Source organism: Phyllobates terribilis, unplaced genomic scaffold, assembly GCF_046119375.1.
Source record: "Phyllobates terribilis strain yellow unplaced genomic scaffold, ASM4611937v1 Scaffold_3__8_contigs__length_932513732, whole genome shotgun sequence".
NCBI classification, from domain to species: Eukaryota; Metazoa; Chordata; class Amphibia; order Anura; family Dendrobatidae; genus Phyllobates; species Phyllobates terribilis.
Window position 1 is genome coordinate 592,927,039 of NW_027362763.1, and position 72,089 is coordinate 592,999,127.

Below are 72,089 nucleotides of genomic sequence, written 5' to 3' on the forward strand. Positions count from 1 at the left end.
GAAAATATCCGCTAAATGAGGGAATAATATGTGTGAGGGTACCCCAGGAGAGTACCAAATGTGTGTGGGTAGAATATATATCCCACAGGGTAAAATTGAAAAAAGTTTAAAAAAATTCTTTTTTGGACTTAGTCATTTTTCCGGCGTTTATCAGACTTTCAGAGAGGGGAAATGTCAGTGAGCATTCCGATTTCAGTTCCAGAGCGATTTGCACAATGAGTCCTTGATATTTAGTCGTTTTCAGCCAATTTTCTTAATTTTTGAAAATTTCACTTTTTTGTAAAAATATCCGCTAAATGAGGGAATAATATGTGTGAGGGTACCCCAGGAGAGTTCCAAATGTGTGTGGGTAGAATATATATCCCACGGGGGTAAAAATGAAAAAAGTTAAAAAAAATTTTTTTTTGGACTTAGTCATTTTTCCGGCGTTTATCAGACTTTCAGAGAGGGGAAATGTCAGTGAGCGTTCCGATTTCAGTTCCAGAGCGATTCGCCCAATGATTTCTTGATATTTAGTCGTTTTCAGCCAATTTTCAGAATTTTTGAAAATTTCACTTTTTTGTGAAAATATCCGCTAAATGAGGGAATAATATGTGGGAGGGTTCCCCAGGAGAGTTCCAAATGTGTGTGGGTAGAATATATATCCCACGGGTGTAAAATTGAAAAAAGTTGTAAATAATTTTTTTTTGGACTTAGTCATTCTTCTGGTGTATATCAGACTTTCAGAGAGGGAAAATGTCAGTGAGCGTTCCGATTTCAGTTCCAGAGCGATTCGCCCGATGAGTCCTTGATATTTAGTCGTTTTCAGCCAATTTTCTGAATTTTTGAAAATGTCACTTTTTGGAAAAATATCCGCTAAATGAGGGAATAATATGTGTGAGGGTACCCCAGGAGAGTTCCAAATGTGTGTGGGTAGAATATATATCTCACGAGGTAAAATTGAAAAAAGTTTAAAAAAAATTTTTTTGGACTTAGTTAATTTTTCCGGCGTTTATCAGACTTTCAGAGAGGGGAAATGTCAGTGAGCGTACCGATTTCAGTTCCAGAGCGATTTGCACAATGAGTCCTTGATATTTAGTCGTTTTCAGCCAATTTTCTTAATTTTTGAAAATTTCACTTTTTTGTAAAAATATCCACTAAATGAGGGAATAATATGTGTGAGGGTACCCCAGGAGAGTTCCAAATGTGTGTGGGTAGAATATATATCTCACGGGGGTAAAATTGAAAAAAGATTAAAAAAATTTTTTTTGGACTTAGTTAATTTTTCCGGCGTTTATCAGACTTTCAGAGAGGGCAAATGTCAGTGAGCGTACCGATTTCAGTTCCAGAGCGATTTGCCCTATGAGTCCTTGATATTTAGTAGTTTTCAGCCAATTTTCTGAATTTTTGAAAATTTCACTTTTTTGTGAAAATATCCGCTAAATGAGGGAATAATATGTGTGAGGGTACCCCAGGAGAGTTCCAAATGTGTGTGGGTAGAATATATATCCCACGGGGGTAAAATTGAAAATAGTTTAAAAAAAAATTTTTTGGACTTAGTCATTTTTCCGGCGTTTATCACTCTTTCAGAGAGGGAAAATGTCAGTGAGCGTTCCGATTTCAGTTCCAGAGCGATTCGCCCAATGAGTTCTTGATATTTAGTCGTTTTCAGCCAATTTTCAGAATTTTTGAAAATTTCACTTTTTTGTGAAAATATCCGCTAAATGAGGGAATAATATGTGTGAGGGTACCCCAGGAGAGTTCCAAATGTGTGTGGGTAGAATATATATCTCACGAGGTAAAATTGAAAAAAGTTTAAAAAAAATTTTTTTGGACTTAGTTAATTTTTCCGGTGTTTATCAGACTTTCAGAGAGGGAAAATGTCAGTGAGCGTTCCGATTTCAGTTCCAGAGCGATTCGCCCGATGAGTCCTTGATATTTAGTCGTTTTCAGCCAATTTTCTGAATTTTTGAAAATGTCACTTTTTGTAAAAATATCCGCTAAATGAGGGAATAATATGTGTGAGGGTACCCCAGGAGAGTTCCAAATGTGTGTGGGTAGAATATATATCCCACGGGGGTAAAATTGAAAAAAGTTTAAAAAAATTCTTTTTTGGACTTAGTCATTTTTCCGGCGTTTATCAGACTTTCAGAGAGGGGAAATGTCAGTGAGCATTCCGATTTCAGTTCCAGAGCGATTTGCACTATGAGTCTTTGATATTTAGTCATTTTCAGCCAATTTTCTGAATTTTTGAAAATTTCACTTTTTTGTAAAAATATCCGCTAAATGAGGGAATAATATGTGTGAGGGCACCCCAGGAGAGTTCCAAATGTGTGTGGGTAGAATATATATCCCACGGGGGTAAAAATGAAAAAAGTTTAAAAAAATTATTTTTTAAACTTAGTCATTTTTCCGGTGTTTATCAGACTTTCAGAGAGGGAAAATGTCAGTGAGCGTTCCGATTTCAGTTCCAGAGCGATTCGCCCGATGAGTTCTTGATATTTAGTTGTTTTCAGCCAATTTTCTGAATTTTTGAAAATTTCACTTTTTTGTAAAAATATTCGCTAAATGAGGGAATAATATGTGTGAGGGTACCCCAGGAGAGTTCCAAATGTGTGTGGGTAGAATATATATCTCACGGGGGTAAAATTGAAAAAAGTTTAAAAAAATTTTTTTTGGACTTAGTTAATTTTTCCGGCGTTTATCAGACTTTCAGAGAGGGGAAATGTCAGTGAGCGTTCCGATTTCAGTTCCAGAGCGATTCGCCCAATGATTTCTTGATATTTAGTCGTTTTCAGCCAATTTTCAGAATTTTTGAAAATTTCACTTTTTTGTGAAAATATCCGCTAATTGAGGGAATAATATGTGGGAGGGTTCCCCAGGAGAGTTCCAAATGTGTGTGGGTAGAATATATATCCCACGGGTGTAAAATTGAAAAAAGTTGTAAATAATTTTTTTTTGGACTTAGTCATTCTTCCGGTGTTTATCAGACTTTCAGAGAGGGAAAATGTCAGTGACCGTTCCGATTTCAGTTCCAGAGCGATTCGCCCGATGAGTCCTTGATATTTAGTCGTTTTCAGCCAATTTTCTGAATTTTTGAAAATGTCACTTTTTGGAAAAATATCCGCTAAATGAGGGAATAATATGTGTGAGGGTACCCCAGGAGAGTTCCAAATGTGTGTGGGTAGAATATATATCTCACGAGGTAAAATTGAAAAAAGTTTAAAAAAAATTTTTTTGGACTTAGTTAATTTTTCCGGTGTTTATCAGACTTTCAGAGAGGGGAAATGTCAGTGAGCATTCCGATTTCAGTTCCAGAGCGATTTGCACGATGAGTCCTTGATATTTAGTCATTTTCAGCCAATTTTCTGAATTTTTGAAAATTTCACTTTTTTGTAAAAATATCCGCTAAATGAGGGAATAATATGTGTGAGGGTACCCCAGGAGAGTTCCAAATGTGTGTGGATAGAATATATCCCACGGGGGTAAAATTGAAAAAAGTTTAAAAAAATTTCTTTTGGACTTAGTTAATTTTTCCGGTGTTTATCAGACTTTCAGAGAGGGAAAATGTCAGTGAGCGTTCCGATTTCAGTTCCAGAGCGATTTGCACAATGAGTCCTTGATATTTAGTCGTTTTCAGCCAATTTTCTTAATTTTTGAAAATTTCATTTTTTGTAAAAATATCCGCTAAATGAGGGAATAATATGTGTGAGGGTACCCCAGGAGAGTTCCAAATGTGTGTGGGTAGAATATATATCCCACGGGTGTAAAATTGAAAAAAGTTGTAAATAATTTTTTTTTGGACTTAGTCATTTTTCCGGTGTTTATCAGACTTTCAGAGAGGGAAAATGTCAGTGAGCGTTCCGATTTCAGTTCCAGAGCGATTCGCCCGATGAGTTCTTGATATTTAGTTGTTTTCAGCCAATTTTCAGAATTTTTGAAAATTTCACTTTTTTGTAAAAATATTCGCTAAATGAGGGAATAATATGTGTGAGGGTACCCCAGGAGAGTTCCAAATGTGTGTGGGTAGAATATATATCTCACGGGGGTAAAATTGAAAAAAGTTTAAAAAAATTTTTTTTGGACGTAGTTAATTTTTCCGGCGTTTATCAGACTTTCAGAGAGGGGAAATGTCAGTGAGCATTCTGATTTCAGTTCCAGAGCGATTCGCCAGATGAGTCCTTGATATTTAGCCGTTTTCAACCAATTTTCAGAATTTTTGAAAATTTCACTTTTTTGTGAAAATATCCGCTAAATGAGGGAATAATATGTGTGAGGGTACCCCAGGAGAGTTCCAAATGTGTGTGGGTAGAATATATATCCCACGGGGTAAAATTGAAAAAAGTTTAAAAAAATTCTTTTTTGGACTTAGTGATTTTTCCGGCGTTTATCAGACTTTTAGAGAGGGGAAATGTCAGTGAGCATTCCGATTTCAGTTCCAGAGCGATTTGCACAATGAGTCCTTGATATTTAGTCGTTTTCAGCCAATTTTCTTAATTTTTGAAAATTTCACTTTTTTGTAAAAATATCCGCTAAATGAGGGAATAATATGTGTGAGGGTACCCCAGGAGAGTTCCAAATGTGTGTGGGTAGAATATATATCTCACGGGGGTAAAATTGAAAAAAGTTTAAATAAAATTTTTTTGGACTTAGTTAATTTTTCCGGCGTTTATCAGACTTTCAGAGAGGGGAAATGTCAGTGAGCGTACCGATTTCAGTTCCAGAGCGATTTGCCCGACGAGTCCTTGATATTTAGTAGTTTTCAGCCAATTTTCTGAATTTTTGAAAATTTCACTTTTTTGTGAAAATATCCGCTAAATGAGGGAATAATATGTGTGAGGGTACCCCAGGAGAGTTCCAAATGTGTGTGGGTAGAATATATATCCCACGGGTGTAAAATTGAAAAAAGTTGTAAATAATTTTTTTTTGGACTTAGTCATTCTTCCGGTGTTTATCAGACTTTCAGAGAGGGAAAATGTCAGTGAGCATTCCGATTTCAGTTCCAGAGCGATTCGCCCGATGAGTCCTTGATATTTAGTCGTTTTCAGCCAATTTTCTGAATTTTTGAAAATGTCACTTTTTGTAAAAATATCCGCTAAATGAGGGAATAATATGTGTGAGGGTACCCCAGGAGAGTTCCAAATGTGTGTGGGTAGAATATATATCTCACGAGGTAAAATTGAAAAAAGTTTAAAAAAAATTTTTTTGGACTTAGTTAATTTTTCCGGTGTTTATCAGACTTTCAGAGAGGAAAAATGTCAGTGAGCGTTCCGATTTCAGTTCCAGAGCGATTCGCCCGATGAGTCCTTGATATTTAGTCGTTTTCAGCCAATTTTCAGAATTTTTGAAAATTTCACTTTTTTGTAAAAATATTCGCTAAATGAGGGAATAATATGTGTGAGGGTACCCCAGGAGAGTTCCAAATGTGTGTGGGTAGAATATATATCTCACGGGGGTAAAATTGAAAAAAGTTTAAAAAAATTTTTTTTGGACTTAGTTAATTTTTCCGGCGTTTATCAGACTTTCAGAGAGGGGAAATGTCAGTGAGCATTCTGATTTCAGTTCCAGAGCGATTCGCCAGATGAGTCCTTGATATTTAGCCGTTTTCAACCAATTTTCAGAATTTTTGAAAATTTCACTTTTTTGTGAAAATATCCGCTAAATGAGGGAATAATATGTGTGAGGGTACCCCAGGAGAGTTCCAAATGTGTGTGGGTAGAATATATATCCCACGGGGTAAAATTGAAAAAAGTTTAAAAAAATTCTTTTTTGGACTTAGTGATTTTTCCGGCGTTTATCAGACTTTTAGAGAGGGGAAATGTCAGTGAGCATTCCGATTTCAGTTCCAGAGCGATTTGCACAATGAGTCCTTGATATTTAGTCGTTTTCAGCCAATTTTCTTAATTTTTGAAAATTTCACTTTTTTGTAAAAATATCCGCTAAATGAGGGAATAATATGTGTGAGGGTACCCCAGGAGAGTTCCAAATGTGTGTGGGTAGAATATATATCTCACGGGGGTAAAATTGAAAAAAGTTTAAAAAAAATTTTTTTGGACTTAGTTAATTTTTCCGGCGTTTATCAGACTTTCAGAGAGGGGAAATGTCAGTGAGCGTACCGATTTCAGTTCCAGAGCGATTTGCCCGACGAGTCCTTGATATTTAGTAGTTTTCAGCCAATTTTCTGAATTTTTGAAAATTTCACTTTTTTGTGAAAATATCCGCTAAATGAGGGAATAATATGTGTGAGGGTACCCCAGGAGAGTTCCAAATGTGTGTGGGTAGAATATATATCCCACGGGTGTAAAATTGAAAAAAGTTGTAAATAATTTTTTTTTGGACTTAGTCATTCTTCCGGTGTTTATCAGACTTTCAGAGAGGGAAAATGTCAGTGAGCATTCCGATTTCAGTTCCAGAGCGATTCGCCCGATGAGTCCTTGATATTTAGTCGTTTTCAGCCAATTTTCTGAATTTTTGAAAATGTCACTTTTTGTAAAAATATCCGCTAAATGAGGGAATAATATGTGTGAGGGTACCCCAGGAGAGTCCAAATGTGTGTGGGTAGAATATATATCTCACGAGGTAAAATTGAAAAAAGTTTAAAAAAAATTTTTTTGGACTTAGTTAATTTTTCCGGTGTTTATCAGACTTTCAGAGAGGAAAAATGTCAGTGAGCGTTCCGATTTCAGTTCCAGAGCGATTCGCCCGATGAGTCCTTGATATTTAGTCGTTTTCAGCCAATTTTCAGAATTTTTGAAAATTTCACTTTTTTGTGAAAATATCCGCTAAATGAGGGAATAATATGTGGGAGGGTACCCCAGGAGAGTTCCAAATGTGTGTGGGTAGAATATATATCCCACGGGGGTAAAATTGAAAAAAGTTTAAAAAAAATCTTTTTTGGACTTAGTCATTTTTCCGGCGTTTATCAGACTTTCAGAGAGGGGAAATGTCAGTGAGCGTTCCGATTTCAGTTCCAGAGAGATTTGCCCGATGAGTCCTTGATATTTAGTAGTTTTCAGCCAATTTTATGAATTTTTGAAAATTTCACTTTTTTGTGAAAATATCCGCTAAATGAGGGAATAATATGTGTGAGGGTACCCCAGGAGAGTTCCAAATGTGCGTGGGTAGAATATATATCCCACAGGGGTAAAATTGAAAAAAGTTAAAAAAAAATTTTTTTTGGACTTAGTCATTTTTCCGGCGTTTATCAGACTTTCAGAGAGGGGAAATGTCAGTGAGCATTCCGATTTCAGTTCCAGAGCGATTTGCACGATGAGTCCTTGATATTTAGTCATTTTCAGCCAATTTTCTGAATTTTTGAAAATTTCACTTTTTTGTGAAAATATCCGCTAAATGAGGGAATAATATGTGTGAGGGTACCCCAGGAGAGTTCCAAATGTGTGTGGGTAGAATATATATCCCACGGGGGTAAAAATGAAAAAAGTTTAAAAAAATTCTTTTTTGGACTTAGTCATTTTTCCGGCGTTTATCAGACTTTCAGAGAGGGGAAATGTCAGTGAGCATTCTGATTTCAGTTCCAGAGCGATTCGCCAGATGAGTCCTTGATATTTAGCCGTTTTCAGCCAATTTTCAGAATTTTTGAAAATTTCACTTTTTTTGTGAAAATATCCGCTAAATGAGGGAATAATATGTGTGAGGGTACCCCAGGAGAGTTCCAAATGTGCGTGGGTAGAATATATATCCCACAGGGGTAAAATTGAAAAAAGTTAAAAAAAATTTTTTTTTGGACTTAGTCATTTTTCCGGTGTTTATCAGACTTTCAGAGAGGGAAAATGTCAGTGAGCATTCCGATTTCAGTTCCAGAGCGATTCGCCCGATGAGTTCTTGATATTTAGTCATTTTCAGCCAATTTTCTGAATTTTGGAAAATTTCACTTTTTTGTAAAAATATCCGCTAAATGAGGGAATAATATGTGTGAGGGTACCCCAGGAGAGTTCCAAATGTGTGTGGGTAGAATATTTATCCCACGGGGGTAAAATTGAAAAAAGTTTAAAAAAATTCTTTTTTGGACTTAGTCATTTTTCCGGCGTTTATTAGATTTTCAGAGAGGGAAAATGTCAGTGAGCGTTCCGATTTCAGTTCCAGAGCGATTCGCCCAATGAGTTCTTGATATTTAGTTGTTTTCAGCCAATTTTCAGAATTTTTGAAAATTTCACTTTTTTGTGAAAATATCCGCTAAACGAGGGAATAATATGTGTGAGGGTACCCCAGGAGAGTTCCAAATGTGTGTGGGTAGAATATATATCCCACGGGGGTAAAATTGAAAAAAGTTTAAAAAAATTTTTTTTTGGACTTAGTCATTTTTCCGGCGTTTATCACACTTTCAGAGAGGGGAAATGTCAGTGAGCATTCCGATTTCAGTTCCAGAGCGATTCGCCTGATGAGTCCTTGATATTTAGTCATTTTCAGCCAATTTTCTGAATTTTTGAAAATTTCACTTTTTTGTGAAAATATCCGCTAAATGAGGGAATAATATGTGTGAGGGTACCCCAGGAGAGTTCTAAATGTGTGTGGGTAGAATATATATCCCACGGGGGTAAAATTGAAAAAAGTTAAAAAAAATTCTTTTTTGGACTTAGTCATTTTTCCGGCGTTTATCAGACTTTTAGAGAGCGGAAATGTCAGTGAGCATTCTGATTTCAGTTCCAGAGCGATTAGTACGATGAGTCCTTGATATTTGGTCATTTTCAGCCAATTTTCTGAATTTTTTAAAATTTCACTTTTTTGTAAAAATATCCGCTAAATGAGGGAATAATATGTGTGAGGGTACCCCAGGAGAGTTCCAAATGTGTGTGGGTAGAATATATATCCCACGGGGGTAAAATTGAAATAAGTTTAAAAAAATTATTTTTTGGACTTAGTCATTTTTCCGGCGTTTATCAGATTTTCAGAGAGGGGAAATGTCAGTGAGCATTCCAATTTCAGTTCCAGAGCGATTTGCACGATGAGTCCTTGATATTTAGTCATTTTCAGCCAATTTTCTGAATTTTTTAAAATTTCACTTTTTTGTAAAAATATCCGCTAAATGAGGGAATAATATGTGTGAGGGTACCCCAGGAGAGTTCCAAATGTGTGTGGGTAGAATATATATCCCACGGGGGTAAAATTGAAATAAGTTTAAAAAAATTATTTTTTGGACTTAGTCATTTTTCCGACGTTTATCACACTTTCAGAGAGGGGAAATGTCAGTGAGCATTCCGATTTCAGTTCCAGAGCGATTCGCCTGATGAGTCCTTGATATTTAGTCGTTTTCAGCCAATTTTCTGAATTTTTTAAAATTTCACTTTTTTGTGAAAATATCCGCTAAATGAGGGAATAATATGTGTGAGGGTACCCCAGGAGAGTTCTAAATGTGTGTGGGTAGAATATATATCCCACGGGGGTAAAATTGAAAAAAGTTAAAAAAAATTCTTTTTTGGACTTAGTCATTTTTCCGGCGTTTATCAGACTTTTAGAGAGGGGAAATGTCAGTGAGCATTCTGATTTCAGTTCCAGAGCGATTAGTACGATGAGTCCTTGATATTTGGTCATTTTCAGCCAATTTTCTGAATTTTTTAAAATTTCACTTTTTTGTAAAAATATCCGCTAAATGAGGGAATAATATGTGTGAGGGTACCCCAGGAGAGTTCCAAATGTGTGTGGGTAGAATATATATCCCACGGGGGTAAAATTGAAATAAGTTTAAAAAAATTATTTTTTGGACTTAGTCATTTTTCCGGCGTTTATCAGATTTTCAGAGAGGGGAAATGTCAGTGAGCATTCCGATTTCAGTTCCAGAGCGATTTGCACGATGAGTCCTTGATATTTAGTCATTTTCAGCCAATTTTCTGAATTTTGGAAAATTTCACTTTTTTGTAAAAATATCCGCTAAATGAGGGAATAATATGTGTGAGGGTACCCCAGGAGAGTTCCAAATGTGTGTGGGTAGAATATTTATCCCACGGGGGTAAAATTGAAAAAAGTTTAAAAAAATTCTTTTTGGACTTAGTCATTTTTCCGGCGTTTATTAGACTTTCAGAGAGGGAAAATGTCAGTGAGCGTTCCGATTTCAGTTCCAGAGCGATTCGCCCAATGAGTTCTTGATATTTAGTTGTTTTCAGCCAATTTTCAGAATTTTTGAAAATTTCACTTTTTTGTGAAAATATCCGCTAAATGAGGGAATAATATGTGTGAGGGTACCCCAGGAGAGTTCCAAATGTGTGTGGGTAGAATATATATCCCACGGGGGTAAAATTGAAAAAAGTTTAAAAAAATTTTTTTTTGGACTTAGTCATTTTTCCGGCGTTTATCACACTTTCAGAGAGGGGAAATGTCAGTGAGCATTCTGATTTCAGTTCCAGAGCGATTAGTACGATGAGTCCTTGATATTTAGTCATTTTCAGCCAATTTTCTGAATTTTTTAAAATTTCACTTTTTTGTAAAAATATCCGCTAAATGAGGGAATAATATGTGTGAGGGTACCCCAGGAGAGTTCCAAATGTGTGTGGGTAGAATATATATCCCACGGGGGTAAAATTGAAATAAGTTTAAAAAAATTATTTTTTGGACTTAGTCATTTTTCCGACGTTTATCAGATTTTCAGAGAGGGGAAATGTCAGTGAGCATTCCAATTTCAGTTCCAGAGCGATTTGCACGATGAGTCCTTGATATTTAGTCGTTTTCAGCCAATTTTCTGAATTTTTGAAAATTTCACTTTTTTGTGAAAATATCCGCTAAGTGAGGGAATAATATGTGTGAGGGTACCCCAGGAGAGTTCTAAATGTGTGTGGGTAGAATATATATCCCACGGGGGTAAAATTGAAAAAAGTTTAAAAAAAATTTTTTTGGATTTTGCCATTTTTCCGGCGTTTATCACACTTCAGAGAGGGAAAATGTCAGTGAGCATTCCGATTTCAGTTCCAGAGCGATTCGCGCAATGAGTTCTTGATATTTAGTCGTTTTCAGCCAATTTTCTGAATTTTTAAAAGTTTTACTTTTTTGTGAAAATATCCGCTAAATGAGGGAATAATATGTGTGAGGGTACCCCAGGAGAGTTCCAAATGTGCGTGGGTAGAATATATATCCCACAGGGGTAAAATTGAAAAAAGTTAAAAAAAATTTTTTTTTGGACTTAGTCATTTTTCTGCCGTTTATCAGACTTTCAGAGAGGGGAAATGTCAGTGAGCGTTCCGATTTCAGTTCCAGAGCGATTCGCCCGATGAGTTCTTGATATTTAGTCGTTTTCAGCCAATTTTCTGAATTTTTGAAAATTTCACTTTTTTGTAAAAATATTCGCTAAATGAGGGAATAATATGTGTGAGGGTACCCCAGGAGAGTTCCAAATGTGTGTGGGTAGAATATATATCCCACGGGGGTAAAATTGAAAAAAGTTGTAAATAATTTTTTTTTGGACTTAGTCATTTTTCTGCCGTTTATCAGACTTTCAGAGAGGGAAAATGTCAGTGAGCGCTTCGATTTCAGTTCCAGAGCGATTTGCCTGATGAGGCCTTGATATTTATTCGTTTTCAGCCAATTTTCGGAATTTTTGAAAATTTCACTTTTTTGTGAAAATATCCGCTAAATGAGGGAATAATATGTGTGAGGGTACCCCAGGAGAGTTCCAAATGTGTATGGGTAGAATATATATCCCACGGACAGGGGTAAAATTGAAAAAAGTTGAAAAAAATTTTTTTGGACTTAGTCATTTTTCCGGCGTTTATCAGACTTTCAGAGAGGGGAAATGTCTGAGATTCCGATTGCAGTTCCAGAGCGATTCGCCCGATGAGTCCTTGATATTTAGTCGTTTTCAGCCAATTTGCGGAATTTTTGAAAATTTCACTTTTTTGTGAAAATATCCGCTAAATGAGGGAATAATATGTGTGAGGGTACCCCAGGAGAGTTCCAAATGTGTATGGGTAGAATATATATCCCAAGGACAGGGGTAAAATTAAAAAAAGTTGAAAAAAATTTTTTTTGGACTTAGTCATTTTTCCGGCGTTTATCAGACTTTCAGAGAGGGGAAATGTCTAAGCATTCCGATTGCAGTTCCAGAGCGATTCGCCTGATGAGTCCTTGATATTTAGTCGTTTTCAGCCAATTTTTCAGAATTTTTGAAAATTTCACTTTTTTGTGAAAATATACGCTAAATGAGGTAATAATATGTGTGAGGGTACCCCAGGAGAGTTCCAAATGTGTGTGGGTAGAATATATATCCCACGGGGGTAAAATTGAAAAAAGTTGTACATTTTTTTTTTCTTGCCTTAGTCATTTTTCCGCCATTTATCAGACTTTCAGAGAGGGAAAATGTCAGTGAGTGTTACGATTTCAGTTCCAGAGCGTTTTGCCTGATGAGTCCTTGATATTTAGTTCTTTTCAGCCAATTTTTGGAATTTTTGAAAATTTCACTTTTTTGTAAAAATATCCGCTAAATGAGGAAATAATATGTGTGAGGGTACCCCAGGAGAGTTCCAAATGTGTGTGGGTAGAATATATATCCCAGGGGGGTAAAATTGAAAAAAGTTGTACATTTTTTTTTTCTTGCCTTAGTCATTTTTCCGGCGTTTATCAGACTTTCTGTGAGGGAAAATGTCAGTGAGTGTTACGATTTCAGTTCCAGAGTGACTCGCCCGATGAGTTCTTGATATTTAGTCGTTTTCAGCCAATTTTCGGAATTTTTGAAAGTTTCACTTTTTTGTGAAAATATCCGCTAAATGAGGGAATAATATGTGTGAGGGTAACCCAGGAGAGTTCCAAATGTGTGTGGGTAGAATATATATCCCACGGGGGTGAAATTTAAAAAAGTTTAAAAAAATTTTTTTTTTTACTTAGACATTTTTCTGAAGTTTATCAGACTTTCAGAGAGGGGAAATGTCAGTGAGCGTTCCAATTTCAGTTCCAGAGCGATTTGCAAGATGAGTTCTTGATATTTAGTCATTTTCAGCCAATTTTCTGAATTTTTGAAAATGTCACTTTTTTGTAAAAATATCTGCTAAATGAGGGAATAATATGTGTGAGGGTACCCCAGGAGAGTTCCAAATGTGTGTGGGTAGAATATATATCCCAAGGTGGCAGAATTGAAAAAAGTAAAAAAAAAATTTTTTCTAGACTTATTCACTTTTCCGGCGTTTATCAGACTTTCAGAGAGGGAAAATGTCAGTGAGTGTTACGATTTCAGTTCCAAAGCGATTCGCCCGATGAGTCCTTGATTATTTAGTAGTTTTCCGCCAATTTTCAGAATTTTTGAAAATTTCACTTTTTTGTAAAAATATCCGCTAAATGAGGGAATAATATGTGTGATGGTACCCCAGGAGAGTTCCAAATGTGTGTGGGTAGAATATATATCCCACGGTGGTAAAATTGAAAAAAGTTGAAAAAAATTTTTTTTTTTTACTTAGACATTTTTTGGAGTTTATCAGACTTTCAGAGAGGGGAAATGTCAGTGAGCATTCCAATTTCAGTTCAAGAGCGATTCGCCTGATGAGTTCTTGATATTTAGTCGTTTTCAGCCAATTTTCTGAATTTTTGAAAATGTCACTTTTTTGTAAAAATATCCGATAAATGAGGAAATAATGTGTGTGAGGGTACCCCAGGAGAGTTCCAAATGTGTGTGGGTAGAATATATATCCCACGGTGGTAGAATTGAAAAAAGTTTAAAAATTTATTTTATTTGGACTTAGTCATTTTTCCGGTGTTTATCAGACTTTCAGAGAGGGAAAATGTCAGTGAGTGTTACGATTTCAGTTCCATAGCGATTCGCAAAATGAGTTCTTGATATTTAGTCGTTTTCAGCCAATTTTCTGAATTTTTGAAAATTTCACGTTTTTGTGAAAATATCTGCTAAATGAGGGAATAATATGTGTGAGGGTACCCCAGGAGAGTTCCAAATGGGTGTGGGTAGAATATATATCCCACGGGGGTAAAATTGAAAAAAGTTGTAAATAATTTTTTCTTGGACTTAGTCATTTTTCCGGCGTTTATCAGAATTTTAGAGTGGGAAAATGTCTGTGAGTGTTACAATTTCAGTTCCAGAGTGATTCGACCGATGAGTCCTTGATATTTAGTCGTTTTCAGCCAATTTTCAGAAATTTTGAAAATTTCACTGTTTTGTGAAAATATCCGCTAAATGAGGGAATAATATATGTGAGGGTACCCCAGGAGATTTCCAAATGTGTGTGGGTAGAATATATATCCCACGGGGGTAAAATTGAAAAAAGTTGTAAATAATTTTTTTTTGGACTTAGTCATTTTTCCGGCGTTTATCAGACTTTCAGAGAGGGAAAATGTCAGTGAGCGTTCCGATTTCAGTTCCAGAGCGATTTGCCTGATGAGTCCTTGATATTTAGTCGTTTTCAACCAATTTTAGGAATTTTTGAAAATTTCACTTTTTTGTGAAAATATCCGCTAAATGAGGGAATAATATGTGTGAGGGCAGCCCAGGAGATTTCCAAATGTGTGTGGGTAGAATATATATCCCACGGGGGTAAAATTGAAAAAAATTTAAAAAATATTTTTTTTTTACTTAGTAATTTTTCCGGAGTTCATCAGACTTTCAGAGAGGGAAAATGTCAGTGAGCATTCCGATTTCAGTTCCAGAGCGATTCGCCCGATGAGTTCTTGATATTTCGTCGTTTTCAGCCAATTTTCTGGATTTTTGAAAATTTCACTTTTTTGTAAAAATATAAGCTAAATGAGGGAATAATATGTGTGAGGGTACCCCAGGAGAGTTCCAAGCGTGTGTGGGTAGAATATATATCCCACAGGGGTAAAATTGAAGAAAGTTTAAAAATATTTTTTTTGGACTTAGTCATTTATCCGGAGTTTATCAGACTTTCAGAGAGGGAAATGTCAGTGAGGGTTCCGATCTCAGTTCCAGAGCGATTCGCCCGATGAGTCCTTGATATTTAGTCGTTTTGAGCCAATTTTCAGAATTTTTGAAAATTCACTTTTTTGTGAAAATATCCGCTAAATGAGGTAATAATATGTGTGAGGGTACCCCAGGAGAGTTCCAAATGTGTGTGGGTAGAATATATATCCCACGGGGGTAAAATTGAAAAAAGTTGTAAATTTTTTTTTTTCTTGCCTTAGTCATTTTTCCGGCGTTTATCAGACTTTCAGTGAGGGAAAATGTCAGTGAGTGTTACGATTTCAGTTCCAGAGCGATTTGCCCGATGAGTCCTTGATTATTTAGTCTTCTTCAGCCAATTTTCTTAATTTTTGAAAATTTCACTTTTTTGTGAAAATATCCGCTAAATGAGGGAATAATATGTGTGAGGGTACCCCCAGGAGAGTTCCAAATGTGTGTGGGAGAATATATATCCCACGGGGGTAAAATTGAAAAAAGTTTAAAAATGTATTTTATTTGGACTTCGTCATTTTTCCGCCATTTATCAGACTTTCAGAGGGGGAAAATTTCAGTGAGTGTTCCGATTTCAGTTCCAGAGCGATTCGCCCGATGAGTTCTTGATATTTAGTCGTTTTCAGCCAATTTTCGAAAATTTCACTTTTTTGTAAAAATATCCGCTGAATGAGGGAATAATATGTGTGAGGGTACCCCAGGAGAGTTCCAAATGTGTGCGGGTAGAATATATATCCCACGGGGGTAAAATTGAAAAAAGTTGAAAAATATTTATTTTTGGACTTAGTTATTTTTCCGGAGTTTATCAGACTTTCAGAGAGGGGAAATGTCAGTGAGCGTTCCGATTTCAGTTCCAGAGCGATTCGCCCGATGAGTTCTTGATATTTAGTCGTTTTCAGCCAATTTTCTGAATTTTTGAAAATTTCACTTTTTTGTAAAAATATCCGCTAAATGAGGGAATAATATGTGTGAGGGTACCCCAGGAGAGGTCCAAATGTGTGTGGGTAGAATATATATCCCACGGGGGTAAAATTAAAAAAAGTTTAAAAAAATTTTTTTTTGAACTTAGACATTTTTCTGGAGTTTATCAGACTTTCAGAGAGGGAAAATGTCAGTGTGTGTTCCGATTTCAGTTCCAGAGCGATTCTCCCGATGAGTTCTTGATTATTTAGTCTTTTTCAGCCAATTTTCTGAATTTTTGAAAATTTCACATTTTTGTGAAAATATCCGCTAAATGAGGGAATAATATGTGTGAGGGTACCCCAGGAGAGTTCCAAATGTGTGTGGGTAGAATATATATCCCACAGGGGTAAAATTGAAAAAAGTTTAAAAATTTATTTTATTTGGACATCGTCTTTTTTCCGCCATTTATCAGACTTTCAGAGGGGGAAAATTTCAGTGAGTGTTCCGATTTCAGTTCCAGAGCGATTCGCCCGATGAGTTCTTGATATTTAGTCGTTTTCAGCCAATTTTCAAAAATTTCACTTTTTTGTAAAAATATCCGCTAAATGAGGGAATAATATGTGTGAGGGTTCCCCAGGAGAGTTCCAAATGTGTGTGGGTAGAATATATATCCCACGGTGGTATAATTGAAAAAAGTTTAAAAATTTATTTTTTTTATACTTAAGTCATTTTTCCGGCGTTTATCAGACTTTCAGAGAAGGAAAATGTCAGTGAGTGTTACGATTTCAGTTCCATAGCGATTCGGAAGATGAGTTCTTGATATTTAGTCGTTTTCAGACAATTTTCAGAATTTTTGAAAATTTCACTTTTTTGTGAAAATATCCACTAAATGAGGGAATAATATGTGTGAGGGTACCCCAGGAGAGTTCCAAATGTGTGTGGGTAGAATATATATCCCACGGGGTAAAATTGAAAAAAGTTGTAAATAATTTTTTTTTGGACTTAGTCATTTTTCTGGCGTTTATCAGACTTTCAGAGAGGGAAAATGTCAGTGAGTGTTCGGATTTCAGTTCCAGAGTGATTCACCCAATGAGTTCTTGATATTTAGTCGTTTTCAGCCAATTTTCAGAATTTTTGAAAATTTCACTTTTTTGTAAAAATATCCGCTAAATGAGGGAATAATATGTGTGAGGGTACCCCAGGAGAGTTCCAAATGTGTGTGGGTAGAATATATATCCCACGGTGGTAGAATTGAAAAAAGTTTAAAAATTTATTTTATTTGGACTTAGTCATTTTTCCGGCGTTTATCAGACTTTCAGAGAGGGAAAATGTCAGTGAGTGTTACGATTTCAGTTCCATAGCGATTCGCAAAATGAGTTCTTGATATTTAGTCATTTTCAGCCAATTTTCAGAATTTTTGAAAATTTGATGTTTTTGTGAAAATATCCGCTAAATGAGGGAATAATATGTGTGAGGGTACCCCAGGAGAGGTCCAAATGTGTGTGGGTAGAATATATATCCCACGGGGGTAAAATTAAAAAAAGTTTAAAAAAATTTTTTTTTGGACTTAGACATTTTTCTGGAGTTTATCAGACTTTCAGAGAGGGAAAATGTCAGTTTGTGTTCCGATTTCAGTTCCAGAGCGATTCTCCCGATGAGTTCTTGATTATTTAGTCTTTTTCAGCCAATTTTCTGAATTTTTTGAAAATTTCAAATTTTTGTGAAAATATCCGCTAAATGAGGGAATAATATGTGTGAGGGTACCCCAGGAGAGTTCCAAATGTGTGTGGGTAGAATATATATCCCACGGGGTAAAATTGAAAAAAGTTTAAAAATTTATTTTATTTGGACATCGTCATTTTTCCGCCATTTATCAGACTTTCAGAGGGGGAAAATTTCAGTGAGTGTTCCGATTTCAGTTCCAGAGCGATTCGGAAGATGAGTTCTTGATATTTAGTCGCTTTCAGACAATTTTCAGAATTTTTGAAAATTTCACTTTTTTGTGAAAATATCCACTAAATGAGGGAATAATATGTGTGAGGGTACCCCAGGAGAGTTCCAAATGTGTGTGGGTAGAATATATATCCCACGGGGTAAAATTGAAAAGAGTTGTAAATAATTTTTTTTTGGACTTAGTCATTTTTCTGGCGTTTATCAGACTTTCAGAGAGGGAAAATGTCAGTGAGTGTTCGGATTTCAGTTCCAGAGCGATTCGCCCGATGAGTTCTTGATATTTCGTCGTTTTCAGCCAATTTTCTGAATTTTTGAAAATTTCACTTTTTTGTAAAAATATAAGCTAAATGAGGGAATAATATGTGTGAGGGTACCCCAGGAGAGTTCCAAGCGTGTGTGGGTAGAATATATATCCCACAGGGGTAAAATTGAAGAAAGTTTAAAAATATTTTTTTTGGACTTAGTCATTTATCCGGAGTTTATCAGACTTTCAGAGAGGGAAATGTCAGTGAGGGTTCCGATCTCAGTTCCAGAGCGATTCGCCCGATGAGTCCTTGATATTTAGTCGTTTTGAGCCAATTTTCAGAATTTTTGAAAATTCACTTTTTTGTGAAAATATCCGCTAAATGAGGTAATAATATGTGTGAGGGTACCCCAGGAGAGTTCCAAATGTGTGTGGGTAGAATATATATCCCACGGGGGTAAAATTGAAAAAAGTTGTAAATTTTTTTTTTTCTTGCCTTAGTCATTTTTCCGGCGTTTATCAGACTTTCAGTGAGGGAAAATGTCAGTGAGTGTTACGATTTCAGTTCCAGAGCGATTTGCCCGATGAGTCCTTGATTATTTAGTCTTCTTCAGCCAATTTTCTTAATTTTTGAAAATTTCACTTTTTTGTGAAAATATCCGCTAAATGAGGGAATAATATGTGTGAGGGTACCCCCAGGAGAGTTCCAAATGTGTGTGGGAGAATATATATCCCACGGGGGTAAAATTGAAAAAAGTTTAAAAATGTATTTTATTTGGACTTCGTCATTTTTCCGCCATTTATCAGACTTTCAGAGGGGGAAAATTTCAGTGAGTGTTCCGATTTCAGTTCCAGAGCGATTCGCCCGATGAGTTCTTGATATTTAGTCGTTTTCAGCCAATTTTCGAAAATTTCACTTTTTTGTAAAAATATCCGCTGAATGAGGGAATAATATGTGTGAGGGTACCCCAGGAGAGTTCCAAATGTGTGCGGGTAGAATATATATCCCACGGGGGTAAAATTGAAAAAAGTTGAAAAATATTTATTTTTGGACTTAGTTATTTTTCCGGAGTTTATCAGACTTTCAGAGAGGGGAAATGTCAGTGAGCGTTCCGATTTCAGTTCCAGAGCGATTCGCCCGATGAGTTCTTGATATTTAGTCGTTTTCAGCCAATTTTCTGAATTTTTGAAAATTTCACTTTTTTGTAAAAATATCCGCTAAATGAGGGAATAATATGTGTGAGGGTACCCCAGGAGAGGTCCAAATGTGTGTGGGTAGAATATATATCCCACGGGGGTAAAATTAAAAAAAGTTTAAAAAAATTTTTTTTTGAACTTAGACATTTTTCTGGAGTTTATCAGACTTTCAGAGAGGGAAAATGTCAGTGTGTGTTCCGATTTCAGTTCCAGAGCGATTCTCCCGATGAGTTCTTGATTATTTAGTCTTTTTCAGCCAATTTTCTGAATTTTTGAAAATTTCACATTTTTGTGAAAATATCCGCTAAATGAGGGAATAATATGTGTGAGGGTACCCCAGGAGAGTTCCAAATGTGTGTGGGTAGAATATATATCCCACGGGGTAAAATTGAAAAAAGTTTAAAAATTTATTTTATTTGGACATCGTCATTTTTCCGCCATTTATCAGACTTTCAGAGGGGGAAAATTTCAGTGAGTGTTCCGATTTCAGTTCCAGAGCGATTCGCCCGATGAGTTCTTGATATTTAGTCGTTTTCAGCCAATTTTCAAAAATTTCACTTTTTTGTAAAAATATCCGCTAAATGAGGGAATAATATGTGTGAGGGTTCCCCAGGAGAGTTCCAAATGTGTGTGGGTAGAATATATATCCCACGGTGGTATAATTGAAAAAAGTTTAAAAATTTATTTTTTTTATACTTAAGTCATTTTTCCGGCGTTTATCAGACTTTCAGAGAAGGAAAATGTCAGTGAGTGTTACGATTTCAGTTCCATAGCGATTCGGAAGATGAGTTCTTGATATTTAGTCGTTTTCAGACAATTTTCAGAATTTTTGAAAATTTCACTTTTTTGTGAAAATATCCACTAAATGAGGGAATAATATGTGTGAGGGTACCCCAGGAGAGTTCCAAATGTGTGTGGGTAGAATATATATCCCACGGGGTAAAATTGAAAAAAGTTGTAAATAATTTTTTTTTGGACTTAGTCATTTTTCTGGCGTTTATCAGACTTTCAGAGAGGGAAAATGTCAGTGAGTGTTCGGATTTCAGTTCCAGAGTGATTCACCCAATGAGTTCTTGATATTTAGTCGTTTTCAGCCAATTTTCAGAATTTTTGAAAATTTCACTTTTTTGTAAAAATATCCGCTAAATGAGGGAATAATATGTGTGAGGGTACCCCAGGAGAGTTCCAAATGTGTGTGGGTAGAATATATATCCCACGGTGGTAGAATTGAAAAAAGTTTAAAAATTTATTTTATTTGGACTTAGTCATTTTTCCGGCGTTTATCAGACTTTCAGAGAGGGAAAATGTCAGTGAGTGTTACGATTTCAGTTCCATAGCGATTCGCAAAATGAGTTCTTGATATTTAGTCATTTTCAGCCAATTTTCAGAATTTTTGAAAATTTGACGTTTTTGTGAAAATATCCGCTAAATGAGGGAATAATATGTGTGAGGGTACCCCAGGAGAGGTCCAAATGTGTGTGGGTAGAATATATATCCCACGGGGGTAAAATTAAAAAAAGTTTAAAAAAATTTTTTTTTGGACTTAGACATTTTTCTGGAGTTTATCAGACTTTCAGAGAGGGAAAATGTCAGTTTGTGTTCCGATTTCAGTTCCAGAGCGATTCTCCCGATGAGTTCTTGATTATTTAGTCTTTTTCAGCCAATTTTCTGAATTTTTGAAAATTTCACATTTTTGTGAAAATATCCGCTAAATGAGGGAATAATATGTGTGAGGGTACCCCAGGAGAGTTCCAAATGTGTGTGGGTAGAATATATATCCCACGGGGTAAAATTGAAAAAAGTTTAAAAATTTATTTTATTTGGACATCGTCATTTTTCCGCCATTTATCAGACTTTCAGAGGGGGAAAATTTCAGTGAGTGTTCCGATTTCAGTTCCAGAGCGATTCGGAAGATGAGTTCTTGATATTTAGTCGCTTTCAGACAATTTTCAGAATTTTTGAAAATTTCACTTTTTTGTGAAAATATCCACTAAATGAGGGAATAATATGTGTGAGGGTACCCCAGGAGAGTTCCAAATGTGTGTGGGTAGAATATATATCCCACGGGGTAAAATTGAAAAGAGTTGTAAATAATTTTTTTTTTGACTTAGTCATTTTTCTGGCGTTTATCAGACTTTCAGAGAGGGAAAATGTCAGTGAGTGTTCGGATTTCAGTTCCAGAGCGATTCGCCCGATGAGTTCTTGATATTTCGTCGTTTTCAGCCAATTTTCTGAATTTTTGAAAATTTCACTTTTTTGTAAAAATATAAGCTAAATGAGGGAATAATATGTGTGAGGGTACCCCAGGAGAGTTCCAAGCGTGTGTGGGTAGAATATATATCCCACAGGGGTAAAATTGAAGAAAGTTTAAAAATATTTTTTTTGGACTTAGTCATTTATCCGGAGTTTATCAGACTTTCAGAGAGGGAAATGTCAGTGAGGGTTCCGATCTCAGTTCCAGAGCGATTCGCCCGATGAGTCCTTGATATTTAGTCGTTTTGAGCCAATTTTCAGAATTTTTGAAAATTCACTTTTTTGTGAAAATATCCGCTAAATGAGGTAATAATATGTGTGAGGGTACCCCAGGAGAGTTCCAAATGTGTGTGGGTAGAATATATATCCCACGGGGGTAAAATTGAAAAAAGTTGTAAATTTTTTTTTTCTTGCCTTAGTCATTTTTCCGGCGTTTATCAGACTTTCAGTGAGGGAAAATGTCAGTGAGTGTTACGATTTCAGTTCCAGAGCGATTTGCCCGATGAGTCCTTGATTATTTAGTCTTTTTCAGCCAATTTTCTTAATTTTTGAAAATTTCACTTTTTTGTGAAAATATCCGCTAAATGAGGGAATAATATGTGTGAGGGTACCCCCAGGAGAGTTCCAAATGTGTGTGGGAGAATATATATCCCACGGGGGTAAAATTGAAAAAAGTTTAAAAATGTATTTTATTTGGACTTCGTCATTTTTCCGCCATTTATCAGACTTTCAGAGGGGGAAAATTTCAGTGAGTGTTCCGATTTCAGTTCCAGAGCGATTCGCCCGATGAGTTCTTGATATTTAGTCGTTTTCAGCCAATTTTCGAAAATTTCACTTTTTTGTAAAAATATCCGCTGAATGAGGGAATAATATGTGTGAGGGTACCCCAGGAGAGTTCCAAATGTGTGCGGGTAGAATATATATCCCACGGGGGTAAAATTGAAAAAAGTTGAAAAATATTTATTTTTGGACTTAGTTATTTTTCCGGAGTTTATCAGACTTTCAGAGAGGGGAAATGTCAGTGAGCGTTCCGATTTCAGTTCCAGAGCGATTCGCCCGATGAGTTCTTGATATTTAGTCGTTTTCAGCCAATTTTCTGAATTTTTGAAAATTTCACTTTTTTGTAAAAATATCCGCTAAATGAGGGAATAATATGTGTGAGGGTACCCCAGGAGAGGTCCAAATGTGTGTGGGTAGAATATATATCCCACGGGGGTAAAATTAAAAAAAGTTTAAAAAAATTTTTTTTTGAACTTAGACATTTTTCTGGAGTTTATCAGACTTTCAGAGAGGGAAAATGTCAGTGTGTGTTCCGATTTCAGTTCCAGAGCGATTCTCCCGATGAGTTCTTGATTATTTAGTCTTTTTCAGCCAATTTTCTGAATTTTTGAACATTTCACATTTTTGTGAAAATATCCGCTAAATGAGGGAATAATATGTGTGAGGGTACCCCAGGAGAGTTCCAAATGTGTGTGGGTAGAATATATATCCCACGGGGTAAAATTGAAAAAAGTTTAAAAATTTATTTTATTTGGACATCGTCATTTTTCCGCCATTTATCAGACTTTCAGAGGGGGAAAATTTCAGTGAGTGTTCCGATTTCAGTTCCAGAGCGATTCGCCCGATGAGTTCTTGATATTTAGTCGTTTTCAGCCAATTTTCAAAAATTTCACTTTTTTGTAAAAATATCCGCTAAATGAGGGAATAATATGTGTGAGGGTTCCCCAGGAGAGTTCCAAATGTGTGTGGGTAGAATATATATCCCACGGTGGTATAATTGAAAAAAGTTTAAAAATTTATTTTTTTTATACTTAAGTCATTTTTCCGGCGTTTATCAGACTTTCAGAGAAGGAAAATGTCAGTGAGTGTTACGATTTCAGTTCCATAGCGATTCGGAAGATGAGTTCTTGATATTTAGTCGTTTTCAGACAATTTTCAGAATTTTTGAAAATTTCACTTTTTTGTGAAAATATCCACTAAATGAGGGAATAATATGTGTGAGGGTACCCCAGGAGAGTTCCAAATGTGTGTGGGTAGAATATATATCCCACGGGGTAAAATTGAAAAAAGTTGTAAATAATTTTTTTTTGGACTTAGTCATTTTTCTGGCGTTTATCAGACTTTCAGAGAGGGAAAATGTCAGTGAGTGTTCGGATTTCAGTTCCAGAGTGATTCACCCAATGAGTTCTTGATATTTAGTTGTTTTCAGCCAATTTTCAGAATTTTTGAAAATTTCACTTTTTTGTAAAAATATCCGCTAAATGAGGGAATAATATGTGTGAGGGTACCCCAGGAGAGTTCCAAATGTGTGTGGGTAGAATATATATCCCACGGTGGTAGAATTGAAAAAAGTTTAAAAATTTATTTTATTTGGACTTAGTCATTTTTCCGGCGTTTATCAGACTTTCAGAGAGGGAAAATGTCAGTGAGTGTTACGATTTCAGTTCCATAGCGATTCGCAAAATGAGTTCTTGATATTTAGTCATTTTCAGCCAATTTTCAGAATTTTTGAAAATTTGACGTTTTTGTGAAAATATCCGCTAAATGAGGGAATAATATGTGTGAGGGTACCCCAGGAGAGGTCCAAATGTGTGTGGGTAGAATATATATCCCACGGGGGTAAAATTAAAAAAAGTTTAAAAAAATTTTTTTTTGGACTTAGACATTTTTCTGGAGTTTATCAGACTTTCAGAGAGGGAAAATGTCAGTTTGTGTTCCGATTTCAGTTCCAGAGCGATTCTCCCGATGAGTTCTTGATTATTTAGTCTTTTTCAGCCAATTTTCTGAATTTTTGAAAATTTCACATTTTTGTGAAAATATCCGCTAAATGAGGGAATAATATGTGTGAGGGTACCCCAGGAGAGTTCCAAATGTGTGTGGGTAGAATATATATCCCACGGGGTAAAATTGAAAAAAGTTTAAAAATTTATTTTATTTGGACATCGTCATTTTTCCGCCATTTATCAGACTTTCAGAGGGGGAAAATTTCAGTGAGTGTTCCGATTTCAGTTCCAGAGCGATTCGCCCGATGAGTTCTTGATATTTAGTCGTTTTCAGCCAATTTTCAAAAATTTCACTTTTTTGTAAAAATATCCGCTAAATGAGGGAATAATATGTGTGAGGGTTCCCCAGGAGAGTTCCAAATGTGTGTGGGTAGAATATATATCCCACGGTGGAATAATTGAAAAAAGTTTAAAAATTTATTTTTTTTATACTTAAGTCATTTTTCCGGCGTTTATCAGACTTTCAGAGAAGGAAAATGTCAGTGAGTGTTACGATTTCAGTTCCATAGCGATTCGGAAGATTAGTTCTTGATATTTATTCGCTTTCAGACAATTTTCAGAATTTTTGAAAATTTCACTTTTTTGTGAAAATATCCACTAAATGAGGGAATAATATGTGTGAGGGTACCCCAGGAGAGTTCCAAATGTGTGTGGGTAGAATATATATCCCACGGGGTAAAATTGAAAAGAGTTGTAAATAATTTTTTTTTGGACTTAGTCATTTTTCTGGCGTTTATCAGACTTTCAGAGAGGGAAAATGTCAGTGAGTGTTCGGATTTCAGTTCCAGAGTGATTCGCCCAATGAGTTCTTGATATTTAGTCGTTTTCAGCCAATTTTCAGAATTTTTGAAAATTTCACTTTTTTGTGAAAATATCCGCTAAATGAGGGAATAATATATGTGAGGGTACCCCAGGAGATTTCCAAATGTGTGTGGGTAGAATATATATCCCACGGGGGTAAAATTGAAAAAAATTTAAAAAATATTTTTTTTTTACTTAGTAATTTTTCCGGAGTTCATCAGACTTTCAGAGAGGGAAAATGTCAGTGAGCATTCCGATTTCAGTTCCAGAGCGATTCGCCCGATAAGTCCTTGATATTTAGTCGTTTTGAGCCAATTTTCAGAATTTTTGAAAATTCACTTTTTTGTGAAAATATCCGCTAAATGAGGTAATAATATGTGTGAGGGTACCCCAGGAGAGTTCCAAATGTGTGTGGGTAGAATATATATCCCACGAGGGTAAAATTGAAAAAAGTTGTAAATAATTTTTTCTTGGACTTAGTCATTTTTCCGGCGTTGATCAGTCTTTCAGAGTGGGAAAATGTCAGTGAGTGTTACGATTTCAGTTCCAGAGCGATTCGACCGATGAGTCCTTGATATTTAGTCGTTTTCAGCCAATTTTCTGAAATTTTGAAAATTTCACTTTTTTGTGAAAATATCCGCTAAATGAGGGAATAATATGTGTGAGGGTACCCCAGGAGATTTCCAAATGTGTGTGGGTAGAATATATATCCCACGGGGGTAAAATTGAAAAAAGTTGAAGAAATATTTTTTTTTGGACTTAGTTATTTTTCCGGCGTTTATCAGACTTTCAGAGAGGGATAATGTCAGTGAGTGTTCCGATTTCAGTTCCAGAGCGATTCGCCCGATGAGTTCTTGATATTTAGTCGTTTTCAGCCAATTTTCTGAATTTTTGAAAATTTCACTTTTTTGTGAAAATATCCGCTAAATGAGGGAATAATATGTGTGAGGGTACCCCAGGAGATTTCCAAATGTGTGTGGGTAGAATATATATCCGACGGGGGTAAAATTGAAAAAAATTTAAAAAATATTTTTTTTTGACTTAGTAATTTTTCCGAGGTTCATCAGACTTTCAGAGAGGGAAAATGTCAGTGAGCATTCCCATTTCAGTTCCAGAGCGATTTGCCCGATGATTTCTTGATATTTCGTCGTTTTCAGCCAATTTTCTGAATTTTTGAAAATTTCACTTTTTTGTAAAAATATAAGCTAAATGAGGGAATAATATGTGTGAGGGTACCCCAGGAGAGTACCAAGCGTGTGTGGGTAGAATATATATCCCACAGGGGTAAAATTGAAGAAAGTTTAAAAATATTTTTTTTGGACTTAGTCATTTATCCGGAGTTTATCAGACTTTCAGAGAGGGAAATGTCAGTGAGCGTTCCGATTTCAGTTCCAGAGCGATTCGCCCGATGAGTCCTTGATATTTAGTCGTTTTGAGCCAATTTTCAGAATTTTTGAAAATTCACTTTTTTGTGAAAATATCCGCTAAATGAGGTAATAATATGTGTGAGGGTACCCCAGGAGAGTTCCAAATGTGTGTGGGTAGTATATATATCCCACGGGGGAAAAATTGAAAAAAGTTGTAAATAATTTTTTCTTGGACTTAGTCATTTTTCCGGCGTTGATCAGTCTTTCAGAGTGGGAAAATGTCAGTGAGTGTTACGATTTCAGTTCCAGAGCGATTCGACCGATGAGTCCTTGATATTTAGTCGTTTTCAGCCAATTTTCTGAAATTTTGAAAATTTCACTTTTTTGTGAAAATATCTGCTAAATGAGGGAATAATATGTGTGAGGGTACCCCAGGAGATTTCCAAATGTGTGTGGGTAGAATATATATCCCACGGGGGTAAAATTGAAAAAAGTTGAAGAAATATTTTTTTTGGACTTAGTTATTTTTCCGGCGTTTATCAGACTTTCAGAGAGGGATAATGTCAGTGAGTGTTCCGATTTCAGTTCCAGAGCGATTCGCCCGATGAGTTCTTGATATTTAGTCGTTTTCAGCCAATTTTCTGAATTTTTGAAAATTTCACTTTTTTGTGAAAATATCCGCTAAATGAGGGAATAATATGTGTGAGGGTACCCCAGGAGATTTCCAAATGTGTGTGGGTAGAATATATATCCGACGGGGGTAAAATTGAAAAAAATTTAAAAAATATTTTTTTTTTACTTAGTAATTTTTCCGAGGTTCATCAGACTTTCAGAGAGGGAAAATGTCAGTGAGCATTCCCATTTCAGTTCCAGAGCGATTTGCCCGATGATTTCTTGATATTTCGTCGTTTTCAGCCAATTTTCAGAATTTTTGAAAATTTCACTTTTTTGTAAAAATATAAGCTAAATGAGCGAATAATATGTGTGAGGGTACCCCAGGAGAGATCCAAGCGTGTGTGGGTAGAATATATATCCCACAGGGGTAAAATTGAAGAAAGTTTAAAAATATTTTTTTTGGACTTAGTCATTTATCCGGAGTTTATCAGACTTTCAGAGAGGGAAATGTCAGTGAGCGTTCCGATTTCAGTTCCAGAGCGATTCGCCCGATGAGTCCTTGATATTTAGTCGTTTTGAGCCAATTTTCAGAATTTTTGAAAATTCACTTTTTTGTGAAAATATCCGCTCAATGAGGTAATAATATGTGTGAGGGTACCCCAGGAGAGTTCCAAATGTGTGTGGGTAGAATTTATATCCCACGGGGGTAAAATTGAAAAAAGTTGTAAATTATTTTTTCTTGCCTTAGTCATTTTTCCGGCGTTTATCAGACTTTCAGTGAGGGAAAATGTCAGTGAGTGTTACGATTTCAGTTCCAGAGCGATTAGACCGATGAGTCCTTGATATTTAGTCGTTTTCAGCCAAATTTCTGAATTTTTGAAAATTTCACTTTTTTGTAAAAATATAAGCTAAATGAGGGAATAATATGTGTGATGGTACCCCAGGAGAGTTCCAAATGTGTATGGGTAGAATAAATACCCCACGGGGGTAAAATTGAAAAAAGTTGAAAAAAATTTTTTTTGGACTTAGTCGGTTTTCCGGCGTTTATCACACTTTCAGAGAGTGGAAATGTCAGTGAGCGTTCCGAATTCAGTTCCAGAGCGATTTCCCCGATGAATCCTTGATATTTAGTCGTTTTCAGCCAATTTTCGGAATTTTTGAAAATTTCACTTTTTTGTGAAAATATCCGCTAAATGAGGTAATAATATGTGTGAGGGTACCCCAGGAGAGTTCCAAATGTGTGTGGGTAGAATATATATCCCACGGGGGTAAAATTGAAAAAAGTTGAAAAAAATTTTTTTTGGGACTTAGTCATTTTTCCGGCGTTTATTAGACTTTCAGAGAGGGAAAATGTCAGTGAGTGTAACGATTTCAGTTCCAGAGCGATTCGCCCGATGAGTTCTTGATATTTCGTCGTTTTCAGCCAATTTTCTGAATTTTTGAAAATTTCACTTTTTTGTAAAAATATAAGCTAAATGAGGGAATAATATCTGTGAGGGTACCCCAGGAGAGTTCCAAGTGTGTGTGGGTAGAATATATATCCCACGGGGGTAAAATTGAAAAAAGTTGTAAATTTTTTTTTTCTGGACTTAGTCATTTTTCCGGCGTTTATCAGACTTTCAGAGAGGGGAAATGTCAGTGAGCATTCCGATTTCAGTTCCAGAGGGATTCAACCGATGAGTCCTTGATATTTAGTTGTTTTCAGCCAATTTTCAGAATTTTTGAAAATTTCACTTTTTCGTGAAAATATCCGCTAAATGAGGTAATAATATGTGTGAGGGTACCCCAGGAGAGTTCCAACTGTGTGTGGGTAGAATATATATCCCACGGGGGTAAAATTGAAAAAAGTTGAAAAAAAATTTTTTTGGACTTAGTCATTTTTCCGGCGTTTATCAGACTTTCAGTGAGGGGAAATGACAGTGAGCGTTCCTATTTCAGTTCCAGAGCGATTTCCCCGATGAGTCCTTGATATTTAGTCGTTTTCAGCCAATTTTCGGAATTTTTGAAAATTTCACTTTTTTGTGAAAATATCCGCTAAATGAGGGAATAATATGTGTGAGGGTACCCCAGGAGAGTTCCAAATGTGTGTGGGTAGAATATATATCCCACGGGGGTAAAATTGAAAAAAGTAAAAAAAAAATTTTTTTTGGACTTAGTCGGTTTTCTGGCGTTTATCAGACTTTCAGAGAGGGGAAATGTCAGTGAGCATTCCGATTTCAGTTCCAGAGCAATTCGCCCGAAGAGTCCTTGATATTTAGTCGTTTTCAGCCAATTTGCGGAATTTTTGAAATGTCACTTTTTTGTGAAAATATCCGCTAAATGACGGAATAATATATGTGATGGTACCCCAGGAGAGTGCCAAATGTGTGTGGGTAGAATATATATCCCACAGGGGTAAAATTGAAAAAAGTTGTAAATAAATTTTTTTTGGACTTAGTCATTTTTCCGGCGTTTATCAGACTTTCAGAGAGGGAAAATGTCAGTGAGTGTTACGATTTCAGTTCCAGAGCCATTCGAACGATGAGTCCTTGATATTTAGTCGTTTTCAGCCAATTTTCGGAATTTTTGAAAATTTCACTTTTTTGTGAAAATATCCGCTAAATGAGGGAATAATATGTGTGAGGGTGCCCCAGGAGAGTTCCAAATGTGTGTGGGTAGAATATATATCCCATGGGGGTAAAATTGAAAAAAGTTGAAAACAAATTTTTTTGGGACTTAGTCATTTTTCCGGCGTTTATCAGACTTTCAGAGAGGGAAAATGTCAGTGAGTGTTACGATTTCAGTTCCAGAGCGATTCGCCCGATGAGTTCTTGATATTTTGTAGTTTTCAGCCAATTTTCTGAATTTTTGAAAATTTAACTTTTTTGTAAAAATATAAGCTAAATGTGGGAATAATATGTGTGAGGGTACCCCAGGAGAGTTCCAAGTGTGTGGGTAGAATATATATCCCACGGGGGTAAAATTGAAAAAAGTTGTAAATTTTTTTTTTTCTGGACTTAGTCATTTTTCCGGCGTTTATCAAACTTTCAGTGAGGGAAAATGTCAGTGAGTGTTACGATTTCAGTTCCAGAGCGATTCGCCCGATGAGTTCTTGATATTTAGTCGTTTTCAGCCAATTTTCAGAATTTTTTGTGAAAATATCCGCTAAATGAGGGAATAATATGTGTGATGGTACCCCAGGAGAGTTCCAAATGTGTGTGGGTAGAATATATATCCCACGGGGGTAAAATTGAAAAAAGTAAAAAAACATTTTTTTTTGGACTTACTCATTTTTCCGGCATTTATCAGACTTTCAGAGAGGGGAAATGTCAGTGAGCGTTCCGACTTCAGTTCCAGAGCGATTTATCCGATGAGTCCTTGATTTTTGTCGTTTTCAGCCAATTTTCGGAATTTTTGAAAATTTCACTTTTTTGTGAAAATATCCACTAAATGAGGGAATAATATGTGTGAGGGTACCCCAGGAGATTTCCAAATGTGTGTGGGTAGAATATATATCCCACGGGGGGTAAAATTGAAAAAAGTTGAAATTTTTTTTTTATTGGACTTAGACATTTGTCTGGAGTTTATCAGACCTTCAGAGAGGGGAAATGTCAGTGAGCGTTCCAATTTCAGTTCCAGAGCGATTCGCCCGATGAGTTCTTGATATTTAGTCGTTTTCAGCCAATTTTCTGAATTTTTGAAAATATCACTTTTTTGTAAAAATATCCGCTAAATGAGGAAATAATATGTGTGAGGGTACCCCAGGAGAGTTCCAAGTGTGTGTGGGTAGAATATATATCCCACGGGGGTAAAATTGAAAAAAGTTAAAAAAAAATTTTTTTTGGACTTAGTCATTTTTCCAGCGTTTATCAGACTTTCAGAGAGGGGAAATGTCAGTGAGCGTTCCAATTTCAGTTCCAGAGCGATTTACCCGATGAGTCGTTGATATTTATTCGTTTTCAGCCAATTTTCGGAATTTTTGAAAATTTCACTTTTTTGTTAAAATATCCGCTAAATGAGGTAATAATATGTGTGAGGGTACCCCAGGAGAGTTCCAAATGTGTGTGGGTAGAATATATATCCCACGGGGGTAAAATTGAAAAAAGTTGTCAATTTTTTTTTTTCTGGTCTTAGTCATTTTTCCGGCGTTTATCAGACTTTCAGTGAGGGGAAATGTCAGTGAGCGTTCCGATTTCAGTGCCAGAGCGATTCGCCCGATGAGTTCTTGATATTTAGTCATTTTGAGCCAATTTTCTGAATTTTTGAAAATTTCACTTTTTTGTGAAAATATACACTAAATGAGGGAATAATATGTGTGATGGTACCCCAGGAGAGTTCCAAATGTGTGTGGGTAGAATATATATCCCACGGGGGTAAAATTGAAAAAAGTTGAAATTTTTTTTTTATTGGACTTAGACATTTGTCTGGAGTTTATCAGACCTTCAGAGAGGGGAAATGTCAGTGAGCGTTCCAATTTCAGTTCCAGAGCGATTCGCCCGATTAGTTCTTGATATTTAGTCGTTTTCAGCTAATTTTCTGAATTTTTGAAAATTTCACTTTTTTGTAAAAATATCTGCTAAATGAGGGAATAATATGTGTGAGGGTACCCCAGGAGAGTTCCAAATGTGTGTGGGTAGAATATATATCCCACGGTGGTAGAATTGAAAAAAGTAAAAAAAAATATTTTTTTGGACTTAGTCATTTTTCCGGCGTTTATCAGACTTTCAGAGAGGGAAAATGTCAGTGAGTGTTACGATTTCAGTTCCATAGCGATTCGCCCGATGAGTCCTTGATTATTTAGTCGTTTTCACCCAATTTTCTGAATTTTTGAAAATTTCACTTTTTTGTGATAATATCCACTAAATGAGGGAATAATATGTGTGAGGGTACCCCTGGAGAGTTCCAAATGTGTGTGGGTAGAATATATATCCCACGGTGGTAGAATTGAAAAAAGTAAAAAAAAATATTTTTTTGGACTTAGTCATTTTTCCGGCGTTTATCAGACTTTCAGAGAGGGAAAATGTCAGTGAGTGTTACGATTTCAGTTCCATAGCGATTCGCAAGATGAGTTCTTGATATTTAGTCGTTTTCTGCCAATTTTCAGAATTTTTGAAAATTTCATTTTTTTGTGAAAATATCCGCTAAATGAGGGAATAATATGTGTGAGGGTACCCCCAGGAGAGTTCCAAATGTGTGTGGGTAGAATATATATCCCACTGGGGTAAAATTGAAAAAAGTTTAAAAATTTATTTTATTTGGACATCGTCATTTTTCCGCCATTTATCAGACTTTCAAAGGGGGGAAATTTCAGTGAGTGTTCCGATTTCAGTTCCAGAGCGATTCGCCCGATGAGTACTTGATATTTAGTCGTTTTCAGCCAATTTTCAAAAATTTCACTTTTTTGTGAAAATATCTGCTAAATGAGGGAATAATATGTGTGAGGGTACCCCAGGAGAGTTCCAAATGTGTGTGGGTAAAATATATATCCCACGGGGGTAAAATTGAAAAAAGTTGTAAATAATTTTTTTTTGGACTTAATCATTTTTCCGGCGTTTATCAGACTTTCAGAGAGGGAAAATGTCAGTGTGTGTTCTGATTTCAGTTCCAGAGCGATTTGCCCAATGAGTTCTTGATTATTTAGTCGTCTTCAGCCAATTTTCAGAATTTTTGAAAATTTCACTTTTTGTGAAAATATCCGCTAAATGAGGGAATAATATGTGTGAGGGTACCCCCAGGAGAGTTCCAAATGTGTGTGGGTAGAATATATATCCCACGGGGGTAAAATTGAAAAAAGTTTTAAAAAAATATTTTTTTGGACTTAGTCATTTTTCCGGCGTTTATCAGACTTTCAGAGAGGGAAAATGTCAGTGAGTGTTACGATTTCAGTTCCATAGCGATTCGCCCGATGAGTCCTTGATTATTTAGTCGTTTTCACCCAATTTTCTGAATTTTTGAAAATTTCACTTTTTTGTGATAATATCCACTAAATGAGGGAATAATATGTGTGAGGGTACCCCTGGAGAGTTCCAAATGTGTGTGGGTAGAATATATATCCCACGGTGGTAGAATTGAAAAAAGTAAAAAAAAATATTTTTTTGGACTTAGTCATTTTTCCGGCGTTTATCAGACTTTCAGAGAGGGAAAATGTCAGTGAGTGTTACGATTTCAGTTCCATAGCGATTCGCAAGATGAGTTCTTGATATTTAGTCGTTTTCTGCCAATTTTCAGAATTTTTGAAAATTTCATTTTTTTGTGAAAATATCCGCTAAATGAGGGAATAATATGTGTGAGGGTACCCCCAGGAGAGTTCCAAATGTGTGTGGGTAGAATATATATCCCACGGGGGTAAAATTGAAAAAAGTTTAAAAATTTATTTTATTTGGACATCGTCATTTTTCCGCCATTTATCAGACTTTCAGAGGGGGGAAATTTCAGTGAGTGTTCCGATTTCAGTTCCAGAGCGATTCGCCCGATGAGTACTTGATATTTAGTCGTTTTCAGCCAATTTTCAAAAATTTCACTTTTTTGTGAAAATATCTGCTAAATGAGGGAATAATATGTGTGAGGGTACCCCAGGAGAGTTCCAAATGTGTGTGGGTAAAATATATATCCCACGGGGGTAAAATTGAAAAAAGTTGTAAATAATTTTTTTTTGGACTTAATCATTTTTCCGGCGTTTATCAGACTTTCAGAGAGGGAAAATGTCAGTGTGTGTTCTGATTTCAGTTCCAGAGCGATTTGCCCGATGAGTTCTTGATTATTTAGTCGTCTTCAGCCAATTTTCAGAATTTTTGAAAATTTCACTTTTTGTGAAAATATCCGCTAAATGAGGGAATAATATGTGTGAGGGTACCCCCAGGAGAGTTCCAAATGTGTGTGGGTAGAATATATATCCCACGGGGGTAAAATTGAAAAAAGTTTTAAAAAATTTTTTTTTGGACTTCGTCATTTTACCGCCTTTTATCAGACTTTCAGAGAGGGAAAATTTCAGTGAGTGTTCCGATTTCAGTTCCAGAGCGATTCGCCCGATGAGTTTTTGATATTTAGTCGTTTTCAGCCAATTTTCTGAATTTTTGAAAATATCACTTTTTTGTAAAAATATCCGCTAAACGAGGAAATAATATGTGTGAGGGTACCCCAGGAGAGTTCCAAATGTGTGTGGGTAGAATATATATCCCACGGTGGTAGAATTGAAAAAAGTAAAAAAAAATATTTTTTTGGACTTAGTCATTTTTCCGGCGTTTATCAGACTTTCAGAGAGGGAAAATGTCAGTGAGTGTTACGATTTCAGTTCCAAAGCGATTCGCCCGATGAATCCTTGATTATTTAGTCGTTTTCTGCCAATTTTCAGAATTTTTGAAAATTTCATTTTTTTGTGAAAATATCCGCTAAATGAGGGAATAATATGTGTGAGGGTACCCCCAGGAGAGTTTCAAATGTGTGTGGGTAGAATATATATCCCACGGGGGTAAAATTGAAAAAAGTTTAAAAATTTATTTTATTTGGACATCGTCATTTTTCTGCCATTTATCAGACTTTCAGAGGGGGGAAAATTGAGTGAGTGTTCCGATTTCAGTTCCAGAGCGATTTGCCCGATGAGTACTTGATATTTATTCGCTTTCAGACAATTTTCAAAAATTTCACTTTTTTTGTGAAAATATCTGCTAAATGAGGGAATAATATGTGTGAGGGTACCCCAGGAGAGTTCCAAATGTGTGTGGGTAAAATATATATCCCACGGGGGTAAAATTGAAAAAAGTTGTAAATAATATTTTTTTGGACTTAGTCATTTTTCCGGCGTTTATCAGACTTTCAGAGAGGGAAAATGTCAGTGTGTGTTCCGATTTCAGTTCCAGAGCGATTCGCCCGATGAGTTCTTGATTATTTAGGCGTCTTCAGCCAATTTTCAGAATTTTTGAAAATTTCACTTTTTGTTCAAATATCCGCTAAATGAGGGAATAATATGTGTGAGGGTACCCCCAGGAGAGTTCCAAATGTGTGTGGGTAGAATATATATCCCACGGGGGTAAAATTGAAAAAAGTTTTAAAAAAATTTTTTTTGGACTTCGTCATTTTACCGCCATTTATCACTTTCAGAGAGGGAAAATTTCAGTGAGTGTTCCGATTTCAGTTCCAGAGCGATTCACCCGATGAGTTCTTGATATTTAGTCGGATTCAGCCAATTTTAGAAAATTTAACTTTTTTGTAAAAATATCCGCTAAATGAGGAAATAATATGTGTGAGGGTACCCCAGGAGAGTTCCAAATGTGTGTGGGTAGAATATATATCCCACGGGGGTAAAATTGAAAAAAGTTGAAAAATATTTTTTTTTGGACTTAGTTATTTTTCCGGAGTTTATCAGACTTTCAGAGAGGGGAAATGTCAGTGAGCGTTCCGATTTCAGTTCCAGAGCGATTCGCCCGATGAGTTCTTGATTATTTAGTCGTTTACAGCCAATTTTCTGAATTTTTGAAAATTTCACTTTTTTGTGAAAATATCCGCTAAATGATGGAATAATATGTGTGAGGGTACCCCCAGGAGAGTTCCAAATGTGTGTGGGTAGAATATATATCCCACGGTGGTAGAATTGAAAAAAGTTTAAAAATTTATTTTATTTGGACTTAGTCATTTTTCCGGCGTTTATCAGACTTTCAGAGAGGGAAAATGTCAGTGAGTGTTACGATTTCAGTTCCATAGCGATTCACAAGATGAGTTCTTGATATTTAGTCGTTTTCAGCCAATTATCTGAATTTTTGAAAATTTCACGTTTTTGTGAAAATATCCACTAAATGATTGAATAATATGTGTGAGGGTACCCCAGGAGAGTTCCAAATGTGTGTGGGTAGAATATATATCCCACAGGGGTAAAATTGAAAAAAGTTGAAACATTTTTTTTTTGGACTTAGTTATTTTTCCGGAGTTTATCAAACTTTCAGAGAGGGGAAATGTCAGTGAGCGTTCCGATTTCAGTTCCAGAGCGATTCGCCCAATGAGTTCTTGATATTTAGTCGTTTACAGTCAATTTTCTGAATTTTTGAAAATTTCACTTTTTGTGAAAATATCCGCTAAATGAGGGAATAATATGTGTGAGGGTACCCTCAGGAGAGTTCCAAATGTGTGTGGGTAGAATATATATCCAACGGGGGTAAAATTGAAAAAAGTTTTAAAAAATTTTTTTTTGGACTTTGTCATTTTACCGCCATTTATCAGACTTTCAGAGAGGGATAATTTCAGTGAGTGTTCCGATTTCAGTTCCAGAGCGATTCGCCCGATGAGTTCTTGATATTTAGTCGTTTTCAGCCAATTTTCGAAAATTTAACTTTTTTGTAAAAATATCCGCTAAATGAGGGAATAATATGTGTGAGGGTACCCCAGGAGAGTTCCAAATGTGTGTGGGTAGAATATATATCCCACGGGGGTAAAATTGAAAAAAGTTGAAAAATATTTTTTTTTGGACTTAGTTATTTTTCCGGAGTTTATCAGACTTTCAGAGAGGGGAAATGTCAGTGCGCGTTCCGATTTCAGTTCCAGAGCGATTCACCCGATAAGTTCTTTATTATTTAGTCGTTTTCAGCCAATTTTTTGAATTTTTGAAAATTTCACTTTTTTGTGAAAATATCTGCTAAATGAGGGAATAATATGTGTGAGGGTACCCCCAGGAGAGTTCCAAATGTGTGTGGGTAGAATATATATCCCACGGGGATAAAATTGAAAAAAGTTTTAAAACATTTTTTTTTTGGACTTAGTCATTTTTCCGGCGTTTATCAGACTTTCAGAGAGGGAAAATGTCAGTGTGTGTTCCAATTTCAGTTCCAGAGCGATTTGCCCGATGAGTTCTTGATATTTAGTCATTTTCAGCCAATTTTCGAAAATTTCACTTTTTTGTAAAAATATCCGCTAAATGAGGGAATAATATGTGTGAGGGTACCCCAGGAGAGTTCCAAATGTGTGTGGGTAGAATATATATCCCACGGGGGTAAAATTTAAAAAAGTTTAAAAATGTATTTTATTTGGACTTCGTCATTTTTCCGCCATTTATCAGACTTTCAGAGAGGGAAAATTTCAGTGAGTGTTCCGATTTCAGTTCCAGAGCGATTCTCCCGATGAGTTCTTGATATTTAGTCGTTTTCAGCCAATTTTCTGAATTTTTGAAAATTTCCCTTTTTTGTAAAAATATCCGCTAAATGAGGGAATAATATGTGTGAGGGTACCCCAGGAGAGTTCCAAATGTGTGTGGGTAGAATATATATCCCACGGGTGTAAAATTGAAAAAAGTTTAAAAAAAATTTTTTTTGGACTTAGACATTTGTCTGGAGTTTATCAGACTTTCAGAGAGGGAAAATGTCAGTGTGTGTTCCGATTTCAGTTCCAGAGCGATTTGCCCGATGAGTTCTTGATTATTTAGTCTTTTTCAGCCTATTTTCTGAATTTTTGAAAATTTCACTTTTTTATGAAAATATCCGCTAAATGAGGGAATAATATGTGTGAGGGTACCCCCAGGAGAGTTCCAAATGTGTGTGGGAGAATATATATCCCACGGGGGTAAAATTGAAAAAAGTTTAAAAATTTATTTTATTTGGACATCGTCATTTTTCCGCCATTTATCAGACTTTCAGAGGGGGAAAATTTCAGTGAGTGTTCCGATTTCAGTTCCAGAGCGGTTCGCCCGATGAGTCCTTGATATTTAGTCATTTTCAGCCAATTTTCGAAAATTTCACTTTTTTGTAAAAATATCCGCTAAATGAGGGAATAATATGTGTGAGGGTACCCCAGGAGAGTTCCAAATGTGTGTGGGTAGAATATATATCCCACGGGTGTAAAATTGAAAAAAGTTTAAAAAAAATTTTTTTTGGACTTAGACATTTGTCTGGAGTTTATCAGACTTTCAGAGAGGGAAAATGTCAGTGTGTGTTCCGATTTCAGTTCCAGAGCGATTTGCCCGATGAGTTCTTGATTATTTAGTCTTTTTCAGCCTATTTTCTGAATTTTTGAAAATTTCACTTTTTTATGAAAATATCCGCTAAATGAGGGAATAATATGTGTGAGGGTACCCCCAGGAGAGTTCCAAATGTGTGTGGGAGAATATATATCCCACGGGGGTAAAATTGAAAAAAGTTTAAAAATTTATTTTATTTGGACATCGTCATTTTTCCGCCATTTATCAGACTTTCAGAGGGGGAAAATTTCAGTGAGTGTTCCGATTTCAGTTCCAGAGCGGTTCGCCCGATGAGTTCTTGATATTTAGTCGTTTTCAGACAATTTTCGAAAATTTCACTTTTTTGTAAAAATATCCGCTAAATGAGGGAATAATATGTGTGAGGGTACCCCAGGAGAGTTCCAAATGTGTGTTGGTAGAATATATATCCCACGGGGGTAAAATTGAAAAAAGTTGAAAAATATTTTTTTTTGGACTTAGTTATTTTTCCGGAGTTTATCAGACTTTCAGAGAGGGGAAATGTCAGTAAGAGTTCCGATTTCAGTTCCAGAGCGATTCGCCCGATGAGTTCTTGATTATTTAGTTGTTTTCAGCCAATTTTCTGAATCTTTGAAAATTTCACTTTTTTGTGAAAATATCCGCTAAATGAGGGAATAATATGTGTGAGGGTACCCCCAGGAGAGTTCCAAATGTGTGTGGGTAGAATATATATCCCACGGGGGTAAAATTGAAAAAGTTTTTAAAAAATTTTTTTTGGACTTAGACATTTTTCTGGAGTTTATCAGACTTTCAGAGAGGGAAAATGTCAGTGTGTGTTCCGATTTCAGTTCCAGAGCGATTTGCCCGATGAGTTCTTGATTATTTAGTCTTTTTCAGCCTATTTTCTGAATTTTTGAAAATTTCACTTTTTTATGAAAATATCCGCTAAATGAGGGAATAATATGTGTGAGGGTACCCCCAGGAGAGTTCCAAATGTGTGTGGGAGAATATATATCCCACGGGGGTAAAATTGAAAAAAGTTTAAAAATTTATTTTATTTGGACATCGTCATTTTTCCGCCATTTATCAGACTTTCAGAGGGGGAAAATTTCAGTGAGTGTTCCGATTTCAGTTCCAGAGCGGTTCGCCCGATGAGTCCTTGATATTTAGTCATTTTCAGCCAATTTTCGAAAATTTCACTTTTTTGTAAAAATATCCGCTAAATGAGGGAATAATATGTGTGAGGGTACCCCAGGAGAGTTCCAAATGTGTGTGGGTAGAATATATATCCCACGGGGGTAAAATTTAAAAAAGTTTAAAAATGTATTTTATTTGGACTTCGTCATTTTTCCGCCATTTATCAGACTTTCAGAGAGGGAAAATGTCAGTGTGTGTTCCGATTTCAGTTCCAGAGCGATTCGCCCGATGAGTTCTTGACTATTTAGTCGTTTTCAGCCAATTTTTTGAATTTTTGAAAATTTCACTTTTTTGTGAAAATATCTGCTAAATGAGGGAATAATATGTGTGAGGGTACCCCCAGGAGAGTTCCAAATGTGTGTGGGTAGAATATATATCCCACGGGGATAAAATTGAAAAAAGTTTTAAAACATTTTTTTTTTGGACTTAGTCATTTTTCCGGCGTTTATCAGACTTTCAGAGAGGGAAAATGTCAGTGTGTGTTCCAATTTCAGTTCCAGAGCGATTTGCCCGATGAGTTCTTGATATTTAGTCATTTTCAGCCAATTTTCGAAAATTTCACTTTTTTGTAAAAATATCCGCTAAATGAGGGAATAATATGTGTGAGGGTACCCCAGGAGAGTTCCAAATGTGTGTGGGTAGAATATATATCCCACGGGGGTAAAATTTAAAAAAGTTTAAAAATGTATTTTATTTGGACTTCGTCATTTTTCCGCCATTTATCAGACTTTCAGAGAGGGAAAATTTCAGTGAGTGTTCCGATTTCAGTTCCAGAGCGATTCTCCCGATGAGTTCTTGATATTTAGTCGTTTTCAGCCAATTTTCTGAATTTTTGAAAATTTCCCTTTTTTGTAAAAATATCCGCTAAATGAGGGAATAATATGTGTGAGGGTACCCCAGGAGAGTTCCAAATGTGTGTGGGTAGAATATATATCCCACGGGTGTAAAATTGAAAAAAGTTTAAAAAAAAATTTTTTTGGACTTAGACATTTGTCTGGAGTTTATCAGACTTTCAGAGAGGGAAAATGTCAGTGTGTGTTCCGATTTCAGTTCCAGAGCGATTTGCCCGATGAGTTCTTGATTATTTAGTGTTTTTCAGCCTATTTCTGAATTTTTGAAAATTTCACTTTTTTATGAAAATATCCGCTAAATGAGGGAATAATATGTGTGAGGGTACCCCCAGGAGAGTTCCAAATGTGTGTGGGAGAATATATATCCCACGGGGGTAAAATTGAAAAAAGTTTAAAAATTTATTTTATTTGGACATCGTCATTTTTCCGCCATTTATCAGACTTTCAGAGGGGGAAAATTTCAGTGAGTGTTCCGATTTCAGTTCCAGAGCGGTTCGCCCGATGAGTTCTTGATATTTAGTCGTTTTCAGACAATTTTCGAAAATTTCACTTTTTTGTAAAAATATCCGCTAAATGAGGGAATAATATGTGTGAGGGTACCCCAGGAGAGTTCCAAATGTGTGTTGGTAGAATATATATCCCACGGGGGTAAAATTGAAAAAAGTTGAAAAATATTTTTTTTTGGACTTAGTTATTTTTCCGGAGTTTATCAGACTTTCAGAGAGGGGAAATGTCAGTAAGAGTTCCGATTTCAGTTCCAGAGCGATTCGCCCGATGAGTTCTTGATTATTTAGTTGTTTTCAGCCAATTTTCTGAATCTTTGAAAATTTCACTTTTTTGTGAAAATATCCGCTAAATGAGGGAATAATATGTGTGAGGGTACCCCCAGGAGAGTTCCAAATGTGTGTGGGTAGAATATATATCCCACGGGGGTAAAATTGAAAAAGTTTTTAAAAAATTTTTTTTGGACTTAGACATTTTTCTGGAGTTTATCAGACTTTCAGAGAGGGGAAATGTCAGTGAGCGTTCCAATTTCAGTTCCAGAGCGATTTGCCCGATGAGTCCTTGATATTTAGTCGTTTTCAGCCAATTTTCTGAATTTTTGAAAATTTTACTTTTTTGTGAAAATATCCACTAAATGAGGGAATAATATGTGTGAGGGTACCCCAGGAGAGTTCCAAATGTGTGTGGGTAGAATATATATCCCAGGGGGGTAAAATTGAAAAAAGTTGTAAATAATTTTTTTTTGTACTTAGTCATTTTTCCGGCGTTTATCAGACTTTCAGAGAGGGAAAATGTCGGTGAGTGTTACGATTTCAGTTCCAAAGCGATTCGCCCGATGAGTCCTTGATATTTAGTCGTTTTCAGCCAATTTTCTGAATTTTTGAAAATTTCACTTTTTTGTGAAAATATCCGCTAAATGAGGGAATAATATGTGTGAGGGTACCCCAGGAGAGTTCCAAATGTGTGTGGGTAGAATATATATCCCAAGGGGGTAAAATTGAAAAAAGTTTAAAAATGTATTTTATTTGGACTTCGTCATTTTTCCGCCATTTATCAGACTTTCAGAGAGGGAAAATTTCAGTGAGTGTTCCGATTTCAGTTCCAGAGCGATTCGCCCGATGAGTTCTTGATATTTAGTCGTTTTCAGCCAATTTTCTGAATTTTTGAAAATTTTACTTTTTTGTGAAAATATCCGCTAAATGAGGGAATAATATGTGTGAGGGTACCCCAGGAGAGTTCCAAATGTGTGTGGGTAGAATATATATCCCACGGGGGTAAAATTGAAAAAAGTTGTAAATAATTTTTTTTTGGACTTAGTCATTTTTCCGGCGTTTATCATACTTTCAGAGAGGGAAAATGTCAGTGAGTGTTACGATTTCAGTTCCAAAGCGATTCGCCCGATGAGTCCTTGATATTTAGTCGTTTTCAGCCAATTTTCTGAATTTTTGAAAATTTCACTTTTTTGTGAAAATATCCACTAAATGAGGGAATAATATGTGTGAGGGTACCCCAGGAGAGTTTCAAATGTGTGTGGGTAGAATATATATACCACGGGGGTAAAATTGAAAAAAGTTTAAAAATGTATTTTATTTGGACTTCGTCATTTTTCCGCCATTTATCAGACTTTCAGAGAGGGAAAATGTCAGTGTGTGTTCCGATTTCAGTTCCAGAGCGATTCGCCCGATGAGTTCTTGACTATTTAGTCGTTTTCAGCCAATTTTTTGAATTTTTGAAAATTTCACTTTTTTGTGAAAATATCTGCTAAATGAGGGAATAATATGTGTGAGGGTACCCCCAGGAGAGTTCCAAATGTGTGTGGGTAGAATATATATCCCACGGGGATAAAATTGAAAAAAGTTTTAAAACATTTTTTTTTTGGACTTAGTCATTTTTCCGGCGTTTATCAGACTTTCAGAGAGGGAAAATGTCAGTGTGTGTTCCAATTTCAGTTCCAGAGCGATTTGCCCGATGAGTTCTTGATATTTAGTCATTTTCAGCCAATTTTCGAAAATTTCACTTTTTTGTAAAAATATCCGCTAAATGAGGGAATAATATGTGTGAGGGTACCCCAGGAGAGTTCCAAATGTGTGTGGGTAGAATATATATCCCACGGGGGTAAAATTTAAAAAAGTTTAAAAATGTATTTTATTTGGACTTCGTCATTTTTCCGCCATTTATCAGACTTTCAGAGAGGGAAAATTTCAGTGAGTGTTCCGATTTCAGTTCCAGAGCGATTCTCCCGATGAGTTCTTGATATTTAGTCGTTTTCAGCCAATTTTCTGAATTTTTGAAAATTTCCCTTTTTTGTAAAAATATCCGCTAAATGAGGGAATAATATGTGTGAGGGTACCCCAGGAGAGTTCCAAATGTGTGTGGGTAGAATATATATCCCACGGGTGTAAAATTGAAAAAAGTTTAAAAAAAATTTTTTTTGGACTTAGACATTTGTCTGGAGTTTATCAGACTTTCAGAGAGGGAAAATGTCAGTGTGTGTTCCGATTTCAGTTCCAGAGCGATTCGCCCGATGAGTCCTTGATATTTAGTCGTTTTCAGCCAATTTTCTGAATTTTTGAAAATTTCACTTTTTTGTGAAAATATCCACTAAATGAGGGAATAATATGTGTGAGGGTACCCCAGGAGAGTTTCAAATGTGTGTGGGTAGAATATATATACCACGGGGGTAAAATTGAAAAAAGTTTAAAAATGTATTTTATTTGGACTTCGTCATTTTTCCGCCATTTATCAGACTTTCAGAGAGGGAAAATGTCAGTGTGTGTTCCGATTTCAGTTCCAGAGCGATTCGCCCGATGAGTTCTTGACTATATAGTCGTTTTCAGCCAATTTTTTGAATTTTTGAAAATTTCACTTTTTTGTGAAAATATCTGCTAAATGAGGGAATAATATGTGTGAGGGTACCCCCAGGAGAGTTCCAAATGTGTGTGGGTAGAATATATATCCCACGGGGATAAAATTGAAAAAAGTTTTAAAACATTTTTTTTTTGGACTTAGTCATTTTTCCGGCGTTTATCAGACTTTCAGAGAGGGAAAATGTCAGTGTGTGTTCCAATTTCAGTTCCAGAGCGATTTGCCCGATGAGTTCTTGATATTTAGTCATTTTCAGCCAATTTTCGAAAATTTCACTTTTTTGTAAAAATATCCGCTAAATGAGGGAATAATATGTGTGAGGGTACCCCAGGAGAGTTTCAAATGTGTGTGGGTAGAATATATATCCCACGGGGGTAAAATTTAAAAAAGTTTAAAAATGTATTTTATTTGGACTTCGTCATTTTTCCGCCATTTATCAGACTTTCAGAGAGGGAAAATTTCAGTGAGTGTTCCGATTTCAGTTCCAGAGCGATTCTCCCGATGAGTTCTTGATATTTAGTCGTTTTCAGCCAATTTTCTGAATTTTTGAAAATTTCCCTTTTTTGTAAAAATATCCGCTAAATGAGGGAATAATATGTGTGAGGGTACCCCAGGAGAGTTCCAAATGTGTGTGGGTAGAATATATATCCCACGGGTGTAAAATTGAAAAAAGTTTAAAAAAAATTTTTTTTGGACTTAGACATTTGTCTGGAGTTTATCAGACTTTCAGAGAGGGAAAATGTCAGTGTGTGTTCCGATTTCAGTTCCAGAGCGATTTGCCCGATGAGTTCTTGATTATTTAGTCTTTTTCAGCCTATTTTCTGAATTTTTGAAAATTTCACTTTTTTATGAAAATATCCGCTAAATGAGGGAATAATATGTGTGAGGGTACCCCCAGGAGAGTTCCAAATGTGTGTGGGAGAATATATATCCCACGGGGGTAAAATTGAAAAAAGTTTAAAAATTTATTTTATTTGGACATCGTCATTTTTCCGCCATTTATCAGACTTTCAGAGGGGGAAAATTTCAGTGAGTGTTCCGATTTCAGTTCCAGAGCGGTTCGCCCGATGAGTTCTTGATATTTAGTCGTTTTCAGACAATTTTCGAAAATTTCACTTTTTTGTAAAAATATCCGCTAAATGAGGGAATAATATGTGTGAGGGTACCCCAGGAGAGTTCCAAATGTGTGTTGGTAGAATATATATCCCACGGGGGTAAAATTGAAAAAAGTTGAAAAATATTTTTTTTTGGACTTAGTTATTTTTCCGGAGTTTATCAGACTTTCAGAGAGGGGAAATGTCAGTAAGAGTTCCGATTTCAGTTCCAGAGCGATTCGCCCGATGAGTTCTTGATTATTTAGTTGTTTTCAGCCAATTTTCTGAATCTTTGAAAATTTCACTTTTTTGTGAAAATATCCGCTAAATGAGGGAATAATATGTGTGAGGGTAACCCCAGGAGAGTTCCAAATGTGTGTGGGTAGAATATATATCCCACGGGGGTAAAATTGAAAAAGTTTTAAAAAAAATTTTTTTGGACTTAGACATTTTTCTGGAGTTTATCAGACTTTCAGAGAGGGGAAATGTCAGTGAGCGTTCCAATTTCAGTTCCAGAGCGATTTGCCCGATTAGTCCTTGATATTTAGTCGTTTTCAGCCAATTTTCTGAATTTTTGAAAATTTCACTTTTTTGTGAAAATATCCGCTAAATGAGGGAATAATATGTGTGAGGGTACCCCAGGAGAGTTCCAAATGTGTGTGGGTAGAATATATATCCCAAGGGGGTAAAATTGAAAAAAGTTTAAAAATGTATTTTATTTGGACTTCGTCAATTTTCCGCCATTTATCAGACTTTCAGAGAGGGAAAATTTCAGTGAGTGTTCCGATTTCAGTTCCAGAGCGATTCGCCCGATGAGTTCTTGATATTTAGTCGTTTTCAGCCAATTTTCAGAATTTTTGAAAATTTTACTTTTTTGTGAAAATATCCGCTAAATGAGGGAATAATATGTGTGAGGGTACCCCAGGAGAGTTCCAAATGTGTGTGGGTAGAATATATATCCCACGGGGGTAAAATTGAAAAAAGTTGTAAATAATTTTTTTTTGGACTTAGTCATTTTTCCGGCGTTTATCATACTTTCAGAGAGGGAAAATGTCAGTGAGTGTTACGATTTCAGTTCCAAAGCGATTCGCCCGATGAGTCCTTGATATTTAGTCGTTTTCAGCCAATTTTCTGAATTTTTGAAAATTTCACTTTTTTGTGAAAATATCCACTAAATGAGGGAATAATATGTGTGAGGGTACCCCAGGAGAGTTCCAAATGTGTGTGGGTAGAATATATATCCCACGGGGGTAAAATTGAAAAAAGTTTAAAAATGTATTTTATTTGGACTTCGTCATTTTTCCGCCATTTATCAGACTTTCAGAGAGGGAAAATTTCAGTGAGTGTTCTGATTTCAGTTCTACAGCGATTCGCCCGATGAGTTCTTGATATTTAGTCGTTTTCAGCCAATTTTCTGAATTTTTGAAAATTTCACTTTTTTGTAAAAATATCCGCTAAATGAGGGAATAATATGCGTGAGGGTACCCCAGGAGAGTTCCAAATGTGTGTGGGTAGAATATATATCCCACGGGTGTAAAATTGAAAAAAGTTGAAAAAATTTTTTTTTTGGACTTAGACATTTTTCTGGAGTTTATCAGACTTTCAGAGAGGGGAAATGTCAGTGTGTGTTCCGATTTCAGTTCCAGAGCGATTCGCCCGATGAGTTCTTGATATTTAGTCGTTTTAGCCAATTTTCGAAAATTTCACTTTTTTGTAAAAATATCCGCTAAATGAGGGAATAATATGTGTGAGGATACCCCAGGAGAGTTCCAAATGTGTGTGGCTAGAATATATATCCCACGGGGGGTAAAATTGAAAAAAGTTGAAAAATATTTTTTTTTGGACTAAGTTATTTTTCCGGAGTTTATCAGACTTTCAGAGAGGGGAAATGTCAGTAAGCGTTCCGATTTCAGTTCCAGAGCGATTCGCCCAATGAGTTCTTGATTATTTAGTCGTTTTCAGCCAATTTTCTGAATCTTTGAAAATTTCACTTTTTTGTGAAAATATCCGCTAAATGAGGGAATAATATGTGTGAGGGTAACCCCAGGAGAGTTCCAAATGTGTGTGGGTAGAATATATATCCCACGGGGGAAAAATTGAAAAAGTTTTAAAAAAATTTTTTTTGGACTTAGACATTTTTCTGGAGTTTATCAGACTTTCAGAGAGGGGAAATGTCAGTGAGCGTTCCAATTTCAGTTCCAGAGCGATTTGCCCGATGAGTCCTTGATATTTAGTCATTTTCAGCCAATTTTCTGAATTTTTTAAAATTTTACTTTTTTGTGAAAATGTCCGCTAAATGAGGGAATAATATGTGTGAGGGTACCCCAGGAGAGTTCCAAATGTGTGTGGGTAAAATATATATCCCAGGGAGGTAAAATTGAAAAAAGTTGTAAATAATTTTTTTTTGGACTTAGTCATTTTTCCGGCGTTGATCAGACTTTCAGAGAGGGAAAATGTCAGTGAGTGTTACGATTTCAGTTCCAAAGCGATTCGCCCGATGAGTCCTTGATATTTAGTCGTTTTCAACCAATTTTCTGAATTTTTGAAAATTTCACTTTTTTGTGAAAATATCCGCTAAATGAGGGAATAATATGTGTGAGGGTACCCCAGGAGAGTTCCAAATGTGTGTGGGTAGAATATATATCCCACGGGGGTAAAATTGAAAAAAGTTTAAAAATGTATTTTATTTGGACTTCGTCATTTTTCCGCCATTTATCAGACTTTCAGAGAGGGAAAATTTCAGTGAGTGTTCCGATTTCAGTTCCAGAGCGATTCGAACGATGAGTTCTTGATATTTAGTCGTTTTCAGCCAATTTTCTGAATTTTTGAAAATTTCACTTTTTTGTGAAAATATCCGCTAAATGAGGGAATAATATGTGTGAGGGTACCCCCAGGAGCGTTCCAAATGTGTGTGGGAGAATATATATCCCACGGGGGTAAAATTGAAAAAAGTTTAAAAATTTATTTTATTTGGACATCGTCATTTTTCCGCCATTTATCAGACTTTCAGAGGGGGGAAATTTCAGTGAGTGTTCCGATTTCAGTTCCAGAGCGATTCGCCCGATGAGTTCTTGATATTTAGTCGTTTTCAGCCAATTTTCAAAAATTTCACTTTTTTGTAAAAATATCCGCTAAATGAGGGAATAATATGTGTGAGGGTACCCCAGAAGAGTTCCAAATGTGTGTGGGTAGAATATATATCCCACGGGGGTAAAATTGAAAAAGTTTTAAAAAAAAATTTTTTGGACTTAGACATTTAACTGGAGTTTATCAGACTTTCAGAGAGGGGAAAGGTTGGTGAGCGTTCCAATTTCAGTTCCAGAGCGATTTGCCCGATGAGTCCTTGATATTTAGTCGTTTTCAGCCAATTTTCGAAAATTTAACTTTTTTGTAAAAATATCCGCTAAATGAGGGAATAATATGTGTGAGGGTACCCCAGGAGAGTTCCAAATGTGTGTGGGTAGAATATATATCCCACGGGGGTAAAATTGAAAAAAGTTGAGAAATATTTTTTTTTGGACTTAGTTATTTTTCCGGAGTTTATCATACTTTCAGAGAGGGGAAATGTCAGTGAGCGTTCCGATTTCAGTTCCAGAGCAATTCGCCCGATGAGTTTTTGATTATTTAGTCGTTTTCAGCCAATTTTCAGAATTTTTGAAAATTTCACTTTTTTGTGAAAATAATCGCTAAATGAGGGAATAATATGTGTGAGGGTACCCCCAGGAGAGTTCCAAATGTGTGTGGGTAGAATATATATCCCACGGGGGTAAAATTGAAAAAGTTTTAAAAAAAATTTTTTTGGACTTAGAAATTTTACTGGAGTTTATCAGACTTTCAGAGAGGGGAAATGTCAGTGAGCGTTCCAATTTCAGTTCCAGAGCGATTTGCCCGATGAGTCCTTGAGATTTAGTCGTTTTCAGTCAATTTTCTGAATTTTTGAAAATTTTACTTTTTTGTGAAAATATCCGCTAAATGAGGGAATAATATGTGTGAGGGTACCCCAGGAGAGTTCCAAATGTGTGTGGGTAGAATATATATCCCACGGTGGTATAATTGAAAAAAGTTTAAAAATTTATTTTTTTTGTACTTAAGTCATTTTTCCGGCGTTTATCAGACTGTCAGAGAGGGAAAATGTCAGTGAGTGTTACGATTTCAGTTCCATAGCGATTCGGAAGATGAGTTCTTGATATTTAGTCATTTTCAGACAATTTTCTGAATTTTTGAAAATTTCACTTTTTTGTAAAAATATCCACTAAATGAGGGAATAATATGTGTGAGGGTACCCCAGGAGAGTTCCAAATGTGTGTGGGTAGAATATATATCCCACGGTGGTAGAATTGAAAAAAGTTTTAAAAAAATTTGTTTTGGTCTTAGTCATTTTTCCGGCGTTTATCAGACTTTCAGAGAGGGAAAATGTCAGTGAGTGTTACGATTTCAGTTCCAAAGCGATTCGCCCGATGAGTCCTTGATATTTAGTCGTTTTCAGCCAATTTTCTGAATTTTTGAAAATTTCACTTTTTTGTAAAAATATCCGCTAAATGAGGGAATAATATGTGTGAGAGTACCCCAGGAGAGTTCCAAATGTGTGTGGGTAGAATATATATCCCACGGGGGTAAAATTGAAAAAAGTTTAAAAATGTATTTTATTTGGACTTCGTCATTTTTCCGCCATTTATCAGACTTTCAGAGAGGGAAAATTTCAGTGAGTGTTCCGATTTCAGTTCCAGAGCGATTCGCCCGATGAGTTCTTGATATTTAGTCGTTTTCAGCCAATTTTCGAAAATTTCACTTTTTTGTAAAAATATCCGCTAAATGAGGGAATAATATGTGTGAGGGTACCCCAGAAGAGTTCCAAATGTGTGTGGGTAGAATATATATCCCACGGGGGTAAAATTGAAAAAGTTTTAAAAAAAAATTTTTTGGACTTAGACATTTTACTGGAGTTTATCAGACTTTCAGAGAGGGGAAATGTCAGTGAGCGTTCCAATTTCAGTTCCAGAGCGATTTGCCCGATGAGTCCTTGAGATTTAGTCGTTTTCAGTCAATTTTCTGAATTTTTGAAAATTTTACTTTTTTGTGAAAATATCTGCTAAATGAGGGAATAATATGTGTGAGGGTACCCCAGGAGAGTTCCAAATGTGTGTGGGTAGAATATATATCCCACGGTGGTATAATTGAAAAAAGTTTAAAAATTTATTTTTTTTGACTTAGACATTTTTCTGGAGTTTATCAGACTTTCAGAGAGGGGAAATGTCAGTGAGCGTTCCAATTTCAGTTCCAGAGCGATTTGCCCGATGAGTCCTTGATATTTAGTCGTTTTCAGCCAATTTTCTGAATTTTTGAAAATTTTACTTTTTTGTGAAAATATCCGCTAAATGAGGGAATAATATGTGTGAGGGTACCCCAGGAGAGTTCCAAATGTGTGTGGGTAGAATATATATCCCACGGGGGTAAAATTGAAAAAAGTTGAAAAATATTTTTTTTTGGACTTAGTCATTTTTCCGGAGTTTATCATACTTTCAGAGAGGGGAAATGTCAGTGAGCGTTCCGATTTCAGTTCCAGAGCGATTCGCCCGATGAGTTTTTGATTATTTAGTCGTTTTCAGCCAATTTTCAGAATTTTTGAAAATTTCACTTTTTTGTGAAAATATCCGCTAAATGAGGGAATAATATGTGTGAGGGTACCCCAGGAGAGTTCCAAATGTGTGTGGGTAAAATATATATCCCAGGGGGGTAAAATTGAAAAAAGTTGTAAATAATTTTTTTTTGGACTTAGACATTTTTCTGGAGTTTATCAGACTTTCAGAGAGGGGAAAGGTTGGTGAGCGTTCCAATTTCAGTTCCAGAGCGATTTGCCCGATGAGTCCTTGATATTTAGTCGTTTTCAGCCAATTTTCGAAAATTTAACTTTTTTGTAAAAATATCCGCTAAATGAGGGAATAATATGTGTGAGGGTACCCCAGGAGAGTTCCAAATGTGTGTGGGTAGAATATATATCCCACGGGGGTAAAATTGAAAAAAGTTGAGAAATATTTTTTTTTGGACTTAGTCATTTTTCCGGAGTTTATCATACTTTCAGAGAGGGGAAATGTCAGTGAGCGTTCCGATTTCAGTTCCAGAGCGATTCGCCCGATGAGTTTTTGATTATTTAGTCGTTTTCAGCCAATTTTCAGAATTTTTGAAAATTTCACTTTTTTGTGAAAATAATCGCTAAATGAGGGAATAATATGTGTGAGGGTACCCCCAGGAGAGTTCCAAATGTGTGTGGGTAGAATATATATCCCACGGGGGTAAAATTGAAAAAGTTTTAAAAAAAATTTTTTTGGACTTAGACATTTTACTGGAGTTTATCAGACTTTCAGAGAGGGGAAATGTCAGTGAGCGTTCCAATTTCAGTTCCAGAGCGATTTGCCCGATGAGTCCTTGAGATTTAGTCGTTTTCAGTCAATTTTCTGAATTTTTGAAAATTTTACTTTTTTGTGAAAATATCCGCTAAATGAGGGAATAATATGTGTGAGGGTACCCCAGGAGAGTTCCAAATGTGTGTGGGTAGAATATATATCCCACGGTGGTATAATTGAAAAAAGTTTAAAAATTTATTTTTTTTGTACTTAAGTCATTTTTCCGGCGTTTATCAGACTGTCAGAGAGGGAAAATGTCAGTGAGTGTTACGATTTCAGTTCCATAGCGATTCGGAAGATGAGTTCTTGATATTTAGTCATTTTCAGACAATTTTCTGAATTTTTGAAAATTTCACTTTTTTGTAAAAATATCCACTAAATGAGGGAATAATATGTGTGAGGGTACCCCAGGAGAGTTCCAAATGTGTGTGGGTAGAATATATATCCCACGGTGGTAGAATTGAAAAAAGTTTTAAAAAAATTTTTTTTGGTCTTAGTCATTTTTCCGGCGTTTATCAGACTTTCAGAGAGGGAAAATGTCAGTGAGTGTTACGATTTCAGTTCCAAAGCGATTCGCCCGATGAGTCCTTGATATTTAGTCGTTTTCAGCCAATTTTCTGAATTTTTGAAAATTTCACTTTTTTGTAAAAATATCCGCTAAATGAGGGAATAATATGTGTGAGAGTACCCCAGGAGAGTTCCAAATGTGTGTGGGTAGAATATATATCCCACGGGGGTAAAATTGAAAAAAGTTTAAAAATGTATTTTATTTGGACTTCGTCATTTTTCCGCCATTTATCAGACTTTCAGAGAGGGAAAATTTCAGTGAGTGTTCCGATTTCAGTTCCAGAGCGATTCGCCCGATGAGTTCTTGATATTTAGTCGTTTTCAGCCAATTTTCGAAAATTTCACTTTTTTGTAAAAATATCCGCTAAATGAGGGAATAATATGTGTGAGGGTACCCCAGGAGAGTTCCAAATGTGTGTGGGTAGAATATATATCCCACGGGGGTAAAATTGAAAAAAGTTGAAAAATATTTTTTTTTGGACTTAGACATTTTTCTGGAGTTTATCAGACTTTCAGAAAGGGGAAATGTCAGTGAGCGTTCCGATTTCAGTTCCAGAGCGATTCGCCCGATGAGTTCTTGATTATTTAGTCGTTTTCAGCCAATTTTCTGAATCTTTGAAAATTTCACTTTTTTGTGAAAATATCCGCTAAATGAGGGAATAATATGTGTGAGGGTAACCCCAGGAGAGTTCCAAATGTTTGTGGGTAGAATATATATCCCACGGGGGTAAAATTGAAAAAGTTTTAAAAAAATTTTTTTTGGACTTAGACATTTTTCTGGAGTTTATCAGACTTTCAGAGAGGGGAAATGTCAGTGAGCGTTCCAATTTCAGTTCCAGAGCGATTTGCCCGATGAGTCCTTGATATTTAGTCGTTTTCAGCCAATTTTCTGAATTTTTGAAAATTTTACTTTTTTGTGAAAATATCCGCTAAATGAGGGAATAATATGTGTGAGGGTACCCCAGGAGAGTTCCAAATATGTGTGGGTAAAATATATATCCCAGGGAGGCAAAATTGAAAAAAGTTGTAAATAATTTTTTTTTGGACTTAGTCATTTTTCCGGCGTTGATCAGACTTTCAGAGAGAGAAAATGTCAGTGTGTGTTCCGATTTCAGTTGCAGAGCGATTCGCCCGATGAGTTCTTGATTATTTAGTCTTTTTCAGCCAATTTTCTGAATTTTTGAAAATTTCACTTTTTTGTGAAAATATCCGCTAAATGAGGGAATAATATGTGTGAGGGTACCCCCAGGAGAGTTCCAAATGTGTGTGGGAGAATATATATCCCACGGGGGTAAAATTGAAAAAAGTTTAAAAATTTATTTTATTTGGACATCGTCATTTTTCCGCCATTTATCAGACTTTCAGAGGGGGAAAATTTCAGTGCATGTTCCGATTTCAGTTCCAGAGCGATTCGCCCGATGAGTTATTGATATTTAGTCGTTTCCAGCCAATTTTCTGAATTTTTGAAAATTTCACTTTTTTGTGAAAATATCCGCTAAATGAGGGAATAATTTGTGTGAGGGTACCCCAGGAGAGTTCCAAATGTGTGTGGGTAAAATATATATCCCAGGGAGGTAAAATTGAAAAAAGTTGTAAATAATTTTTTTTTGGACTTAGTCATTTTTCCGGCGTTGATCAGACTTTCAGAGAGGGAAAATGTCAGTGTGTGTTCCGATTTCAGTTCCAGAGCGATTCGCCCGATGAGTTCTTGATATTTAGTCGTTTTCAGCCAATTTTCGAAAATTTCACTTTTTTGTAAAAATATCCGCTAAATGAGGGAATAATATGTGTGAGGGTACCCCAGGAGAGTTCCAAATGTGTGTGGGTAGAATATATATCCCACGGGGGTAAAATTGAAAAAAGTTTAAAAACATTTTTTTTTGGACTTAGACATTTTTCTGGAGTTTATCAGACTTTCAGAGAGGGGAAATGTCAGTGAGCGTTCCAATTTCAGTTCCAGAGCGATTTGCCTGATGAGTCCTTGATATTTAGTCGTTTTCAGCCAATTTTCTGAATTTTTGAAAATTTCACTTTTTTGTAAAAATATCCGCTAAATGAGGGAATAATATGTGTGAGAGTACCCCAGGAGAGTTCCAAATGTGTGTGGGTAGAATATATATCCCACGGGGGTAAAATTGAAAAAAGTTGAAAAATTTTTTTTTTTTTGACTTAGTTATTTTTCCGGAGTTTATCAGACTTTCAAAGAGGGAAAATGTCAGTGAGCGTTCCGATTTCAGTTCCAGAGCGATTCGCCCGATGAGTTCTTGATTATTTAGTCGTTTTCAGCCAATTTTCTGAATCTTTGAAAATTTCACTTTTTTGTGAAAATATCCGCTAAATGAGGGAATAATATGTGTGAGGGTAACCCCAGGAGAGTTCCAAATGTTTGTGGGTAGAATATATATCCCACGGGGGTAAAATTGAAAAAGTTTTAAAAAAATTTTTTTTGGACTTAGACATTTTTCTGGAGTTTATCAGACTTTCAGAGAGGGGAAATGTCAGTGAGCGTTCCAATTTCAGTTCCAGAGCGATTTGCCCGATGAGTCCTTGATATTTAGTCGTTTTCAGCCAATTTTCTGAATTTTTGAAAATTTTACTTTTTTGTGAAAATATCCGCTAAATGAGGGAATAATATGTGTGAGGGTACCCCAGGAGAGATCCAAATATGTGTGGGTAAAATATATATCCCAGGGAGGCAAAATTGAAAAAAGTTGTAAATAATTTTTTTTTGGACTTAGTCATTTTTCCGGCGTTGATCAGACTTTCAGAGAGGGAAAATGTCAGTGTGTGTTCCGATTTCAGTTGCAGAGCGATTCGCCCGATGAGTTCTTGATTATTTAGTCTTTTTCAGCCAATTTTCTGAATTTTTGAAAATTTCACTTTTTTGCGAAAATATCCGCTAAATGAGGGAATAATATGTGTGAGGGTACCCCCAGGAGAGTTCCAAATGTGTGTGGGAGAATATATATCCCACGGGGGTAAAATTGAAAAAAGTTTAAAAATTTATTTTATTTGGACATCGTCATTTTTCCGCCATTTATCAGACTTTCAGAGGGGGGAAATTTCAGTGAGTGTTCCGATTTCAGTTCCAGAGCGATTCGCCCGATGAGTTCTTGATATTTAGTCGTTTTCAGCCAATTTTCAAAAATTTCACTTTTTTGTAAAAATATCCGCTAAATGAGGGAATAATATGTGTGAGGGTACCCCAGAAGAGTTCCAAATGTGTGTGGGTAGAATATATATCCCACGGGGGTAAAATTGAAAAAGTTTTAAAAAAAAATTTTTTGGACTTAGACATTTTACTGGAGTTTATCAGACTTTCAGAGAGGGGAAATGTCAGTGAGCGTTCCAATTTCAGTTCCAGAGCGATTTGCCCGATGAGTCCTTGAGATTTAGTCGTTTTCAGTCAATTTTCTGAATTTTTGAAAATTTTACTTTTTTGTGAAAATATCTGCTAAATGAGGGAATAATATGTGTGAGGGTACCCCAGGAGAGTTCCAAATGTGTGTGGGTAGAATATATATCCCACGGTGGTATAATTGAAAAAAGTTTAAAAATTTATTTTTTTCGACTTAGACATTTTTCTGGAGTTTATCAGACTTTCAGAGAGGGGAAATGTCAGTGAGCGTTCCAATTTCAGTTCCAGAGCGATTTGCCCGATGAGTCCTTGATATTTAGTCGTTTTCAGCCAATTTTCTGAATTTTTGAAAATTTTACTTTTTTGTGAAAATATCCGCTAAATGAGGGAATAATATGTGTGAGGGTACCCCAGGAGAGTTCCAAATGTGTGTGGGTAGAATATATATCCCACGGGGGTAAAATTGAAAAAAGTTGAAAAACATTTTTTTTTGGACTTAGTCATTTTTCCGGAGTTTATCATACTTTCAGAGAGGGGAAATGTCAGTGAGCGTTCCGATTTCAGTTCCAGAGCGATTCGCCCGATGAGTTTTTGATTATTTAGTCGTTTTCAGCCAATTTTCAGAATTTTTGAAAATTTCACTTTTTTGTGAAAATATCCGCTAAATGAGGGAATAATATGTGTGAGGGTACCCCAGGAGAGTTCCAAATGTGTGTGGGTAAAATATATATCCCAGGGGGGTAAAATTGAAAAAAGTTGTAAATAATTTTTTTTTGGACTTAGACATTTTTCTGGAGTTTATCAGACTTTCAGAGAGGGGAAAGGTTGGTGAGCGTTCCAATTTCAGTTCCAGAGCGATTTGCCCGATGAGTCCTTGATATTTAGTCGTTTTCAGCCAATTTTCGAAAATTTAACTTTTTTGTAAAAATATCCGCTAAATGAGGGAATAATATGTGTGAGGGTACCCCAGGAGAGTTCCAAATGTGTGTGGGTAGAATATATATCCCACGGGGGTAAAATTGAAAAAAGTTGAGAAATATTTTTTTTTGGACTTAGTTATTTTTCCGGAGTTTATCATACTTTCAGAGAGGGGAAATGTCAGTGAGCGTTCCGATTTCAGTTCCAGAGCAATTCGCCCGATGAGTTTTTGATTATTTAGTCGTTTTCAGCCAATTTTCAGAATTTTTGAAAATTTCACTTTTTTGTGAAAATAATCGCTAAATGAGGGAATAATATGTGTGAGGGTACCCCCAGGAGAGTTCCAAATGTGTGTGGGTAGAATATATATCCCACGGGGGTAAAATTGAAAAAGTTTTAAAAAAAATTTTTTTGGACTTAGACATTTTACTGGAGTTTATCAGACTTTCAGAGAGGGGAAATGTCAGTGAGCGTTCCAATTTCAGTTCCAGAGCGATTTGCCCGATGAGTCCTTGAGATTTAGTCGTTTTCAGTCAATTTTCTGAATTTTTGAAAATTTTACTTTTTTGTGAAAATATCCGCTAAATGAGGGAATAATATGTGTGAGGGTACCCCAGGAGAGTTCCAAATGTGTGTGGGTAGAATATATATCCCACGGTGGTATAATTGAAAAAAGTTTAAAAATTTATTTTTTTTGTACTTAAGTCATTTTTCCGGCGTTTATCAGACTTTCAGAGAGGGAAAATGTCAGTGAGTGTTACGATTTCAGTTCCATAGCGATTCGGAAGATGAGTTCTTGATATTTAGTCGTTTTCAGACAATTTTCTGAATTTTTGAAAATTTCACTTTTTTGTAAAAATATCCACTAAATGAGGGAATAATATGTGTGAGGGTACTCCAGGAGAGTTCCAAATGTGTGTGGGTAGAATATATATCCCACGGTGGTAGAATTGAAAAAAGTTTTAAAAAAATTTTTTTTGGTCTTAGTCATTTTTCCGGCGTTTATCAGACTTTCAGAGAGGGAAAATGTCAGTGAGTGTTACGATTTCAGTTCCAAAGCGATTCGCCCGATGAGTCCTTGATATTTAGTCGTTTTCAGCCAATTTTCTGAATTTTTGAAAATTTCACTTTTTTGTAAAAATATCCGCTAAATGAGGGAATAATATGTGTGAGAGTACCCCAGGAGAGTTCCAAATGTGTGTGGGTAGAATATATATCCCACGGGGGTAAAATTGAAAAAAGTTTAAAAATGTATTTTATTTGGACTTCGTCATTTTTCCGCCATTTATCAGACTTTCAGAGAGGGAAAATTTCAGTGAGTGTTCCGATTTCAGTTCCAGAGCGATTCGCCCGATGAGTTCTTGATATTTAGTCGTTTTCAGCCAATTTTCGAAAATTTCACTTTTTTGTAAAAATATCCGCTAAATGAGGGAATAATATGTGTGAGGGTACCCCAGGAGAGTTCCAAATGTGTGTGGGTAGAATATATATCCCACGGGGGTAAAATTGAAAAAAGTTGAAAAATATTTTTTTTTGGACTTAGACATTTTTCTGGAGTTTATCAGACTTTCAGAAAGGGGAAATGTCAGTGAGCGTTCCGATTTCAGTTCCAGAGCGATTCGCCCGATGAGTTCTTGATATTTAGTCGTTTTCAGCCAATTTTCTGAATCTTTGAAAATGTCACTTTTTTGTGAAAATATCCGCTAAATGAGGTAATAATATGTGTGAGGGTAACCCCAGGAGAGTTCCAAATGTTTGTGGGTAGAATATATATCCCACGGGGGTAAAATTGAAAAAGTTTTAAAAAAATTTTTTTTGGACTTAGACATTTTTCTGGAGTTTATCAGACTTTCAGAGAGGGGAAATGTCAGTGAGCGTTCCAATTTCAGTTCCAGAGCGATTTGCCCGATGAGTCCTTGATATTTAGTCGTTTTCAGCCAATTTTCTGAATTTTTGAAAATTTTACTTTTTTGTGAAAATATCCGCTAAATGAGGGAATAATATGTGTGAGGGTACCCCAGGAGAGTTCCAAATATGTGTGGGTAAAATATATATCCCAGGGAGGCAAAATTGAAAAAAGTTGTAAATAATTTTTTTTTGGACTTAGTCATTTTTCCGGCGTTGATCAGACTTTCAGAGAGGGAAAATGTCAGTGTGTGTTCCGATTTCAGTTGCAGAGCGATTCGCCCGATGAGTTCTTGATTATTTAGTCTTTTTCAGCCAATTTTCTGAATTTTTGAAAATTTCACTTTTTTGTGAAAATATCCGCTAAATGAGGGAATAATATGTGTGAGGGTACCCCCAGGAGAGTTCCAAATGTGTGTGGGAGAATATATATCCCACGGGGGTAAAATTGAAAAAAGTTTAAAAATTTATTTTATTTGGACATCGTCATTTTTCCGCCATTTATCAGACTTTCAGAGGGGGAAAATTTCAGTGCATGTTCCGATTTCAGTTCCAGAGCGATTCGCCCGATGAGTTATTGATATTTAGTCGTTTCCAGCCAATTTTCTGAATTTTTGAAAATTTCACTTTTTTGTGAAAATATCCGCTAAATGAGGGAATAATATGTGTGAGGGTACCCCAGGAGAGTTCCAAATGTGTGTGGGTAAAATATATATCCCAGGGGGGTAAAATTGAAAAAAGTTGTAAATAATTTTTTTTTGGACTTAGACATTTTTCTGGAGTTTATCAGACTTTCAGAGAGGGGAAAGGTTGGTGAGCGTTCCAATTTCAGTTCCAGAGCGATTTGCCCGATGAGTCCTTGATATTTAGTCGTTTTCAGCCAATTTTCGAAAATTTAACTTTTTTGTAAAAATATCCGCTAAATGAGGGAATAATATGTGTGAGGGTACCCCAGGAGAGTTCCAAATGTGTGTGGGTAGAATATATATCCCACGGGGGTAAAATTGAAAAAAGTTGAGAAATATTTTTTTTTGGACTTAGTTATTTTTCCGGAGTTTATCATACTTTCAGAGAGGGGAAATGTCAGTGAGCGTTCCGATTTCAGTTCCAGAGCAATTCGCCCGATGAGTTTTTGATTATTTAGTCGTTTTCAGCCAATTTTCAGAATTTTTGAAAATTTCACTTTTTTGTGAAAATAATCGCTAAATGAGGGAATAATATGTGTGAGGGTACCCCCAGGAGAGTTCCAAATGTGTGTGGGTAGAATATATATCCCACGGGGGTAAAATTGAAAAAGTTTTAAAAAAAATTTTTTTGGACTTAGACATTTTACTGGAGTTTATCAGACTTTCAGAGAGGGGAAATGTCAGTGAGCGTTCCAATTTCAGTTCCAGAGCGATTTGCCCGATGAGTCCTTGAGATTTAGTCGTTTTCAGTCAATTTTCTGAATTTTTGAAAATTTTACTTTTTTGTGAAAATATCCGCTAAATGAGGGAATAATATGTGTGAGGGTACCCCAGGAGAGTTCCAAATGTGTGTGGGTAGAATATATATCCCACGGTGGTATAATTGAAAAAAGTTTAAAAATTTATTTTTTTTGTACTTAAGTCATTTTTCCGGCGTTTATCAGACTTTCAGAGAGGGAAAATGTCAGTGAGTGTTACGATTTCAGTTCCATAGCGATTCGGAAGATGAGTTCTTGATATTTAGTCGTTTTCAGACAATTTTCTGAATTTTTGAAAATTTCACTTTTTTGTAAAAATATCCACTAAATGAGGGAATAATATGTGTGAGGGTACCCCAGGAGAGTTCCAAATGTGTGTGGGTAGAATATATATCCCACGGTGGTAGAATTGAAAAAAGTTTTAAAAAAATTTTTTTTGGTCTTAGTCATTTTTCCGGCGTTTATCAGACTTTCAGAGAGGGAAAATGTCAGTGAGTGTTACGATTTCAGTTCCAAAGCGATTCGCCCGATGAGTCCTTGATATTTAGTCGTTTTCAGCCAATTTTCTGAATTTTTGAAAATTTCACTTTTTTGTAAAAATATCCGCTAAATGAGGGAATAATATGTGTGAGAGTACCCCAGGAGAGTTCCAAATGTGTGTGGGTAGAATATATATCCCACGGGGGTAAAATTGAAAAAAGTTTAAAAATGTATTTTATTTGGACTTCGTCATTTTTCCGCCATTTATCAGACTTTCAGAGAGGGAAAATTTCAGTGAGTGTTCCGATTTCAGTTCCAGAGCGATTCGCCCGATGAGTTCTTGATATTTAGTCGTTTTCAGCCAATTTTCGAAAATTTCACTTTTTTGTAAAAATATCCGCTAAATGAGGGAATAATATGTGTGAGGGTACCCCAGGAGAGTTCCAAATGTGTGTGGGTAGAATATATATCCCACGGGGGTAAAATTGAAAAAAGTTGAAAAATATTTTTTTTTGGACTTAGACATTTTTCTGGAGTTTATCAGACTTTCAGAAAGGGGAAATGTCAGTGAGCGTTCCGATTTCAGTTCCAGAGCGATTCGCCCGATGAGTTCTTGATATTTAGTCGTTTTCAGCCAATTTTCTGAATCTTTGAAAATGTCACTTTTTTGTGAAAATATCCGCTAAATGAGGGAATAATATGTGTGAGGGTAACCCCAGGAGAGTTCCAAATGTTTGTGGGTAGAATATATATCCCACGGGGGTAAAATTGAAAAAGTTTTAAAAAAATTTTTTTTGGACTTAGACATTTTTCTGGAGTTTATCAGACTTTCAGAGAGGGGAAATGTCAGTGAGCGTTCCAATTTCAGTTCCAGAGCGATTTGCCCGATGAGTCCTTGATATTTAGTCGTTTTCAGCCAATTTTCTGAATTTTTGAAAATTTTACTTTTTTGTGAAAATATCCGCTAAATGAGGGAATAATATGTGTGAGGGTACCCCAGGAGAGTTCCAAATATGTGTGGGTAAAATATATATCCCAGGGAGGCAAAATTGAAAAAAGTTGTAAATAATTTTTTTTTGGACTTAGTCATTTTTCCGGCGTTGATCAGACTTTCAGAGAGGGAAAATGTCAGTGTGTGTTCCGATTTCAGTTGCAGAGCGATTCGCCCGATGAGTTCTTGATTATTTAGTCTTTTTCAGCCAATTTTCTGAATTTTTGAAAATTTCACTTTTTTGTGAAAATATCCGCTAAATGAGGGAATAATATGTGTGAGGGTACCCCCAGGAGAGTTCCAAATGTGTGTGGGAGAATATATATCCCACGGGGGTAAAATTGAAAAAAGTTTAAAAATTTATTTTATTTGGACATCGTCATTTTTCCGCCATTTATCAGACTTTCAGAGGGGGAAAATTTCAGTGCATGTTCCGATTTCAGTTCCAGAGCGATTCGCCCGATGAGTTATTGATATTTAGTCGTTTCCAGCCAATTTTCTGAATTTTTGAAAATTTCACTTTTTTGTGAAAATATCCGCTAAATGAGGGAATAATTTGTGTGAGGGTACCCCAGGAGAGTTCCAAATGTGTGTGGGTAAAATATATATCCCAGGGAGGTAAAATTGAAAAAAGTTGTAAATAATTTTTTTTTGGACTTAGTCATTTTTCCGGCGTTGATCAGACTTTCAGAGAGGGAAAATGTCAGTGTGTGTTCCGATTTCAGTTCCAGAGCGATTCGCCCGATGAGTTCTTGATATTTAGTCGTTTTCAGCCAATTTTCAAAAATTTCACTTTTTTGTAAAAATATCCGCTAAATGAGGGAATAATATGTGTGAGGGTACCCCAGGAGAGTTCCAAATGTGTGTGGGTAGAATATATATCCCACGGGGGTAAAATTGAAAAAAGTTTAAAAACATTTTTTTTTGGACTTAGACATTTTTCTGGAGTTTATCAGACTTTCAGAGAGGGGAAATGTCAGTGAGCGTTCCAATTTCAGTTCCAGAGCGATTTGCCTGATGAGTCCTTGATATTTAGTCGTTTTCAGCCAATTTTCTGAATTTTTGAAAATTTCACTTTTTTGTAAAAATATCCGCTAAATGAGGGAATAATATGTGTGAGAGTACCCCAGGAGAGTTCCAAATGTGTGTGGGTAGAATATATATCCCACGGGGGTAAAATTGAAAAAAGTTGAAAAATTTTTTTTTTTTTGACTTAGTTATTTTTCCGGAGTTTATCAGACTTTCAGAGAGGGAAAATGTCAGTGAGCGTTCCGATTTCAGTTCCAGAGCGATTCGCCCGATGAGTTCTTGATTATTTAGTCGTTTTCAGCCAATTTTCTGAATCTTTGAAAATTTCACTTTTTTGTGAAAATATCCGCTAAATGAGGGAATAATATGTGTGAGGGTAACCCCAGGAGAGTTCCAAATGTTTGTGGGTAGAATATATATCCCACGGGGGTAAAATTGAAAAAGTTTTAAAAAAATTTTTTTTGGACTTAGACATTTTTCTGGAGTTTATCAGACTTTCAGAGAGGGGAAATGTCAGTGAGCGTTCCAATTTCAGTTCCAGAGCGATTTGCCCGATGAGTCCTTGATATTTAGTCGTTTTCAGCCAATTTTCTGAATTTTTGAAAATTTTACTTTTTTGTGAAAATATCCGCTAAATGAGGGAATAATATGTGTGAGGGTACCCCAGGAGAGTTCCAAATATGTGTGGGTAAAATATATATCCCAGGGAGGCAAAATTGAAAAAAGTTGTAAATAATTTTTTTTTGGACTTAGTCATTTTTCCGGCGTTGATCAGACTTTCAGAGAGGGAAAATGTCAGTGTGTGTTCCGATTTCAGTTGCAGAGCGATTCGCCCGATGAGTTCTTGATTATTTAGTCTTTTTCAGCCAATTTTCTGAATTTTTGAAAATTTCACTTTTTTGCGAAAATATCCGCTAAATGAGGGAATAATATGTGTGAGGGTACCCCCAGGAGAGTTCCAAATGTGTGTGGGAGAATATATATCCCACGGGGGTAAAATTGAAAAAAGTTTAAAAATTTATTTTATTTGGACATCGTCATTTTTCCGCCATTTATCAGACTTTCAGAGGGGGAAAATTTCAGTGCATGTTCCGATTTCAGTTCCAGAGCGATTCGCCCGATGAGTTACTGATATTTAGTCGTTTCCAGCCAATTTTCTGAATTTTTGAAAATTTCACTTTTTTGTAAAAATATCCGCTAAATGAGTGAATAATGTGTGTGAGGGTACCCCAGGAGAGGTCCAAATGTGTGTGGGTAGAATATATATCCCACGGGGGTAAAATTGAAAAAAGTTTAAAAACATTTTTTTTTCGACTTAGACATTTTTCTGGAGTTTATCAGACTTTCAGAGAGGGGAAATGTCAGTGAGCGTTCCAATTTCAGTTCCAGAGCGATTTGCCCGATGAGTCCTTGATATTTAGTCGTTTTCAGCCAATTCTCTGAATTTTTGAAAATTTTACTTTTTTGTGAAAATATCCGCTAAATGAGGGAATAATAAGTGTGAGGGTACCCCAGGAGAGTTCCAAATGTGTGTGGGTAGAATATATATCCCACGGGGGTAAAATTGAAAAAAGTTGAAAAATATTTTTTTTTGGACTTAGTTATTTTTCCGGAGTTTATCATACTTTCAGAGAGGGGAAATGTCAGTGAGCGTTCCGATTTCAGTTCCAGAGCGATTCGCCCGATGAGTTTTTGATTATTTAGTCGTTTTCAGCCAATTTTCAGAATTTTTGAAAATTTCACTTTTTTGTGAAAATATCCGCTAAATGAGGGAATAATATGTGTGAGGGTACCCCAGGAGAGTTCCAAATGTGTGTGGGTAGAATATATATCCCACGGGGGTAAAATTGAAAAAAGTTGAAAAATATTTTTTTTTGGACTTAGTTATTTTTCCGGAGTTTATCAGACTTTCAGAGAAGGGAAATGTCAGTAAGCGTTCCGATTTCAGTTCCAGAGCGATTCACCCGATGAGTTCTTGATTATTTAGTCGTTTTCAGCCAATTTTCTGAATCTTTGAAAATTTCACTTTTTTGTGAAAATATCCGCTAAATGAGGGAATAATATGTGTGAGGCTAACCCCAGGATAGTTCCAAATGTGTGTGGGTAGAATATATATCCCACGGGGGTAAAATTGAAAAAGTTTTAAAAAAATTTTTTTTGGACTTCGACATTTTTCTGGAGTTTATCAGACTTTCAAAGAGGAGAAATGTCAGTGAGCGTTCCAATTTCAGTTCCAGAGCGATTTGCCCGATGAGTCCTTGATATTTAGTCGTTTTCAGCCAATTTTCTGAATTTTTGAAAATTTTACTTTTTTGTGAAAATATCCGCTAAATGAGGGAATAATATGTGTGAGGGTACCCCAGGAGAGTTCCAAATATGTGTGGGTAAAATATATATCCCAGGGAGGCAAAATTGAAAAAAGTTGTAAATAATTTTTTTTTGGACTTAGTCATTTTTCCGGCTTTGATCAGACTTTCAGAGAGGGAAAATGTCAGTGTGTGTTCCGATTTCAGTTGCAGAGCGATTCGCCCGATGAGTTCTTGATTATTTAGTCTTTTTCAGCCAATTTTCTGAATTTTTGAAAATTTCACTTTTTTGCGAAAATATCCGCTAAATGAGGGAATAATATGTGTGAGGGTACCCCCAGGAGAGTTCCAAATGTGTGTGGGAGAATATATATCCCACGGGGGTAAAATTGAAAAAAGTTTAAAAATTTATTTTATTTGGACATCGTCATTTTTCCGCCATTTATCAGACTTTCAGAGGGGGAAAATTTCAGTGCATGTTCCGATTTCAGTTCCAGAGCGATTCGCCCGATGAGTTACTGATATTTAGTCGTTTCCAGCCAATTTTCTGAATTTTTGAAAATTTCACTTTTTTGTAAAAATATCCGCTAAATGAGTGAATAATGTGTGTGAGGGTACCCCAGGAGAGGTCCAAATGTGTGTGGGTAGAATATATATCCCACGGGGGTAAAATTGAAAAAAGTTTAAAAACATTTTTTTTTCGACTTAGACATTTTTCTGGAGTTTATCAGACTTTCAGAGAGGGGAAATGTCAGTGAGCGTTCCAATTTCAGTTCCAGAGCGATTTGCCCGATGAGTCCTTGATATTTAGTCGTTTTCAGCCAATTTTCTGAATTTTTGAAAATTTTACTTTTTTGTGAAAATATCCGCTAAATGAGGGAATAATATGTGTGAGGGTACCCCAGGAGAGTTCCAAATGTGTGTGGGTAGAATATATATCCCACGGGGGTAAAATTGAAAAAAGTTGAAAAATATTTTTTTTTGGACTTAGTTATTTTTCCGGAGTTTATCATACTTTCAGAGAGGGGAAATGTCAGTGAGCGTTCCGATTTCAGTTCCAGAGCGATTCGCCCGATGAGTTTTTGATTATTTAGTCGTTTTCAGCCAATTTTCAGAATTTTTGAAAATTTCACTTTTTTGTGAAAATATCCGCTAAATGAGGGAATAATATGTGTGAGGGTACCCCAGGAGAGTTCCAAATGTGTGTGGGTAGAATATATATCCCACGGGGGTAAAATTGAAAAAAGTTGAAAAATATTTTTTTTTGGACTTAGTTATTTTTCCGGAGTTTATCAGACTTTCAGAGAAGGGAAATGTCAGTAAGCGTTCCGATTTCAGTTCCAGAGCGATTCGCCCGATGAGTTCTTGATTATTTAGTCGTTTTCAGCCAATTTTCTGAATCTTTGAAAATTTCACTTTTTTGTGAAAATATCCGCTAAATGAGGGAATAATATGTGTGAGGGTAACCCCAGGATAGTTCCAAATGTGTGTGGGTAGAATATATATCCCACGGGGGTAAAATTGAAAAAGTTTTAAAAAAATTTTTTTTGGACTTCGACATTTTTCTGGAGTTTATCAGACTTTCAAAGAGGAGAAATGTCAGTGAGCGTTCCAATTTCAGTTCCAGAGCGATTTGCCCGATGAGTCCTTGATATTTAGTAGTTTTCAGCCAATTTTCTGAATTTTTGAAAATTTTACTTTTTTGTGAAAATATCCGCTAAATGAGGGAATAATATGTGTGAGGGTACCCCAGGAGAGTTCCAAATGTGTGTGGGTAGAATATATATCCCACGGGGGTAAAATTGAAAAAAGTTTAAAAATGTATTTTATTTGGACTTCGTCATTTTTCCGCCATTTATCAGACTTTCAGAGAGGGAAAATTTCAGTGAGTGTTCCGATTTCAGTTCCAGAGCGATTCGCCCGATGAGTTCTTGATTATTTAGTCTTTTTCAGTCAATTTTCTGAATTTTTGAAAATTTCACTTTTTTGTGAAAATATCCGCTAAATGAGGGAATAATATATGTGAGGGTACCCCCAGGAGAGTTCCAAATGTGTGTGGGAGAATATATATTCCACGGGGGTAAAATTGAAAAAAGTTTTAAATAATTTTTTCTTGGACTTTGTCATTTTTCCGGCGTTTATCAGAATTTTAGAGAGGGAAAATGTCAGTGAGCGTTCTGATTTCAGTTCCAGAGCGATTTGCCTGATGAGTCCTTGATATTTAGTCGTTTTCAGCCAATTTTCGGAATTTTTGAAAATTTCACTTTTTTGTGAAAATATCCGCTAAATGAGGGAATAATATGTGTGAGGGTACCCCAGGAGAGTTCCAAATGTGTGTGGGTAGAATATATATCCCACGGGGGTAAAATTGAAAAAAGTTGTAAATAATTTTTTCTTGGACTTAATGATTTTTCCGGCGTTGATCAGTCTTTCAGAGTGGGAAAATGTCAGTGAGTGTTACGATTTCAGTTCCAGAGCGATTCGACCGATGAGTCCTTGATATTTAGTCGTTTTCAGCCAATTTTCAGAAATTTTGAAAATTTCACTTTTTTGTGAAAATATCCGCTATATCAGGGAATAATATGTGTGAGCTTACCCCAGGAGATTTCCAAATGTGTGTGGGTAGAATATATATCCCACGGGGGTAAAATTGAAAAAAATTGAAAAAATATTTTTTTTTGACTTAGTAATTTTTCCGGAGTTTATCAGACTTTCAGAGAGGGAAAATGTCAGTGAGCATTCCGATTTCAGTTCCAGAGCGATTCGCACGATGAGTTCTTGATAATTAGTCGTTTTCAGCCAATTTTCAGAATTTTTGAAAATTTCACTTTTTTGTGAAAATATCTGCTAAATGAGGGAATAATATGTGTGATGATACCCCAGGAGAGTTCCAAATGTGTGTGGGTAGAATATATATCCCACGGGGGTAAAATTGAAAAAAGTTGAAAAAAATTTTTTTTGGACTTAGTCATTTTTCCGGCGTTTATCAGACTTTCAGAGACTGAAAATGTCAGTGAGTGTTCCGATTTCAGTTCCAAAGCGATTCGCCCGATGAGTCCTTGATATTTAGTCGTTTTCAGCCAATTTTCTGAATTTTTGAAAATTTCACTTTTTTGTGAAAATATCCGCTAAATGAGGGAATAATATGTGTGATGGTACCCAAGGGGAGTGCCAAATGTGTGTGGGTAGAATAAATATCCCACGGGGGTAAAATTGAAAAAAGTTGTATATTATTTTTTTTCTAGACTTAGTCATTTTTCCGGCGTTTATCAGACTTTCAGAGAGGGAAAATGTCAGTGAGTGTTACGATTTCAGTTCCAGAGCGATTCGACCGATGAGTCCTTGATATTTAGTCGTTTTCAGCCAATTTTCGGAATTTTTGAAAATTTCACTTTTTTGTGAAAATATCTGCTAAATGAGGGAATAATATGTGTGAGGGTACCCCAGGAGAGTTCCAAATGTGTGTGGGTAGAATATATATCCCACGGGGGTAAAATTGAAAAAAGTAAAAAATAAAATTTTTTTGGACTTAGTCATTTTTCCGGAGTTTATCAGACTTTCAGAGAGGGGAAATGTCAGTGAGCATTCCGATTTCATTTCCAGAGCGATTCGCCCGATGAGTTCTTGATATTTAGTCATTTTGAGCCAATTTTCTGAATTTTTGAAAATTTCACTTTTTTGTAAAAATGTCCGCAAAATGAGGGAATAATATGTGTGACGGTACCCCAAGAGATTTCCAAATGTGTGTGGATAGAAGATATATCCCACGGGGGTAAAATTGAAAAAAGTTGAAAATTTTTTTTTATTGGACTTAGACATTTGTCTGGAGTTTATCAGACCTTCAGAGAGGGGAAATGTCAGTGAGCGTTCCAATTTCAGTTCCAGAGCGATTCGCCCGATTAGTTCTTGATATTTAGTCGTTTTCAGCCAATTTTCTGAATTTTTGAAAATTTCACTTTTTTGTAAAAATATCTGCTAAATGAGGGAATAATATGTGTACCCCAGGAGAGTTCCAAATGTGTGTGGGTAGAATATATATCCCACGGGGGTAAAATTGAAAAAAGTTGTAAATTTTTTTTTTTATGGACTTAGTCATTTTTCCGGCGTTTATCAGCCTTTCAGTGAGGGAAAATGTCAGAGAGTGTTTCGATTTCAGTTCCAGAGCGATTCGACCGATGAGTCTCTGATATTTAGTCGTTTTCAGCCAATTTTCAGAATTTTTGAAAATTTCACTTTTTTGTGAAAATATCTGCTAAATGAGGGAATAATATGTGTGATGGTACCCCAGGAGAGTTCCAAATGTGTGTGGGTAGAATATATATTCCACGGGGGTAAAATTGAAAAAAGTTGAAAAAACATTTTTTTGGGACTTAGTCATTTTTCCGGCGTTTATCAGACTTTCAGAGAGGGAAAATGTCAGTGGGTGTTACGATTTCAGTTCCAGAGCGATTCGCCCGATGAGTTCTTGATATTTCGTCATTTTCAGCCAATTTTCAGAATTTTTGAAAATTTCACTTTTTTGTGAAAATATCCGCTAAATGAGGGAATACTATGTGTGAGGTACCCCAGGAGAGTTCCAAATGTGTGTGGGTAGAATACATATCCCGCGGGGGTAAAATTGAAAAAACTTGAAAAAATTTTTTTTTTTGGACTTAGTCATTTTTCCGGTGTTTATCAGACTTTCACAGAGGGGAAATGTCAGTGAGTGTTCCGATTTCAGTTCCAGAGCGATTCGCCCGATGAGTTCTTGATATTTAGTCGTTTTCAGCCAATTTTCTGAATTTTTGAAAATATCACTTTTTTGTAAAAATATCCGCTAAATGAGGAAATAATATGTGTGAGGGTACCCCAGGAGAGTTCCAAATGTGTGTGGGTAGAATATATATCCCACGGTGGTAGAATTGAAAAAAGTAAAAAAAAATATTTTTTTGGACTTAGTCATTTTTCCGGCGTTTATCAGACTTTCAGAGAGGGAAAATGTCAGTGAGTGTTACGATTTCAGTTCCAAAGCGATTCGCCCGATGAGTCCTTGATTATTTAGTCGTTTTCTGCCAATTTTCAGAATTTTTGAAAATTTCACTTTTTTGTGAAAATATCCGCTAAATGAGGGAATAATATGTGTGAGGGTACCCCCAGGAGAGTTCCAAATGTGTGTGGGTAGAATATATATCCCACGGGGGTAAAATTGAAAAAAGTTGTAAATAATTTTTTTTAGACTTACTCATTTTTCCGGTGTTTATCAGACTTTCAGAGAGGGGAAATGTCAGTGAGCATTCCGATTTCAGTTCCAAAGCGATTCGCCCGATGAGTCAATGATATTTAGTCGTTTTCAGCCAATTTTCTGAATTTTTGAAAATTTCACTTTTTTGTGAAAATATCAGCTAAATGAGGGAATAATATGTGTGAGGGTACCCCAGGAGAGTTCCAAATGTGTGTGGGTAGAATATATATCCCATGGGGGTAAAATTGAAAAAAGTTTAAAAAAAAATTTTTTGGACGTAGTCATTTTTCTGGTGTTTATCAGACTTTCAGAGAGGGGAAATGTCAGTGAGCGTTCCGATTTCAGTTCCAGAGCGATTTGCCCGATGAGTCCTTGATACTTAGTCATTTTCAGCAAATTTTCGGAATTTTTGAAAATTTCACTTTTTTGTGAAAATATCCGCTAAATGAGGTAATAATATGTCTGAGGGTACCCCAGGAGAGTTCCAAATGTGTGTGGGTAGAATATATATCCCACGGGGGTAAAATTGAAAAAAGTTGTAAATAATTTTTTATTTGGACTTAGTCATTTTTCCGGCATTTATCAGACTTTCAGACAGGGAAAAATGTCAGTGAGCATTCCGATTTCAGTTCCAGAGCAATCCGCCCAATGAGTCCTTGATATTTAGTCGTTTTCAGCCAATTTTCTGAATTTTTTAAATTTTCACTTTTTTGTGAAAATATCCGCTAATTGAGGGAATAGTATGTGTGAGGGTACCCCAGGAGAGTTCCAAATGTGTGTGGGTAGAATATATATCCCACGGGGGTAAAATTAAAAAAAGTTTAAAAAAAATTTTTTTGGACGTAGTCATTTTTACGGCGTTTATCAGACTTTCAGAGAGGGGAAATGTCAGTGAGCGTTCCGATTTCAGTTCTAGAGCGATTTGCCCGATGAGTCCTTGATACTTAGTCGTTTTCAGCCAATTTTCCGAATTTTTGAAAATTTCACTTTTTTGTAAAAATATCCGCTAAATGAGGTAATAATATGTGTGAGGGTACCCCCAGGAGAGTTCCAAATGTGTGTGGGTAGAATATATATCCCACGGGGGTAAAATTGAAAAAAGTTTAAAAAAAATTTTTTTTGGACTTAGTCATTGTTCCAGAGTTTATCAGACTTTCAGAGAGGGGAAATGTCAGTGAGCATTCTGATTTCAGTTCCAGAGCAATTCGCCCAATGAGTCCTTGATATTTAGTCGTTTTCAGCCAATTTTCAGAATTTTTGAAAATTTCTCTTTTTTGTAAAAATATCCGCTAAATGAGGGAATAATATGTGTGAAGGTACCCCAGGAGAGTTCCAAATGTGTGTGGGTAGAATATATAACCCACGGGGGTAAAATTGAAAAAAGTTTAAAAAAAATTTTTTTTGGACTTAGTCATTTTTCCGGCGTTTATCAGACTTTCAGAGAGGGGAAATGTCAGTGAGCATTCCGATTTCAGTTCCAGAGCAATTCGCCCTATGAATCCTTGATATTTAGTTCTTTTCAGCCAATTTTCTGAATTTTTGAAAATTTCACTTTTTTGTGAAAATATCAGCTAAATGAGGGAATAATATTTGTGAGGGTACCCCAGGAGAGTTCCAAATGTGTGTGGGTAGAATATATATCCCATGGGGGTAAAATTGAAAAAAGTTTAAAAAAAAATTTTTTGGACGTAGTCATTTTTCTGGTGTTTATCAGACTTTCAGAGAGGGGAAATGTCAGTGAGCGTTCCGATTTCAGTTCCAGAGCGATTTGCCCGATGAGTCCTTGATACTTAGTCATTTTCAGCCAATTTTCGGAATTTTTGAAAATTTCACTTTTTTGTGAAAATATCCGCTAAATGAGGTAATAATATGTCTGAGGGTACCCCAGGAGAGTTCCAAATGTGTGTGGGTAGAATATATATCCCACGGGGGTAAAATTGAAAAAAGTTGTAAATAATTTTTTATTTGGACTTAGTCATTTTTCCGGCATTTATCAGACTTTCAGAGAGGGGAAATGTCAGTGAGCATTCCGATTTCAGTTCCAGAGCAATTCGCCCAATGAGTCCTTGATTTTTAGTCGTGTTCAGCCAATTTTCTGAATTTTTTAAAATTTCACTTTTTTGTGAAAATATCCAATAAATTAGGGAATAATATGTGTGAGGGTACCCCACGAGAGTTCCAAATGTGTGTGGGTAGAATATATATCCCACGGGGGTAAAATTGAAAAAAGTTGTAAATAATTTTTTTTAGACTTACTCATTTTTCCGGTGTTTATCAGACTTTCAGAGAGGGGAAATGTCAGTGAGCATTCCGATTTCAGTTCCAGAGCGATTCGCCCGATGAGTCAATGATATTTAGTCGTTTTCAGCCAATTTTCAGAATTTTTGAAAATTTCACTTTTTTGTAAAAATATCCGCTAAATGAGGTAATAATATGTGTGAGGGTACCCCAGGAGAGTTCCAAATGTGTGTGGGTAGAATATATATCCCACGGGGGTAAAATTGAAAAAAGTTTAAAAAAATTTTTTTTTGGACTTACTCATTTTTCCAGAGTTTATCAGACTTTCAGAGAGGGGAAATGTCAGTGAGCATTCCGATTTCAGTGCCAGAGGAATTCGCCCAATGAGTCCTTGATATTTAGTCGTTTGCAGCCAATTTTCTGAATTTTTTAAAATTTTACTTTTTTGTGAAAATATCCGCTTTATGAGGGAATAATATGTGTGAGGGTACCCCAGGAGAGTTCCAAATGTGTGTGGGTAGAATATATATCCCACTGGGGTAAAATTGAAAAAAGTTTAAAAAAATAATTTTTTAAACTTAGATACTTTTCCGGGGTTTATCAGACTTTCAGAGAGGGGAAATGTCAGTGAGCATTCCGATTTCAGTTCCAGAACAATTCGCCCAATGAGTCCTTGATATTTAGTCGCTTTCAGCCAATTTTCTGAATTTTTTAAAATTTCACTTTTTTTGTGAAAATATCCGCTAAATGAGGGAATAATATGTGTGAGGGTACCCCAGGAGAGTTCCAAATGTGTTTGGGTAGAATATATATCCCACGGGGGTAAAATTGAAAAAAGTTTAAAAAAATTTTTTTTTGGACTTACTCATTTTTCCAGAGT